Source organism: Bidens hawaiensis, unplaced genomic scaffold (genome assembly GCF_021521415.1).
Source record: "Bidens hawaiensis isolate Kalapana, Puna unplaced genomic scaffold, B.hawaiensis_p1.1 tig00025700_1, whole genome shotgun sequence".
NCBI classification, from domain to species: Eukaryota; Viridiplantae; Streptophyta; class Magnoliopsida; order Asterales; family Asteraceae; genus Bidens; species Bidens hawaiensis.
This window is the reverse complement of record NW_027494109.1, coordinates 250,092-315,770: the sequence shown is the minus strand read 5'-3', so window position 1 is coordinate 315,770 and position 65,679 is coordinate 250,092. Positions and strand designations below refer to the sequence as shown.

The window sequence follows — 65,679 nt, the reverse complement described above, 5'->3', positions numbered from 1 at the left end:
CAAATGCATCGTACTGCAAAAAAGATATAAAGAAACAAAAAGTTAGCACAGAATGACGCTCGTGAGGTGTACTTAAGTACTTTGTCTACTTAATTAAAGCTGCACACCTATAGCTTTTAATTTGAAGAAGTAAATCCAATTAAACAATATTTGAAGCATGAAAAGTAGCAAAATTCAGTCATCAATCATAGAGGGCCATTAAAAAATAACCCATGTAATGGCTTTGTAAAACGAATGACCAATATTTATAGATTCTAAACTTAATGCAAGTAATTAAGAAACTACATACTTGGCGGGCTTTGACACCGATTTTATTCAAGTAAGCTGCAAATATTCTAGTGGACATGCACTCCCCAAACGAGACTAGGTAATCTCTGGAACGTGGAGTCAACTCTTTTAGTGCATTAATCCCATTAAGCAGCCGCTCTAATTTTTCTAAGTGGTCTGCAAAACATCAACAATATATGAAACTAAAAACCACCTAGCCATATGAAGCAAAAAGAACCAACATCCGCCCAATTGAGCCAGCAATCATGCACATGGCTTAAATGTCGGAATCAAAACCATTAATGACCACATTTAACAATTAAGAAATCCGAGCAGAAAACACTTCAATTTAAATGACTGCAAAAACTAGAGGCCTACCTGTAATGATTGATCTGTCTAATCCAAGTTCATCTACCGTCCTGAGTATTTACACCAATGTTCAATCAGCATAGGGTGTCTGTAACTTAATAAAAAATCAAGATTTTTACCTGTTGTGTAGTTCTTTCACAAAAACTCAACTCATCGATTTCAGACGCATCAGAAACACAGCTTGCTGCCTTTTCTCCAGCCTAAACGATAGCATGATAAAACACTGATTTAACTCTAAACTTTTTTAAAGAAACAAATAATACATCAATTATAATAAAACAATGATTGGACAAACCAATATAAGCTTGTTGGTAGTTTTGCCCATAGCAGATAGAACAATCACAGGATTCTCTTCTGGAAAGCTGAGGATAAGTTCAGCTACTTCTTTCATTCTATCTGCCGAGGCTACTGATGATCCACCAAACTTCATCACGCATGATAGTTGGTTATTTGATCCTTCTAAACCTTTTAATTTGGATTCCGTCTGTACCAGAGCATCGTTCTTACTAGCATCACAAACAACCTTCGGGTCTCTTCCCCCTGCTTGGAGCTGAAACCCTAATGGCTCCACACAATTCAGTGGGTGAATCAAAACTAAGCCGTGCCTGTGAGCACAAAGATTGGGAGCGTCCATTGCTCTTTAAAAAACAATAAGGTGTTTTGATTCCACACAAGTGCGTTGCAGCTGCCATTGATACAGTTATTATTAATAGCTGAGAGAGCTAGCTAACTAACTGGCTTAGCTCGCCTTGCTATAAACTGAAATCTTCAAAATGTGATCCGATAACGAGCTTTGGTAATGAAATTAATGCAGAACCAATGAAGAACCTACAAGCACCAGCATACAGAGATTGAATTAGCAGCAATGGAAAACCGATATAACACCAAAATGAAGATTTTACCAATATGAACATTCGAAAAGAACGAAGCACGTAAAGCATGCACCTAACCAATTGGTGTCTAGCTGGGTTGGATAAGGCTTGGGCTTTCCTATGGGAGGTCTCAAGTTCGAACCCCCACTCCGGGCGGCCTTGAGGTACCCGTCACCAATGAAGTTCTACTAAGACAGGGAAGCCGTAGTGGCGCGGGTTCGATCCTGAGGGTCAGCCCAGATCTGTCGCGGACTGAATGGAGGTGTTTTACCGGCGTCATACCTCTTGCGGGGTGGGGTGATGGGTATCCAAAATGGGTACCGGGGTAAGGGTTCCCTCCTCCAACCCTTTTTTTAGATGTGCAAATAACAGTTAACCAGGTTTTGGAAAGTCGGCTACTGGACAAACGGTCAAAATTGGTTATTGGCAATACCGGTTACGGTTCCTAACTTGTTTGAGTGAAAAGCCCCTAACCTATGTATAGCTGGTTCATTTCAGCTATTAACGCTTAACGAAAAGAACGAAACACGTAAAACAATTTGAACGTAATTCCCTCTAGAGCACAAGACGGTGTCGGGTTGAGTCGAATGGGCCAGTTTTGAGTTTTATGAAATTGGGTTAACTGATTAATAATTAAATCGATAAAGAATAAATTAGTTGAGCTGAATATAACTTATAAAATACTAGATCGAGTCCATTTTAAATGTACCGAGTCATGGTGTATACAATATAACCTAATAATCAAATTTGGGCTTATTGTTTTGAGTTTGTAATCAGTTTTAGAGTTATATATTTTTCTGGTTAATAATAATAATAATAATAATAATAATAATAATAATAATATTTAGAGTTACTGAATCCAAATTCATCGTGACTATGGTGCATGAGAATCATAAAGCAAATGTGATATCGTATTCGCATCAGATCAGCTATCAATTATCCATCGGCTTATGGTTAAGATAAATGTAGAGGAAATCAACGCGAAAAATGAAATGAAATGAAATGAAATTGAACGGCATACCTGAATTAGAATTAGGTTAGGGTTTATTGAGCGTAGCTACGGCGACGGCGGCGGCGGCGGAGGTGTGGGTGGAATGGAGAATGGCGGGACCTCCAGAAGGACCGATTGTGACGTTTATAAATACAAATTATGACACGCCACTGCTGAAGCTTCCACTCGAGTCACATTAAAGGGGTAGTAGAGCCGAGCCGAGCCGAGCCGAGCCGAGCCGAGCCGAGCGAGCCGAGCCGAGCCGAGCCGAGTATGAATTTTAATTTTTTGAGCTCTATTTCTAAAACTTTAACTTTGGCTTATTAGCTTTTCAAGCAAAAGTTTGGCTCGGCTGCTCGGGTTTGCTTTGTTTATTATTTTATTTATTAATATTACAAATAACATTAATTATTAAATAAGTATATAACATTAACTTTTAATATATATATAGGCTCGTTTTGTTTAGGCGTGCAAGACGATTGGAGCTTGATAAGTGAAGTTCATGTATGGGCTCATTTACTAAGCAAGCTCGTTTAGGCTTAGTTTGATTCGAGTTTTTTGCGAGACGATAAATCATATATATTGATAATTTATAATTTGTTTGGTTTTACTCTCAGTTTTAGAATCTTTCTTATGTTCACTGTAGGAGTTTTCTAATCGTATCTAGTGGTTTGGTTTATGGCTTATGCTCAAAACTGGTTGAAAAACAAAACGGAACCGTAAAATTTTAGGCTATGTAACACTATACAAATAATTGGGCTCAACTTGACAAAAAATACATAGAGTCAGTCTTAAATATTTTAATGTTGGGACATTATGGCTTCTACAATTTGATCGTGCATTTTACATTTTATATCTTTTTTTTTGTTATTAGAATGGTTCGGTAAACCGCTAGTAACAATTTGGATTGGTTTAGTTCATTTAAATTCAAAGGTTTGGTTTTAATTTATAAAATTAAAAACCATTACTTACGGTAATGTTTGAAAATTTAATATTAAAGCGGAAGCATGATATACAACTTTACAAAGCATCTTATATCCCACATATGCTTAAATAATATTGAAAATTAAAACCAAACTGTATTAAGTTAAAAAGCTATAACCTTTTGATGGTAATGATAATCCTTTGATGAAGATGAATACTCCACTAATGTCAAGATCAAGATGAACTACAAGAACTAATTTTTATATATATAATATGATGTTTTTTAAACGACAAATATTACCTTTACCCCTTACTACTGAATTACTCAAAATTTACTCGTAGTATGATATTGAACCCAATACCTTTCCCCTAAGAGGCTTGCACCTCTATTATATAGACTAGTTCCATAATGACAATATGGCTTATTTGATGCAACGAAACGCAAATAAGATCAAACACAAACTTTTCTAAAGACTGTATAAGTTAAAATTTCACCAAAGAGGACAGCCTGTTTTGAACCAGATAAAACCCGATAAGCTGTCAAATTATAACCAAGAACCAGACCATAAATCTATGAAACCAACCGGAAAACACTCAACCCTATAGTGATCTTTCCATAGCTATAGTTATGCCCTCAATAAACCGAATACATATAATATGTAGAACAACTAAAGGATCTCCAAACGAGTAAACAATCAGGTATTACGCCCACGAAAATAGTCCATACAACTCAAAATAAATAAACAGAAGATCACAAATAACATATCTCAAGCCATGCGTATCTTCTTTGCTTTCTTTTCTTCAGAATGGCCCGAGCTATGACCTGAGTTCTGACTAGACTTGCTAGGCTTGGGCCGCGCCTTTTCTTCAGATGAAGAACTTTTGCGCCCGCTGCTATGGGTAGACATGTGTTTCTTCTTTGCTCTCTTTTCTTCAGAATGGCCCGAGCTGTGACCTGAGTTCGGGCTAGACCTGCTAGGCTCGGGCCGCACCTTTTCTTCAGATAAAGAACTTTTACGCCCACTGCTATGGGTAGAAGCCCGCCCACTTGAATGGCCGGGTCTTATACTCTTTGAAGGGGTTGCAAAGCTAGAATTAGTCAATGATGTTCCAGAAGACCTTTCATAGAGCTGTTTAAGCTTCTTGATGTCATCTTTTGGCACTTCACTAGGCTCCATATAATGAACAAAGGAAACTCGCCTTTCAATCTTACGACCTGTCAACATAATAACAAGTAAAGTTTGAGTATATTTTAACATAAATTCATAAACAATTATGAATTCCTAAACGTTCGTAGTTGCATGTGAAGGCAATATGAATGGATCAGAATTTAACACTCTTTATAAGATTACCTTCTAAAAACTTTAAAAAATGGAAGTTAATGGTAAACTAAATGACCATGTGATGGTCTTTTTAGTAAGCAACCATTTAAAGTTCCCAAATCACCATTCGAAATTAAAAAAATAGAAAAATAGATAATCAATCTTGAGTTTGATACTTGCAATTTTTAGGCTGATCTCTTAGTTGAAAATGATGAGAAAGAGAACATTGTAAATTAGATTTTTACCCTTGTAAAATGGTGAAGGAAGGTGATTATTAATTTATTATAACAATCTAAATCTGCATTTCATGCTAAATTAAAAGCAATGGTAAATTGGTAAATGGTAATACATCTAAATTTAACTAAATAGACGAAGCCATACGAATTTTTGAATGTCCTGAAGAATTTAGAATCACTCTGATTTTTGGTTCCTGTGCTGTAGAGCTAACAATGTCATAACGATTTTCCTGTCAAAATAAAAATATGGAAAATAAGAAACTCTGTTGACAATTATTGTTCAAATAGGCAAATAGCATTTAACTGTTGACATTTATCTATGCAGTCACCAAATCACAAAGTGTTAATTGTGCTCATTCAAGTTTCTTTCTCAAGTTACTTTGGTCACTTCAGGAGTATAGACCACAATCATATAAAAGAAAGAAAGGACTGCTAACAATGAGAATAGGCATGTAAATGAACTGAACGTTCATGAACTGTTCGTGAAAATGTTCAGAGAGAAGTTCATTATGTTCGTGTATTTAATAAATGAACGAAAATGAATATAATTTTTAATGAACAAACACGAACACATGTTTCGTTCATCCGTTTATTTCCATTTAAGTTCGTTTATTTGTGTTCGTTTAAACTTTAATAAATATATAAGTAGTAATATTTATATAGATATGAACATGAAAGTGGCTTGTTTAAATAAACTAGTGGCCTAAAATCCAAATCAAGATGGGTTTCAAGGTGATTAACCGTGAGTCCTGGGTCAGCCGTTTTTAGATGAATAGTGATATTAGACTTATTCATTAGGGTTCATCAATTCTAACTTATGTTCATTTATGTTTGGTCAATTATGTTCATTTGTCATTTGAGTTGGTTTTTGTGTTCGTTTATGTTCGTGAACTGTTCGCTTAAGTTTTAAACGAGACGAACATGAATGGACACGAACATGCCTATTTTCTTAATGAACAAACATGAGCGAACACGAACATGCCCGTTTTCTTAATGAACAAACATAAACGAACACGAGCATGCCTATTTTCGTAATCAACAAACACAAAATGCTTATTTTCGTAATCAACAAACATGAAAAAAAAGTTTCGCCCAGTTGTATGCTCGTGTTCGTCGATTTATTTACAAGCCTAAATGAACATGAAAATCCTATTGAAAACATGTTTACATTACAACTTATGTGTTTACAAGTTCACGATGATGCTGTATATAAAATACTACTAAAGAGTAAATAAAATCCAAGTGAGGTAAATGGGGGATCTCGCCTAGGAGTGCAAACAAGCCAAGCCACTAACAAGCTATTCGAGATCAGCTCGTAAAAAGGTTGATCGAACCAAACTTAAACAAGCCCGAGCCGGCTCGCAAGCCTAAACAAGCCTATCATTTATATATACACAAAAAGATATGAAAAGATAACTACTATGTTATATATAAATGTATAATTGAAAAAAGCATCCAAACAATTATAAATATATAAAATTTAATTAACAAACAGTAAACGAGCCGAACTCAAGCTTTAGAAATAGAAATCGAAACAGGCCGAGCTCAAGCTCTGTGTAAGTTAAACGATCCGAGCTCGAGCCTAGTCTTGATAAAATATTTTATAAATAGTAAAGTATATCAAGTGAGGTAATTTGATGATTTCGCACTCTTCTTAGTACTAAATAATAATATCAAGTAATTTGTTTTAAAACTCACCAGATGAATCGTTTACAGAGCACAAGTGCCCGTCAACATCTCGAGTATCCATAGTAAATTCTTGCCCATCAAGATCAGGAACCTGAGTCCGAATCAATAAAACAGGTTATTAAATAATAATAAATGTTTGAAGTGAATAATAATAATAATAAGGTGTTACATGTTTAGGCCAATGCACCATCCACATCTCCTCTTCGTCAGAATCTGAGTCTAGTTCAATTATAGGATCCATTAAATCCTCTTCAAGTTCCATTACAAATCTATCTGCTGCTTCTGAAAGCACAAAGCAAACAACAACCTCAGATGACGAACAAAAACCCTAGCTTGCTTGCTTGCTTGATTGATTGAGGGTTTAGTGAGGAGAAAGAGCCGAGGTTTATAATCAGTACGACTTCTTACAGACCTAATTTTCAAGCCCAAAGCCCTTGTTTGGGCCATTCATGAACCGGTTCAACAAAACGTCAAATTTAATTTAAGATATAATAATTTATAGGGTTGAGATACTTTACAATAATGTCTTAACGTACGATAGGTACGCGAGACGCTCAAAGACAAAAAAACAAGGTAAAAATACTAAAACGCTCAGCCGGAAACCTAAAACGCTCAGCCAAAACTAAAACGCTCAGAAACGGGTTTCGTGAAAAAAAAGTAAAAATTCGATCGATTAACGATCCAAATCTGTTTTTTCTTTTCTGTGAATCGATGATTAATTGGGTATGTATTGATGATTATGAGATATTTTGATGTGATTTCATGGATCGATTCGTGAAAAAAGGGACTCGCGTACCTATTGTACGTTAAGATATTATTGTATTGGATCTTTTGCCATAATTTATATATAGTGTAATTAAATTGAAGGTAGATAGAAAGATGAAAATGTAAAAGAATACAATACAAATATGTTAGTGACGCCCTACTTGCGGTGCGCGCATATAATTTATATACGTGTGGGTTCTCGGGTGGGCAAAACTGAAATTGCACTAATTTTGATGTTACTTTAATACTTTCGTGAAAATAACGTTAAAAGTGGCGGAATGTTAATCAGGCATCGTGTGGTGGCGTTGATGGATGAAAGACAAGGGTACATGCACCAATCAACTTGTGTCTCAATGGTTGAGTGTTATGTGTCTTATGTCCAAGGCTTGATGCAAAATTACTATCGAGCCAGGGGTCTCACCGAAAAGCAGCCTCTCTATTCCTACGGGGTAGATGTAAGGTTGTCTACATCCTACCCTCCTCAGACCCTACCATAGTTTTGCTATTGATGAGATTTACTGAGTACGATAATGATGATTATGATGAAAAATATGTCAGTGATCTTCGGTTCAGTGGTTGATGTGAAACATCTAAAAACTTCATTTTAAAATGGGGGAGGAGGTATTGGGCTCAAGCCCAACCCGTAACAAAAAATTAGGGGTTTCAAGTTGGGTCAGAATGTTTTCTCGTATGTGGATTTCCTCCTAAAAGTGGACTAAGGATGATATTGATCGTGATGGTCAGTGAACTGTTAATGATCCAAATGGTCGTTCATAACAAAAAAGACATAAGATTAATACAATGTATATTTTATTGCAATCACAAGACCTTGTTCGTGTTCGTTCGATTCGTTTACAGCCCTAGTCGAAACACACCCCAAGATTATGATTGTTATTTTGTATATATAAACGAGACAACATAAACTCATGAAATTTTGGCCCTTGTCTTGTTCGTGTTCGTTCGTTAAGAAAATAATGTGTTCACGAACGGTTCACGAACACTTACCGAACGAGATTTTATATTCGTGTTCGTTCATTAAGGAAATGAATGTGTTCACGAACGGTTCACGAACACAAGCGAACACAAATAAAATCAACAGAGCCTGGAGATTGAGACCGACGTATTCATCAATGAGAATAATGAAAGCCTGTAAACGAATCGAACAAACACAAACAAGGGCATGTTCTTGTTCGTTCATTTAACTTTAAACGAATACGGACACTTAATCGAACAAATATATATGTTCCTTTTCGTTAATTTAAAAAAAAGAACATTTGCGTTCGTTTATATTCATTTGTTTATAATCTAATATAAGGGAACATAACTGAACAAAGATAAACGAACATAAATGAATATAGATGAACAAATGTAAGTGAACACAACAAACATAAACGAACATAAATGACAACACTTCAATGAACACAAATAAAAAAATATAAAACCTTAAATTAGATGACTCATTCAGATAATAATTAATTATTTTATATTAATACATATACGGACATAAATAAACGAACATAAACGAACGTTCATGAACATAAATGAACGAACGGAACATGTGTTCATGTTCGTTCGTTTAATTAAATGAACACAAATTTTTTGTTCGTGTTCGTTCGTTTAATAAATAAACGAACATAAACGAACTTCCCGCCGAACGGTTCACGAACAGTTCACCGAACGTTTGGTTCGTTTACAGGCCTAGTTTCGACTTTCGACGACATTGGAAAATAAATTTCACTTTTCTAATATGCAGGTTGGCATAATGTGATAAGAGTAAAAATTTAAAATATATTCTTTGTGTGGTTCGTTAACAAATAATTGAAAGGTGGAATTAGTTCACTCAAATGTGTTGAAGGACGATCAATCAAATTATTTCACGTAACATATACATAATTCTTTACAAACTGTGAATGAATTCAACAAAAGGAACTTGGAATCTTCGACAACCCATCGTCATTGCATCTGATAACCCTATCATTGGACCCACCTTGTCGTCTTTATAGTCATCACCATTATGCATGCGAACATCCATACATCGACCACCATTCTTGCTTCTCCCACCCGCCCCCGCCCTCGCTATGTGGTTTTTAGATTCGTAGCACCATAGCCATCATTTGAATTGTTTATATTGTGGGACTTTGATTAAGAACAAGTGTGTTCTATATACATTGTTGTCACAAAATTGTTACGGACTGATGTTGAGCAACAAATGTGGGGTTTATAGAATTATAGTCCAAACAAATGTGGGGTTTATAGAATTATAGTCCGAATGAGCTTTCTCACTTACCTGGCTAGTCTTTTGGGATGAGTTCTCGTGTTTTGGCTATAACAATATTTTTTGAGATGGAACTATATTCAATGTAAAATGATGCATTTTAATGTTTTATATCATAGCATTGGTTTCCTTTCTCGCCAAATCTTTTGACAAAGGTTTGTGGTTAAATTCACCTAAAGTTTTCCGCCTTGGTTTCTTTGTTTTATGTAAAAAACATAGTAAAGTGATTTAGTAGGATTTATGCATTTGTGTATACTTTATTTGATTTCGAACATTTTTTTAGTCATTCGACATGTTTCATTTTTACTCGAGTCTTTTAGCTTAGTCTACTTGACCCGTTAGTCCTTTACAGATAAATGATAAAACCCGAATCAACACTAAATGGGTTATAATTGCCGTTTCTAGCTGGTCTCTTGAAAGTAGGCCAGCCAGTTTGTTTTATTATTAGTCATCTTCATCCCATGCTTAATTCTTCCTTTTCCTTATCTATACCCATATTATTTATTTATACATTTATTTATTTTTTATTTGCAGGAGATGTATTTCTACTGATACCATCATCAGATGCGTTACAAGAAATGAGTCATGGATATGGGAAGGCTGCTTGAGGTCCGATACAGTCCAACTTTTCACCAACAATCGGTCCACATCCATCATGGGACTTGCTACAAAAACCCAAACAAACATTCACAAGAAGAAAATCTGGCAAAAGCCGGTTACAAATGGTGAATACAACAACAAACCATGAAGCTGATGACAAGATGTCTCCGCGGGACTTGCCTAATCACATGATTAATGCCAGAATCAGCAACAGCCATTGTTCTGTGGCATCATCGTGTGTAGGTGTGTTTAGTCATCCGGTACCTATTGAGTGTCTGATGACAGGGATTCTTGGTTGTAGCCCGGTGATGGTGAACAAGATGTGCATAGAAGATTCTTCTGTGACAGTGCTCCAACATTCGTGGAAATCGGGCTGGCAGATTAAAAGATTAAACGATATTTCACACCTTAAGCTTCTATAGTAGAGGATTCTTTCAATTATGTAGCATCATGTGAAGTGTTATTTATAATGATAGTTGGTTTGCGTGTGTTGATTGTATACTTGGAACATTTTGATTCGGATAATACTATTTGTTAGAATTAATTTTTGTTGTATAAACTGTTTTTGTGCATCTATAAACCTCTATATTTTGACTCTGAGGATATCCATTTTCTTGTATACCCATTTTCATGTAACTTATGTGGTCTGTTGCCTTGGTGAATGGTCTTACGACTCATACACCAATATTGTCAATTTCGACGAGGAGCTTGCGACTGTTTCTTTTTGCTGGTTATTATGCAGTCGCGCTTAGCTATAAAATTTTATCTTATGTATACAGCCAACACTTCCAAACACATGTTAATATATATAACGCCAAACATTTTTTTTATCAACCGGTATCTCTCCTGTAGACAAGCGATATGGAATTATTATTACCTAAGTGGTCCATGACAAAACACATATTGAGGGGGTGTTTGGATGAGCTTCTAAAACCTGCTTATTTGCTATTTGTTTGTTGAAAAGTAAAAGATGTTTGGTAAAGCAACTCCAGAAGCTTCAAAATGGAGCTTTTCAAAAAGTAAATAAGCAAAATTATAAGCTCACCCAAACACCCCCTGAGATATGAAGTTTAGGCTTAGCTTCAAATACCCGTGTCTTTGCAAATGTAATGATGGTTTGACACAATTGTTAAATATAGATGAACTATGTGGGTGACGCTCACCTCATAGATTGTTTTGCTGCACTTGAATTATGGTAATTTGTTTTTGATGACACACGTAGAATATTTGTTGTAGAGTGCAGTTATTTACATGATGAGTTCATAACCATCCTCTTCTAATACTTTCTTTTTCAACTAAAAGATACACAATACTTTCTTCATTCTAGTAAAAATTTCTAGAGTTTTCAATCATGAATACGGTTCTGAAACCAACCTTCTAGGGATGTAAACGAGTAAACCTGTTTGTGAGCTATTTGCGATTGGATCACTAAAAGTTGTAAACTCGAGTCAAATTTCAAGTGGTGAGCACCCAATTCAGTAATTCCTTCTCCTAGAGAGATCTCATATTCGAATTTTGTTCCCTCTGGGTTTTTGTTATAAACCTTGAAGGTCGCTTGTTTAACATAAGCTGTGATTTATCTGATCTTGTTGGTTAGCAGAGTATTGATATGTTAGTGAGTTTTCCAATAGTTCCCATAGTTTAAAAAAGGGAAAATACCATAAAAAACCAACAAACTTTCTGCTTTTGCTCGTTAAAGTCCCTCAACAATTTTTTGCACGTTAAAGTCCCTCAACATGTTAAATTTGAACAACAATGTGATATGACTCATAAAAACAATATGAAACTTATTTTTTTTGCTTATGTGTTATTTTTTCTTATGTAATATATATGGGAAAGTGTATATGTGGCTTTTAAACATCTAACTCATATGCGGAACCCATCAAAGCCACGTTGTTTTGATTAAATATGACTAAAAGAGTTAAAATTATCAAATTCTTTTAGGGTTCCATTTAATACAATGTGAAAACCGGAATTGACAAGAACTCTGAACAATGACATCGAGCATAGCAATTGAGTTCAACATCCCACGCAAACTTCATAGCCCATATCCAAACCAATCCATCCCTAATTAATCAAAAAAATATTATACTGTTAACTCCATTATGTTTTCTTTCTATTTTTTATTTTACTTTTTTTACGAAACTTGAATTAAGATGATTGGTAAATCATTCTAAATTCCTAGTACTATAACCAATACTTTAACATGTTCTAGCTTGCAGAAACGCACCGTAAATAATTCAGATTCATAGTGCTCCATTTTGATACAATGATACTTGTTATGTAATTGTAATAATATATGCGATCCACCATCAAAAGAAAAAACTCACACCATGTGATCTTGAGTAAACAATTCCATTGCAAAATTGAGGATTCGTAATAGGTTCTTGAGATGTGTCAGAATTATCAACCAGGAAAAAGAATATTATTTATATACTCAAATGTTTTTATAAGTTATGTCACATTTTTGTTCAAATTTAACATGTTGAGATACTTTAACATGCAAAAAATTGTTAAGGGACTTTAGCGAACAACAACAGAAAGTATGTTGGTTTTTTATGGTATTTTCCCTTTAAAAAAAGAAAGGCTTAACAAGCATATTAAATACTTAAGTTTAAGACCATTGTTGTGGGGTGTGAAAGCCCACCGCCAAAGAGCCATGTCAGGTCTTTTAACGAATTAACGCCCAATATCGCAACACCCTTGGTGCGAAAGGCAGTATGACATGAGGGTTGCGGTGTATATGCTTGTTTGTTTGATTTTTTTTAACTATTAATTAATAATATGAGTTTATAACCAGTTATTTCACTCAATCTAATTTATTTTGCCATTTTTACTCAACCCGCTCATAAGGCCACCTGAGTGGGGCGATGAAAGAGGCTACAAAATTTTGGAACACCACCCCCAGGCGATAGGGGGGTTATTTGTCGCCTCTAATGTTGCTTTGGAAGTTATTATTATATTCAAATGTGTGATATATAAATATATATATATGTGGGAGAGTTATCCTAAAAACAAGTAGTTTCCTAGGATGACTAAGAATAAATCATAGTCATTGGATCATATCAATTAATGGTTGAGATTTAAAATTACCAAAAACCGTCATAGTTTCCTAGAATTACTTTTTCACCATTATAACCGACATAGTTTCCTAAAATTATTCTTTCACTATAGGTTTTAATGCCAAATGTCAAAATTCTATTGGTTCTTATCATTCCTAGGAAACTACTTCTTTTTATTTGAACCATTTTCTATATATATATATATATATAGGCTACAACACCACTACACCCTTAAAAACAAAAAAACACATTATTTCCTGACTGGGCGCCACATAACATAAAATGTCTCATTGTTATAACCGCTCCACTACACATAACCTCAATATAACACTCTTTGGTGAATGTGAAAGGTGCCATTATTTGACTATTTCTCTCTTTCACCTTGCCTCTTTGAAATTTCTTATTTTATCTTCGTATAACCTTTTTTAAAAATTTAATAAGTCATAACATTATTTACTAACTTATTATTTCACAACATAATTGCATAAGCAATCGAAACACGGCATGCATTCTCGGGTTTAAAATAAAAGAAAAAGAAATGATAAGATTGGATATGGGAAGAAACGAAAAGAAATTATATACTTAAAAGGAATTCTTGAGTTATAATAAAATAAAATAAAACAAAAGAAAAGAAAGTGTTAATTACATTATTGAGTTAGATAGGAAGGAAAAATATAGGAAAAAAATTGTAACTTTATAATTATGTTATCATAGCAACAAAGAAAATATAATTGAGATTGAGTAAATAAGTAATATTGTAATAAACTGTAAACTTTCTTTCACAATCATACCATATTTGACTTTTAATATAAAAAACTCAATACTTATATTTTCTTTTGTTGGTTTTCTTTTCATTCTCTTTCTTTTATTTTAATAAAAAAATTCAATACTTAGACTGGCCGCTATGGGGCTCCAACGGCTGAGCTGGCGGGCGCCGATGGGCGCGGAACACCGCCGTGGGGCGCGGTTGGGACATGGGCGCCATCAATCCGGTCTTTGCAACGGCCGGCGCGGATGAAGAAATTTGGCGGGCCCTCTCCCTTCAAATTAGGTGGAGTCCAACAAGATCTGGTCAACGTGGTATTGGGTGGCGGTGGTGTGACGGAATTCGACGCCGGAGTCGTTGCAAAGGATGTGGAGGTGGTCGTCGGATTCAGTCGTGAGGCGGCCGACGAGGGGCAGGAAGTGAGAGAGGGTTTTAGGGAGAGAAAGCTTCAAGAGAGGGTGTGAGTTTGCAAGGATGTGGAGGTGGCCGTCGGAATTTTGAGGTTGAGGTTGAGGTGAAGTGAAGGTTGAGGTTGAGGTGAGGTTGAGGCCGGCGATGATGATGGTGAACAGTGTGAGGTTGAGGTGAAGTGAAAGGTGGGAATTTGGAGTTATTTATTATATTTATATAAATTTATAAAAAAAACAAAAAAAATTAAGGGGCTTCGAAGCCCCCGCACCATAGAGGGGCATCTTTGGGATGGGGCTTTGAAGCCCCCTGTGTCCACGTGGCGCTGACGTGACACTGGGGTGTGGCTTCGAAGCCTCTAAGGCCGAGTGTAGTGGGCGAGGAAAGGGGCGATTTTATGGTGGAACACCGCCCCCTGGGTGAAATTTGGGCGAAATGGGGCGAGGGCAGGATTAGTTTATCGCCTGCGAAGATGGAGAAATAATAATATAATAATAATAATGTCGTTGGCTAACGACTATACATATAAAAAAAATTTAATTTAAAAACTTAATATATATATCAAACTTTATCTAACCATTTTCACCCTATCATACACAAACACAAACATAAAAATACCAATCATTTTTATTATTTTCATACTTCTTTAAACTCAATGAGTTCCCCGGATTCCACGAACTCTGCCGGGATTTTGGATCAATTAATAAACGAGAGTCGAAGAATTCATCAGATTCACCGACAAGTAGCGGAAGAGCATTTAGAGGTCACGAACGCGGTTCGGGCCGTAGCCAATAACATGGTGTCCGGCTCTGCTCCATCTACGGCACCACGTAGACGGTCATATATCCTTCGGGATCGTACGCAAGCGAACGCTCGTTTGATGAAGGACTACTTTGACGACACACCTACATTTAACGACACTATGTTTCGACGTCGTTTTCGGATGTCCAAGCGTTTATTTGTGCGCATCGTTGGAGATACGGAGCGGGAGTATGAGCATTTTCGACAGAAACCTGATGCAAGAGGATATTTAGGATTCTCCGCCATCTAAAAGTGTACTTCGGCTATACGCATCCTCGCATACGACAACACGACCGATATCAATGACGAGTATTTAAAGATGGTTGAGAAAACAACGAGAGATGCGTTGGAGAATTTTTGCATCGGTAATATTTAAATTGTTTGTATTAACTATTGTTTTTAATATAAATATTGTTTAATAATTTATTTGTATAGGGATAATACAATTATACTCTCGTCGTTATCTGAGGATTCCTACTTCAAACGACCTGACTCGCATATATGATGTACACGAAAGCAAACATTCTTTTCCAGGCATGATCGGGAGTATAAATTGCATGCATTGGGAATGGGCCAACTGTCCAACCGCATGGCGAGGTCAATACACTCGTGGTGACCATGGAGTCCCAACGGTTAGTCTTCAAGCCATTTGTTCACACGACCTCTGGATTTGGTCAGCCTACTTCGGCTCAGTCGGGTCCAACAACGACATAAACGTTCTCAACGCGTCACCCGTGTTAGAGTATTACATCAGCCGTAGCATACCGGTCTTACCGTTTTATGCCAACGATACCTTCTATCGTCACAGATACTATTTAAGAGATGGTATATATCCAGAGTACTCGATCATCGTCAAGACGTTTCAAGACCCTATCGAAGAAAAAAGAGATTATTTTAAGAAGAAGCAAGAGTCTGCGAGAAAGAATATCGAGAGGTGTTTCAGGGTTCTAAAAAAACGTTGGCATTATGTGAAAAACCCTTGTCGTGTATGGACGTTGGCAAAAATGAGCGATGCCATGTATACGTGTATCATATTGCATAATATGATTTTAGAAGACGAGGGAAAAGCAATATGTCAACACTATATACCAAGAAGCGTTCCAGAACAGTTCCCTGAACCAACCCAAGACCAACGAACGTATAACATTCACCAGCTCACATCAAGTGATATACATAACTAACTGAAAGCGGATTTGGTTCAACAAGTGTGGGATAATCGTCCCGTTGAGGAAGACGAAGACGAGTACGAGTACGAGGACGAAGACGAGGAGGACAATGACGACGATGGAGACGAAGACGAAGATGAAGACGAATAGATTAGTTTTTTTATGTATATTTTTATTTTGGTGTGTTTTTTTATTATAATTTATTTTTATTATTCGTGTATTTTTTTTAGTTTATGTATTTTTTTGTATTTATTTTTTAATTTTAATACATTTTTATTTAATTATTTAAATAAATTGGTTTTTGTTTAATTAGTTTAGTTATAAAAAGAAAATAATAAAAAAGACACTGTGGGCCCAACTTGTAGCCCCTACATCATTACACCCTAAAAACAAATTTCCACTCCATGCTGACTGGAATCTACGTGTCATAATTCGCCCCCAATTGTAGCCTCTCCATAGCCTAACCATAGCAAACATTCTTAGTATTTTCTTTTCCAAACCAATAAAAAAACTCAACGAGTTTTCCAAAATAATAAGTTACCAATCACCGACACACTCAGTCGCCCAGTCCCCGTTTGATGAGGAGACTGGTAACTCACACTTGACACCCTATATAAATAATGGTAAACCACTGTGTGTTTGAAAATAATTGAATTGTATGAGTGCAAGTATGCAACAGGTGTGTATATGTTATATGATATTTGTGTGTGAATATACGTGCTTATGTAAATGTTGATTGTTTTCTGTTTGCTGGGAACTAATCAAGGTGCCATTCATGATGTTGTTATCAATCCTTTTTGTCTGCAATAGATAATAATGACATGTGCTTGGGCGTTAATAAGTTTTTCCATTCATGCACGCCAACTGTTCGATGAAATGCTTTAATGGGAAAAGGAAATTTATCACTAGTATATGTTCTTCAATGGTTGCCTCACTACATATTATTTTTTTGGTTTTAATAGGTACCTTGCAGCTCTGTGTTGCAAGATATTAAAGCCAAAATTGATAATTATTATTATAACTATACGATAAACACGGCGTCGGTAGAACAAATGGGAAATGGATGAAGATCACCAAAGTAGCTTTGGTTGCTGCTGCTGATTCTTCTTTGCAGCTTGCCATCAATCACTTACCACACAATAACCCTAACCTCATTACTTTCTTCAACAAATATGTGGACACCACCAATGTCTGGTCATGGAATTCGGTCATCGCTGACCTGGCGCGTGCTGGGGATTACGTGGAATCCCTTCTTGCTTTCTCAGCCATGAGAAAGCTCTCTCTTACCCCAAACCGCTCCACTTTCCCTTGCGCCATCAAATCCTGTTCCGCGCTCTTTGATCTTTACGCGGGCAAGCAGACCCACTCACAAGCCGTTGTTTTCGGGTTTCACAATGATGTTTTTGTCTCGTCTGCTCTCATTAACATGTACTCCAAATGTGGTTACTTGGATGATGCACAGAGCTTGTTCGATGAAACGCCTGTTAGAAATATGGTTTCTTGGACTTCGATGATTACTGGTTATGTACAAAACGGGCGTCCGTATGATGCTTTATCACTTCTTAAAGACTTTCTGACTGAAGAGAGGTTAAGTGGTAGTAATGATAATAATGAGAACGAAGTGTGTATCGATTCGGTTGCTATGGTTTCAGTTCTTGCAGTCTGTTCCAGTATTTCAAACAAGAATGTCACAGAAGGGGTTCATGGGGTGGTTGTTAAAAAGGGGTTTGTGGAAAACACGAGAGTCGGGAATACTCTGGTGGATGCTTATGCCAAATGTGGTCAACTAGGTTTTTCTAGGAAGGTGTTTAATGAAATAATCAACAAAGATGTGACAACTTGGAATTCAATGATTGCAGTTTGTGCTCAACATGGGATGTCCACAGAAGCATTAGATCTGTTTTATGCCATGGTGTGAGATGCTGAGGTTAAGTACAATGCTGTCACGTTGTCTGCGGTTCTGCTTGCTTGTGCTCACTCGGGTGCTCTACAAAGTGGAAAATGTACACATGATCAGGTAATTTGAAATAAAATTGTTAACTTACAAAAGCTTGACTTTGTATTTGATAAAGTAGGGGCGTGCATTGGTTGGTTCTAAGTCAGACCAAGCCAGAAACCATGAGTTCTGTTTTAGGTTTATCGAAAACCGTCTGATTTTGTTTTTTTTGGTTTTCATAATGTTGGTTCGGTTATAGTTTCTTCAGTTTTTGCCATTTGGGTCTGAATTTTGGGGATAAAAAAAGTGGCCCAAAGTTATGAATTTGGGACTGAAACTTTGAACCTAAATTATTTTGTTAATTAATGATTATTACATATTAGGGCCTAAAATCTTTTGGGCGGCACAGTTTATTAATATATTATGAATTACTTAACATTCAAAAATAATAATTACAATCCATAATTTCAATAACGATAGTCAAAAGAATTTTTTTTTCTGTTTTTCTGTTGTTTTTACGGGTGCGGCTTGGTTATAAAGTCGGTTATGTTTTTCGTTGGTTTTCAGTACATGCAAAACCGAACTGGAAATTTAGTTTTTAATATAAAAATAACCAAACCATCGGTTTTGGTTTGGCTATTTCAGATCAGTTGTGTAGGTTATTTTGGTTACAGTTTGGTTGTTGCTGTTTTTTGCACACTCCTGTATAAAAGCACACAGAAGCTACATAATTTCATTGCTTTTTAATTGTATAGGTTATAAAGATGGGTCTAGAGGAGGATGTAGTTGTGGGTACATCGGTTGTAGACATGTACTGCAAATGTGGAAGAGTAGGGACCGCAAGAACCGTCTTTAACCGTATAAAAAACAAGAATGTGAGGTCATGGACCGCCATGGTTGCTGGTTATGGCATGCATGGTTATGCTCGAGAAGCTCTAGATGTCTTCTATGAGATGATTCGGGTTAACATGGTTCCAAATTACATAACATTTGTGTCAGTTTTATCAGCCTGTAGCCATGCTGGTCTAGTTGATGAAGGCTGGCACTGGTTCCAAACCATGACCCATAAATATAATATCGAGCCAGGGGTGGAACACTACAGCTGCATGGTTGACCTTTTCGGACGGGCCGGGTTCCTTAACCGGGCTTATGATTTGATCAAGAGAATGAAAGTGAGGCCCGATTTTGTAGTTTGGGGTTCTCTTCTTGCTGCTTGTAGAATGCACAAGAATGTGGATCTTGGAGAAATTGCTGCAAGAAAGTTTTTTGAATTAGACCCGCAGAATTGTGGATATTATGTTTTACTTTCAAATATTTATGCTGATGCTGGAAGGTGGGGAGATGTTGAAAAGATGAGAGTTTATATGAAAAGTCATGGATTAAGCAAAACACCCGGGTTTAGTTTGGTTGAGTTAAAAGGCCGGGTGCATGTATTTTTGGTTGGGGATAAAGAGCATCCGGATCATGAGAAGATATATTTATATCTGGAAGAATTATGTATGAAGGTGCAAGAAGCTGGATATGTGCCCAATATGACATCAGTATTGCATGATATTGATTGTGAAGAAAAGGAAATGACATTAAAGATTCGTAGTGAGAAGCTGGCGGTAGCGTATGCGATTATGAACTCGGTTCCTGGCTCAACTATTCAAGTGATCAAGAATCTGAGGATTTGTGGCGATTGTCATGAAACGATTAAGTTAATAGCCAAGATTGTGAACCGGGAAATTGTGGTTAGAGATTCAAAGAGGTTTCATCATTTTCGTGATGGGTTATGTTCTTGTGGAGATTATTGGTAAATGGCAAGTTTTCGTGTTCTTGTAGAGACATAAATATAGGTGTAAAACCAAACGGTTAGATTTATCATTTTTCGTATTCTAAAGTTTTAACATTAGCAGAAATATTATTAATTTCGCTATCTATACGGAAGTTTTAACGTTAAATATTATGTTCACGAACTATTTGAAGGTCATATACTAAACCTAATAAACGATCGGGTAAGGTAACGGCTTAAAAAGGTTTGGGGGTTTACTATTTGTTCTAACTTACTAAAGGTGTTGGTGCATATACCTACATGTATATAGATTTGATAGTGTAGGTTGTGGTGCATTTGATTTCACATGACATGGAAGAGTGGATTCATTAGACAAAATTTACTATACTTCTCTCTAATAATATGTTATGAGTTAGGACTTGGGAGTTTTTAGAGACAAAGTTATGAATTACTACCACTAAAAAGGTTTGGATGACCAGAGTTCCAAGGTGGAGTAATCCAAGTGAAGAGTTTCATCTAAGTTGCATCTCACTATTGTTTGATTGTTTTGATTTTTTTAAAAATGAAAGTAAATTAATTTAGAACTAAAGATAAACAAAAAGGAAAAATGACCAAATAGCCATTTTAACAGTGTTTTCCAAGAATAACCATAACTTCAACAAAATTTCCAAAATAGCCACCTAAATCGTCACCAACGATATTTCTTGAGACAGCCAGCGGCGGCTTTGCTCTGCCACCCGACAAAACTCATGGCCGCTGGAATCCGTCACTACAGTTGCCAGAAAAGCCAAACAGTGGTCGGAAAAGATGTCATCAAAACCCCAGCTGTGAGTGAACTCATCTCTACTTCCAGACAATAGGACTAAACCTAAAGTATACTCTCTTCTCCAGTTCTGGCTTATGTTTGAGTTTCCTCTTAATATAAGGTAATTTTTCAGCTGGAATAGAAGTAGAAGTGGACGGACAACACCTCCTTTCCTTTCCCAATTTTTATGCTCGCCGGAAAAATGGGTTTTGTGGGAACCCTTGAAATATCGTTGGAAACTCGCTAATGGGCTTATTGTCCCATTCCCGGTGAGAACCAGTGAACCACGACTTCATAAGGCACCCTCATATCGTCTCCACCTGATCACCGCTACATACCACCTGGTGTCACGATTATACCACCGAACACTTAATTTCAAAATAAATAAATAAAAGAACCATCGAGTTTCGTCAGATTGACAACGAGTTTTGTTGGAGGTCTGGATTTTCTGTCGCCCCGGATTTCAGCAACACATGGCGCGATATTACTCGCCCACGAGTTTCATTGGGTAGCAGAGCTAAACTGTCGTCAACTATCTTAAGAAACATCACCGACGACCATTTAGATGGCTATTTTGATGATTTTGTGAAAGTGATGACTATTTTTGAAAAACACTTATAATCTCTCTCCTCCCTAGTTACCCTACTCATATACCTCTCTCATCCAAAAGCACAAAAAATCTCTCTCCACTCTTCTCCTATCCCTTACCATTAAAATCAATGTGCTTTTAATTAAACATATATGTAACTTAGTTACTATTTAATAATTATATATTTATTATAAGTTTTGCCTGTAATATAAAGAAACTGTGGAAATAATAAAACCGATAATAATCAAGTTTTAGAGCATGTTTGAGATTAAGTTTGAAAAATGTTTATTGGCTTATTGGTGTTTTCAAAAAGACAAAAAGTTTAAATGTGTTTGACAATTACAAAAATTTTCTTGTTTTAGCTTTTTGAAAGGGTTAAAAAACATTTTTCCAAAAGCCCAAATCATGGCTTTTTGAAAAAACGCGTAAGCCAATAAGCATTTTTCAAACTCAATCCCAAACATGCCCAATTATTATATACAACTTATTCCGGTTAAAACAAATTTATTGAAAATTTTTAGAGACTTTTACATTCCACAAGTTATAAAAGGTTTTGAGTTTATTAGCTGTTTCACACTTCCACAAGTTTAGATGGTAATAGTAAAAAAAGGGAACCAAGGCAGCTTTTTGCCCATTTTCCTTTACGTGTTTGATGTAAAAACTATCTTTTTTATTTTTATTTTTGTAATTTTAATAAATAAATTGGTAAAAAAACCGTGTCTAAACTAAATGACAAAAAGTTTGAGGGCCAAATTGAATAAACACGATTTGCATTGAAATGCAACCCAGCATGCATAGCTAGCGAGCTGTGCCATATGCTGATTTCCTTTTGCTCTGATTGGAGTACACAAAAATCACGTAAATAATATGTACACTTTGTCGTGACTCTTATTCCTTAATCATTTCACACTCCAACCGTAAACCTCAGCTGGATTCTTCAATCTTCATCCCTTTAAACATCGATTACTGCTCAAATTAGGGTATTCTAATCTTCAGCTCTCGTGTTTGATTACGTTATTATGGTCTATGCCTCTATGTGTTTTCAAACCCTAATTGATATCTGTTTTCCTGGATTTATGGTTTACGAACTCTGTTTTATTCCATGTTATGATGTATAATGTTAGGTTAGAATCAATGTGTAGGTACTTACGTTAGAAAAACTCAAAGTTGCCTTGATCTATTCTACATTCATCATCTTACAATTTATGTTAGAAAACTTAGAATATAATAGCATCTATATTGCTATACCCGGTTTTAGAAGCTTAATTGCTTTAGTTTTTTATAAGGGACTTTTTGATTTGTATAATTTATGTTGATGGCCAGAGTTAAATCGTTAATGTAACAGGTTGATTAACAGATACCTTTACTTCCATGAAGGTGTCTGAACTTTGAAGTCGTTGTTGTAGATCTTTTGTTGCTGGTGTACCGGAACATATAAGGTTAGAAAATGCCCTTTTGTTGACTGTTATTGCCGACACACTTAGAGAACAAATATATTACAAATTTTGGCTCTTTATTTCACTCAATCTCTCGTTTATTTAGTTTGAATTACATGTACTTTAGCCATGGCCCATGAACATATGGTATACAAATAAAAATTCCTTCATAAAAGTAAAACAAGCTTCTTGAATGTGGTATAATCATATAGATACTATTATATTTTATGTTTTCTAACATAAATTGTAAGATGATGAATGTAGATTGGATCAAAGCAACTCTGAGTTTTTCTAGCATATACACCTACACACTGATTACACCCTAACTTTATGTATCATAATAACACGGAACAGATCAGAGTTAGAAACCAAAAACTCTAGAAAAATGGATATCAGTTAGTCAATTAAGGTTCGAAAACACGTAAAGGCATAGAATATCATAATGTAGTCATTGTTGTAGATCCCTTGTTGGTGCTGTAACGGAGCATATAAGGTTAGAAAATGCCCTTTTGTTAACTGATATTGCTGCCATACTTAGGCAGAAAAATATTACAAATTTTGGCTCTCTATTTAATCTCACTTGTTTTACTCTGTGTTTATCTGGACCTGGTTGCTCTGTTAGGATATAAGCTGAATGGTTGTTATGCTTTCGATAATGAAATTATTTGAAACTTGATGATTGTCCAGAAATAAATGATTTCTATAGTCTATCAGAGTCTTCCTTTTTGTTCATGCTACTCTGTTTCTGTCCATTTTCTTTTGTTTATTAATATCTCATTTGTTGTACTAATGAAGCCTAATATATTAGAACATGGATGCTAAGGTGTTTTCTAATTTTGAGGAAGTTGATTGAAGATTGACAACATGTTGAAAAATGTGGGTTCTTATGGATTTATTTTGTTAATAGATGATGATTATTTTGTGTTTCAGTAAACAAAATTTTGTTTTATAGGGTTTATGTTTCAAGCAGTTTGGTACTTCAGAATTTCTGAAAGTTTAAGCTTTGTGAGGCTAATCATTAGGTACTGCAAGTTGTACGAATTTTAGCCTTCAAGTTGCAAAATTAATGATTTTAATAGGCTACATTATATATAGTTGTACTGTAGAATCGTAGATGAAATTAACAAATGTCATGAACTCATTTATGTTTGTAACACTCAATTAACAGTAATGCATTTAGATGGATTTTTATGTATACATGATGCCATATATAATGTTTGATACTACGTCTAATGTCATGTACTTTTTAAGTTTTGTTGTTATGATCGAAAACTGTGAATGAGCTTGCAAACCCGATTAACGTAATGACCCGTTTCATCAGAAGCTGATGAGATGCTCTTACTTAGAAGTTTGTTCTGTTTTTCAATTTTGTAAAGTTGGCCAATTCCCAATTAGTGGAAAGTTTTCATGTTTCATGGTGGGTTGTTAACACGTGTATTAGCCTATATAGTATTGGTACCTAAACGTAATCAGTTTGTTTTGATCTTATCTACTCTACTATCGTATGAATTCATCACTCGATTTCCAATTTTTGTTAAGAGACAATAAGTACATCAAAACATAAACATGTAAGATACAGAGATAGGGAGGAGAATCGGAGATACAAACCTAATGTCGTGCCTCAATACGGTCAACACATTTTGGGTGCTTTGACCGTGAATGAGAGGAGAATTTCACATTCAATTCTTGAATGGGCGACTTTCTCGTGAGTTTCCACTCAGGCAAAGAAAACAAATCAGTGAGCTCCTGCCTTTGGTGAGCAAAACTGATAATATTAGGTGGTATGAGACTATGAGAGGCTGAATGTTACAATAACGATGCTGAGATACAAAGGAACAATGTAAAGATATATTCTTGTTACATGAAGACGTTGTTTTTTCGAACTGCTTTAGTTCTCTCAACAAAAAAAACTCATGTGATTGGTTATTCTCTCATCCTATTGTTTTACTATTTAAAATTATATATTTTGTGAGCATTTTCTCATTTGTTAGTCTGATATCTTCTGAAATACATGATCTCCACAGTTTGATAGTATTACTTGTAAACTCAATTTGGTAAATGGCAACTCATCAAAGAGATTCAGAAACATCAGATGAGAGATCTCCAAACTCAAATGAAGAAAAAGCAAGAAAAGCCATAAGTGCCATGAAGGGCTTATCGATTCCTCCCGAAGTTGTTAAATCCGTCCTTAAAAATCTTCTAAAATTATACGATTGGAACTGGGAACTAATTGAGGAAGATAACTACCGAACCCTTGCAGATGCTGTTTTTCAATCTCAAGATGACAAGGTATATCTTTCACTGAAGCTTCAAATTATTTTTGTTATTATTCATTCCTTAGTCCAATGCATTTTTGCTTTTGTTTTTCCCACTGTTAATGATGGATATCAATATTGCTTATCAGGTTTATTTGTATATATCCTAGGGGTGCGCATGAAACCAAAAGACCAATCTGAAACCGAACAAAACAAACCAAAACAAACACCGAGGTTTTGGTTTTAGCTTTCGTAAAAACAGAACTTTCGATTTGGTTTCGGTTATGCGTGTAAATTACACCGAACTTATAGATTTTCATTTTTTATTTTAAGTTCTAAGTAATTTATAATGATTAAATATACAGATTGACCCATGTATTTCGGTTTTTGGTTCGGTTTTATTAGCCCAAAACCGAGCCAAACCGACCCATGCACACCCTAGCCCATGGGCTACACATAGGCTTTTCTTGGGTTTGTTTCTTGTATATGTTGAGGATGTCTCTCCTTTGTTATTAACTCAGATATATCCCATCCTCCGTATGAACCAATATTTTGTAATGACCGAATTTGATAATTTGTAATAAGTGATCACCTGCCTTGTTTTAATGCAGAAAAGCATTGCAGAAAGCTCCACATCCTATACTACGCACCAAAAGAGGCGTAAATATATTCAGGAGGATGATGACATGGAGCCTATAGCCGAATCTACATGCCCAGGTGTACAGTCAGATCGTTCTAACTCGCTATCACAAAGGAACTCTAAAAACTCTCGCAACATTGATGACATAACCAGAGGCACAGAGAAAATTAAGATTTCACTAATAGACGAAGTTGGATTAGAACCACCTAAGTTTCTCTACATACCACAAAACATACCGTTTCAGTATGCATTTGTGCCTTTTCATTAGTCCGGATTTCTGATGGCGATTGCTGCTTAAAATGCAAGGGTGATTGTCTTTCTAGGCGGGTCCCATGTGTTTGCTCTCGTGAAACAGGTGGCGAGTTTGCCTACACACCACAAGGCCTGTTAAAGGATGACTTTTTAGAAGATTGTTTATCCATGAATAGGGAGCCACAAGACCACCATCTTTTTCGTTGCCAAGAATGCCCTTTGGAGAAGGCCAGGAACGAGCATGATCCTGAACCGTGCAAGGGTCACCTGTTGAGAAAGTTTATCAAAGAATGTTGGAGTAAATGCGGATGCTCAATGGATTGTGGGAACCGTGTGGTTCAAAGAGGTCCTACTTGCAAGTTGCAGGTAAGTTAGTTAGTAAGTTAAGTTTGACTTTTGATAAACACGTTACTTCAGTTAATACGTTATGACATCTACTTTGTTGAAAATAGACTTTGAACGACTCTGAACCCCTCTAATCCGCTTGACCCGTTTTTTTAGCTCATTGTTTTCATTCAAGCAAACTGAATCGTTTGAGATATAATACAACCAAAATCAGACCATGCATAAGTAAAATGATACGGAGAGGGGTGAGCATGAGTCGTTTTGGTTATGGGCTAAAATTGAACCTATAACCGCTATTTCAGTTTAAGATTTTCATAAGCAATTGTTTTCAGTTTTAAATGGTTTGATTAATTCAGTTAACCCTCAGCTTCAGATGCTGCTCGATATTTCGGTTACGATTTCAGTTACTTAGTTTTTCTGCTCACTTCTAAGTAAAAGGGTCGAAGGTGTCTCGGTGTCTCCCTATAAAAGATTGTTATCACATTCAGTAAAAGAGGATTTTCTGTTTATATTTTTATTGAGAGAACACACCATTCTTAATTGCTTATTATTTATGTTATGGTTTATCATTTTGAGCTTCTGTTGTGTGATAAACATAAATCATCTACTTTATCTATCGCAAGTTAATTATGCTTCAATCAAAATTGCAGGTGTTTTCTACAGAGGGTAAAGGTTGGGCTGTCAGGTCGGTTGAATATTTGCCAAAGGGTTCATTTATATGTGAATATGTTGGGGAAATATTAACGAATACAGAGTTATATGAAAGAAACAAGCAAAGAAGGAAAAACGAGAGGCATACATATCCGATATACCTAGATGCTGATTGGGGGTCTGAACAAGTACTAAAAGATGAAGAAGCTTTGTGTTTGGATGCAACTCATTTTGGAAATGTTGCAAGGTTTATAAATCACAGGTATTGTATACATGTACACGGCCCCAAACACGTGATTTGCACACGCACAAATAGGTGTGCAAATCACATATCTATTGTAATGGTTTATATTTCTCTGATTATGAAATGTGGGAGTTCGTTATGCAGTTTGAGACTATAACTTTTTTAATATATACTATCATTTTTCATGATGTAGATGCTATGATTCAAACTTGATCGAGATCCCTGTTGAAGTGGAAACGCCGGATCATCACTACTATCATGTATGTAGACTTTCTATATTTAGTGCATATAAATGTGATACAGAGTTGATTGAAGATGGGCTAGAAACGGGCCCATTATTGGTTTTTGTGTTTTGAAAACTGTTAGGTTTCGATTTTTTTGCCTTTTCTGTTTGAGCGAGAAATTTCTGGTTGAAAAAAGTTGGCCTAAAATAATAATAATGAATTTGGGAATGAAACTTTGGGCCTAATTTTGTATAAATAATGTTGATTATTACACATTCGGACCTAAAATTTTTGGGCTGCACCAGTTATTAAATTCTTATAAATTACTTACCATTCAAAAATAAAAATTGTAATACATAAATTTGATAACAAAATTCGGTTTGTACGGGTTCATTTTTAAAAAAACTTAAAACCAAGCTGTCGGCTATTTCGGTTTGGTTATGTTGGTTATTTCGGTTTCATGCACACCCCTAAGTTATGGGGCTCATAAGTAATTGACAGAAACGTCTCAAAAGAGCTGGCCGCTTGGATCAACTTTAAACCACTAACAAATGATTTTATTCAGATATTTTCATTGGTTTTTTATGCAGATTGCCTTTTTCACTAAAAGGGATATTGATCCATATGAAGAGCTAACATGGGTAACCGCAACTATCTTATTATTATAGTTTGATCCCCTGATTTGATTTTTCAACTGTTGATTTACTTAAGGGAAAGATTATACTCATTTTAGCAACTAATTTGATATAATGGCTAAACATTTTCAGGATTACGGGATCGACTTTCCGGACACTGACCATCCTATCAAAGCATTCGTATGTCAGTGTGCAAGTTTATACTGTCGAGATGTTCGAAGAAGAGGTTGGTAAAAGTAAAACATCCTACTTCAACTAATGCGAACCCTAATTATAAATGAAGCGTGTCAACTAATATTAAAGCATGATGAAATTTAGATGGATATATATGAAATGATTAGTAATATTACATGAAATTATGGACACACATGACACACTTTATAAATTTATTGTGAACCGCTGAACATGCATACACCATTCTTGTCACCAGACAATCTAAAATATATATTAAAAGAATTGAATCGTATGTGTACAACCAACATGCATATGTTTGCTGTTTGTGTGTTAATATATGTGTTTATCTTCCTTTTTTTAGTTTTTGTGAACTAATCGGTTGCTCATGAATATATCATCAACTCTTCATGTATGCAGCAGAGAATGATATGTGGCTGGACATTAATATTTTCTCCATTCATGCAAACCAAGTATTTGATGATGAAATGTTTTAGTGGGAATGAAGAAATCACTCTTTTAACAAATTGATTTTAACATATGTTCTTCACTGATTAGTCACCATTGAATCATTGATTAAATTTTAGTTTTGAGAGGATAAATCTAGGTAAATGAAAGCTTTATTTCATTATAAACGTAAAGATAGTTGGCCTGATTTGAGATGAGCTATTCTCCGGTTAGTCGATTCGATCAAGATGGCAATTCTCCAAATACAAGGTTAATAGAACTTAATAGTTTTAACATATAAACATCGATGATCCATTAACTAAACACAAACATATACATAAATAAACCTTATTGTATTAATAATGATGCGGTTACTTAGACTCTTTAGCATCCTCGCCCCTTTATCTACCCAAACTCATGAGACTTTTCAACACCCTTAGATCCAACCCTAAAACTCACCTATAGAGAAGTTGGGTTCGTATCAATACATCCTGCCCGGTCAAACGACTTGTCCTCATGTTGGAAATACGATATTTGATGTACCAAGTGATTAACCATTCAACTGTAGCTTGACCGGCATCTTGGACTTTGCAACAGTCTCGAACGGACTGAAGGACCCAACAATTGTCTTGGATGGAACATGGTTGCTGGTTGATATCCACACATTTAATAGTCGGAAGAGGCATAAAAGCGTTGTGATTACTAGCACAAAGAACCATTGCTTATGACTTAATTCCCCTCTTGGTTGATGCCATTAGGTTGCACAAAACACCTACCTTTTGGTTCTTCATCTCTTCAAGTCTAGGTTGTTGTTCACAAACATCAAACTTTTTAACATACCAAGAATCAACATCTAAGTGTTTATGAACTTCCTTCCCTGATGAATTCCCGCCACCACCAGAAAAGGGTGAGGTCTTGGAGTTCATTGGGAAGGAGTTGGGTGTCGGCGGCGATAGAGGGAGGATATGTGGGGTTGGTAGATTATGTGAAGATGAAGATGAAATAATGTTGTGAGTTTTATGTCAAAAGATGAAATTCACGTGAAATTCTTCTGGTCAGATAAATTTCAGAAAAAACATGATTTATGACATATTTAGAAAACTTACGGAGGACATGAAAACACGATCAAATCACGGGGGGGGGGTGACTTTCACGGAGACAGTTTTGCTACAAAAACTCACGGGACCGATGGATTTAGTTAGAAACTTCGCAGGTGGGGTTGGACTCTTTACTCGTGTCAGTTTATTAGTGGCTAACCAAAACTATCGGCGGAAAACCAAATTCATCAACGTCATGAGTTTTGCTTGGACTATTATGAGAATTTTCGAAAATTTGGATTAATTTGATAGTGTTTCTCCTACTTTGGCTTATTTTAAAAATTCTCTCTTTACAAAAAAAAATTGCTACTTTCATGTTTTTCTCATTTTTCTGTCTGTTTAAATACAACAATAATTAAAATAACAGTGGTATAATTGAAGTTAATCGGGTTCGGTATGATTAAGAGGATCCATTGGTTAATAAAAGAATGTGACTGCACCACTCACACTAACCGCCACTAGCTACTGCCATAGTACACCTCTACCTCTGTCACCAGCAATAATGGAATAAACGACAAAAAAGAAAACAGAAAGGAAAAGTGGAAGATTAAACATAAATTTAACTAAAAAATTTGTAGTTTTAATAAATTAAAATTATATAAGGTGAACAAAGAAACCTATAGTTAATATTTTTTTTTAAGTATACCGAGTATTAGTATCGTAACGAATAGAGTTATGTTTAAAGTAATGTTTTTTTGTGTCGTGAAGCATATCAATTGTCAGAACATACTGTCATGACACACTTATTTTTATCAAAGAATCGATTTCAATTTTAGTCAAAACCGAATCGTCGCAACGTGGATCAATGCCCATAAGTACCCACCTAACTAATCACCTTACTAGAAACATGAAATGAGCGAGTTATAACAAAAGTTCCGGCTAACGATACTATATACAAAAGGGGTCAACTCATATGAGCTACACCTCACTATATCTTTAAATGTTTTGAAAATTTTCAAAATCTGATTTATACAAACTCAGCAAAAATCTTAAAAAGAAGTCTTACATGGACCACCATCTCTCCGTCACCTCAATTTGTCCCACTTTATATACCCTCTCTCATCCAATAACACATACAAACAAACTTGGGCAAAGCAGGGGCTCAAATATCTATGTAAAATATTAGTTCAAAATTATTGGTGTAAAATAAAGGACGAGTAACACTTGTTAAAAAAAGGTGCAAACAAACTCTCTCCTCCTTCCTCTTTCACACTCAATGTCGTTAAAAATGACACCAAACGGTGCCGGTACCGAAATGTTCGGTTCGGTAACAGTACGGTCTAGAGCCATTTCTTGCAAAATTCGAGAAATACATGTACTCATACCGAACCGTACTGATACCGAAAATTTTCATTCCTACTAATTACGACAATTTTATTTTAACATATACGAAACTTGGGTGCTATTTAGCGATCATTTTTATTTCAAGCTTAACCTGATCAAGAATAAATAAAGTTTGTGAAGGGAAAAGAAAACTTAATATAAAGTTTGGGGGCCAAATTGAAGAGTTAAGTGCCACTTTAGTACATGTGGTTTGATCAACTACGCAACTTTAGTATCTAAACTTTATTTTATGCAACTAGCTACCCCAGCTTCAAAAAACTTGCCATTTTAGTACTTTTTGCTAACCCTGTTAATTTTTTCTCGTTAAGTCAGGGGTAAACTTGTAATTTCAATTATTTATCATAAACTCAAAAAGAGTTAAGTGCTACTTAAGTACATATGGTTTGGCCAACTACGCAACTTTTGTACCTAAACTTTTTTTTGTGCAGCTAGCTACCCCAGCTTCAAAAAAACTTGCCATTATAGTACTTTTTGTTAACCCCGTTAATTTTTTCTCATTAAGTCAGAGGTAAACTTGTAATTTCAATTATTTTATCATAAACTCAAAAAAATATGTGGTGACAGGGACTCGAACTCGCGCCTATGGTTTTTACAAAGTTTTAACGAGGGATGCAATAGCCAGTAGGACAAGTGACTGACTTATTCATAAGTTGGTTCTGAATACTTTTATAGTCAAGTTTGAAAGGCCCCCAAATCCTCATAAACCATAAAAATGTCAAAATTGGTCATAACGGATCATGCAACTAGTTACACCACCACAATTGGGCCCAATTCCGCCCTCCGATTTCGTCAATCAGAGCTGTTAATCCCCTGCTTAATCAGGTCAATGCACTGCACATATTGTATAGCAGATTTTTTGGGTTGGAATTCAAAATGAAAAGTAACCAGTTGGCTAGAGCTGAGATGACCGGAATCCCGCCGGTATTGAGATCGGGACAAAAGTCGGAAAACGAAAGAGAAAGGGGGTGGGGGCTGTTTAGTTTTAGATTTGACACCATCGGTCTCTAGGGTTTTCAAATGTTAAAAAACTAAACAAAACCTTTACAAAATGGGGAATTTGATTAAATGAAGAGTTAAGTGTCATTTTAGTACATGTGGTTTGGCCAACCACGCAACTTTAGTAAGGTACTAAAGTTGCGTAGTTGGCCAAACCACATGTACTAAAATGACACTTAACTCTTAAATGAATTAATAAAATAACTGAAATTACAAGTTTACCCTTGACTTAACGAGAAAAAATTAACGGGGTTAGCCAAAAATACTAAAATGACAAGTTTTTTGAAACTGAGGTAGCCAGTTGCACAAAATAAAGTTTAGGGACTAAGGTTACGTAGTTGGCTAAACTACATGCTTACCTCCCAAATTGAATAAATAGGGCTATGCGATTATATGACCCCTATTTGCATTGAACCGCAGTGCTTACTAGGCAGCCAGCATGCAGAGCTAGCCAGCCAGTAGTAACTTACTGCCGTGCGGCGTCACTCGTGATTGCCTGATACCCTGATCATTGGAGCAGCACAAAATAAATCAATTAAATAATAATAATAACAATATGATGCACATTAATCGTTCCATAAACCTTCCGTTTTGTTAGATCTCGTGGCTGGATTCTTCTTCTTCTTCTTCGTCACTACACGAGTTCCTGATCAACGATCAGTGGCTACTATTTCTGAAATTAGGTTATTTCTATCTCCATTTATATCTTATCTCTCGTATGTATTTGATTACATTATGACGTTCAATGCCTTTACGTTTTTTCAAACCCTAGAATCCATTTTTCAGATTTTGTTGTTTACGACTCTGATTTATTACATGTTATGGTACATAACATTAGTATTTATATTTTAGAAAAACTCTGAGTATTCTACATTCATCATCTTACCATTTATGTTTAAAAGAAATGAATATAATATTATCTATATGATTATACAAGGTTCTAGAAGCTTGCTTTAGCTTTTAACTTTTTATATAGTGTTCTTTGATTTGTATACTTTAATGTATTTTGATGGCTAGAGTTAATGTAACCGCGAGGTTGATCAACAAATACCTCCTCTACCATGACCGTGTCTGAATCAATGTTGTAAAAATCACGATTAGAGACCGTTGATTAATTGGAAATCAGAGGGCTACCGATTTGATTTCAACCAATTGGTGCTTAAAATTGGAACCAGTCAAAATTGGTGAATATCGGTTAAAATTTGGTCAAAGTCGGTTAAAATTTGTCGAAGTTTTTGAAGTATTTGAAAAGTTATATACATAATTTTGTATATATAATTTTGAAAAGCAACATATAATTGAAATCCAATTAAACCATGATTAATCGCTAGTCGGCTACTGACTAGCGCCTAACGAGTTCTACGACACTGGTATGAATTATGAAACCATTGTTGTAGATCTTTTGTTGCTGCTGTACCTGTACATAAAAGGCTAGAAAACGCCCTTTTATTGACTGTTGCTGCTGTTATATCACAAATTTTGGTTCTTTATTTCACTCAGTTTCATATGTTTTACTCTGTTTTTTTACTGGGCATGTTTACTCTCTTAGGAAGACTCAAATAGAAGGGTAATACATGTAGATACTGAATAGTTGTTACTGCTTTCATTCATCATGGGTGTGTTAATGGTATATAAGCTAGTTCATGTAGAAACTATCCACTAAAACATGAAAACTTCTCATGAATTGGAAACCGGAAATTAGAAAACCGAACAAACTTCTTAATAACTGTAACACCTTTAGGCAAATCCGATATCGGCTGGGGACATGAGAGATGCTGGGTTTATAAGTAATGTTGTGCCTTGAATACAATCAACGTGTCTTGGGTGCACTGTTTGTGAATGAGAGGAGAACTTCACAGTTAATGCTTGAATGGTGAGTGGTGACATCCTTTGAATTTCCACCCGGGCAATGAAAACAATTCAGTGAGCTCCTGGTGAAAGAAACTGATGGTATTAGCACTTATGAGGGGCTGAATGTTACAATAATGGTGCTGAAATGGTGAAATACAAAGCAACAATTCAAAGTTATATTCTGGTTACTGGAAGACATTATTTTTTTTGGCTGCTTTAGTTTTCAAAAAAAAAAAAAACCTCATGTGATGATTATTCTCTTATTCTATCTATTGTTTTACTATTTAGAGTGCGGATTTGTATATATTGAACAGTCTTCTCATTTGTTAGTGTGATGTATTCTGAAATACATGATGTTATTTCCCTTTTTACAGTTTGAAATAATATCACTTGTAAACTCAGTTTGGTAAATGGCAACTCATCAAAGGGATTCAGAAACATCAGATCAGAGAGATCCAAACTCAAATGAGGAAAAAGCAAGAAAAGCCATACGTGCCATGAAGGGCTTATCGATTCCTCCCGAAGTTGTTAAACCCGTCCTTAAAAATCTTCTAAAATTATACGATTGGAACTGGGAACTAATTGAGGAAGATAACTACCGAACACTTGCAGATGCTGTTTTTCAATCTCAAGATGACAAGGTATATCTTTCATTGAAGCTTTAAATTATTATTCATTACTTAATCCAATGTGCTTCTGCTTTTCTTTTTCTACTGTTAATTATATGTATTAATATTGCCTTATGGGCCCGAGATAGGTTTTTCTAGGGTCTGTTTCTTGTAACAGCTGCATTTGATTTTTTGTAGCAAGTGATTATGTGCCTTCTTTTAATGTAGAAACCCACTGTAGAAGGCTCCACATCCACTAACATGAACACCATAATGCAAAAAAAGAGGCGTAAATATATCCAGCCGGACGATGACATGGAGCCTAGAGCCGAACCGACACGCCCAGGTGTACAATCAGATCATTCTAGCTCGTTATCACAGAGGTACTCGAAAAATTCTCACAACATTGATGACATAACCAAAGGCATGGAGAAAATTAAGATTTCACTAATAGATGAAATTGGATTAGAACTACCAAAGTTTATCTACATACCACAAAACATAACTTTTCAGGATGCATTTGTACCTTTTTCATTAGCCCGGATTTCTGATGGCGATTGCTGTTTAAAATGTACGGGTAATTGTCTATCTAGACGGGTCCCATGTGCATGCTCTCGTGAAACGGGTGGCGAGTTTGCCTACACGCCACAAGGCCTGTTAAAAGATGCTTTTTTAGATGAGTGCATTTCCATAAATCGTGAACCGCAAGATCACCATCTTTTTCATTGCCAAGAATGTCCTTTGGAGAAGGCCAAGGATGAGCATAATCCTGAACCGTGCAAAGGTCATGTGTTGAGAAAGTTTATAAAGGAGTGTTGGAGAAAATGCGGATGCTCAATGGATTGTGGCAACCGTGTTGTACAAAGAGGTCCTACTTGCAAGCTGCAGGTAAGTTAGTTAGTATGTTAGTTTTTGACTTTTGATGGACAAAGGATCCAACATAATAGCAAAAGACAGGGTTAATTCTGTTGTGTGATAAACTTAAACATTTACTTTGCCAATTGCAAGTTAATTCTGCTTCAATCAAAATTGCAGGTGTTTTCTACAAAGGGTAAAGGTTGGGCTGTTAGGTCAGTTGAACATTTGCCAAAAGGCTCCTTTATATGTGAGTATGTTGGGGAAATATTAACAAATACCGAGTTATATGAAAGAAACAAGCAAAGTAAAAAAAATGAGAGGCATACATATCCGGTATACCTAGATGCTGATTGGGGGTCTGAACAAGTATTAAAGGATGAAGAAGCTTTGTGTTTGGATGCCACTCATTTTGGGAATGTTGCTAGGTTCATAAATCACAGGTATTGGTGTGCATGGGTTGGTTCGGTTAATGGCAATAACCGAAACCATAACAGAACCCTTCGGTTATCAAAAAACCATAACTGATCGGTTTTGGTTAGTTTGGTTTCAGTTATTAGCGGTTAATTCGGTTCAGTTATATTACTTCAACTGAACATTATAGGCTAAGTTTTATTGAACTTTCGTTAAGAAGTTTGCATATTTTCTAAAGCCATACAAAAATATGTGCGCAAATCACATATATGTTTTGGTATATTTATCCTGATTATGAATGTTGGAGTTCAATATGCAATTTGAGACTATAACTATTTATCACATTCTTTTTCTAAAAATTTAGATGCTTTGATTCAAACTTGATCGAGATCCCAGTTGAAGTGGAAACGCCAGACCATCACTACTATCATGTATGTATTCATGTCCTATTGTTAAGTATAAATATGATCTGAATCTGATTCAAGAGTTGGCTGACTCAGTTGGAACAACACCAAGTGAAACAAAACCGTTGGTTTTTGGGTTGGGTTTGATTATTTCGGTTTCATGCGCATGACACACCTCTGAGTTACATGGCTAATAGCCTCATAAGCAGTGTTGTAAAAATCGCTAGCCGGGCGGTGAGGTGGGGACTACTGATTAATCGGATCGTACTTTAATGTATAATTTTCAGTTTTATACATACACAAACACATTTTGGCCATAAATTGGCTAGAATCTTACCGGAAACTGCTGATTTTGGGCAGAATCTCATCAGAAGAAGCCGATTAAGTTTGATAAATTAAATTTTTGGTCGGATTTGACCATTGATCGATTAGCCCAAAATTAATCAGTGAAATGGGGACTAGCGATTAATCTGCGCCTAGTCGGGAAATTTGCAACACTGCCCAAAAGTAATGGACATAAATGTCTCAACGAGCCGAGCGCTTGAATTAACTTTCAAACACTCTATTATGCATAGAACAAATGGTTATATACGATTACTTTCGGATATTTTCATTGGTTTTTTATGCAGATTGCTTTTTTCACTAAAAGAGATGTTGATCCATATGAAGAACTAACATGGGTAACTGCAACTACCTTATTATTGTAGCTTGATCCTGTGATTTTGATTTTTCAAGTGTTGACTTACTTAAAGGAACGGTGTACTCATTTCAATAACTTATTTAAATGGCGTGTGAATAATTTCAGGACTATGGAATCGACTTTGAAGACGTTGACCACCCCATCAAAGCCTTTGAATGTCAGTGTTCAAGTTTATACTGTCGAGATGTGAGAAGAAAAGGTTGGTGGTAAATACACTAATTCCTTACGCTGTGTTCCGAGTTCATTTATTGATGGAAAATAAATGAAATGAAAGGAAAAAAATTGTTGTGTTCTAGTGGTTTTTTTTAAGAAAGGAAATTAGAGAAAATTCAAAATTGTATTTCTAAGTTTCACTAAACGAAAGAAAAGAAAACATATGAAAGGAAAATAAGGAGAAATAAAGAGTAAGAGGCTGTTTGGTAGCCTCTTAATGGTCATTAAGAGACTACCTCTTAATGGTTCATAACCTTTTAATGGTTAAGAGGTAGCCTTAAAAACGACTACCTGTTAATGGCTCTTACCCATTCAGACTACATTTTTATCATTAAGAGGTTATGAACCATTAAAAGGTAGTCTCTTAATAGAAATGTTTTCTTTCTAATTTGGAATTGGAAAGGAAAGGGGAAAGAAAATTTTTTTCTGTTTTTTTCTCTTATTAAATTGAACTCGACAACATAGCGTTTGAGCATTTTTAATGAATAGAATGGGACAAACAAATTGGAACTAGCAGCAGTTTATATCTATCATTACTAGTATTATTGTATGGATTTAATATAATTTTATTAGTCAAATTTTATATTAAATAGAGTACTAGAGTATTCATATTTCATCCATCATATTCTACACTATATTTTAAGTTTAAATTTTTTCTCTCATTTAAAAAAACACTCAACATCTCATAACGTTTATTTTATTATTTTTTTTGTTCTTATACAGAATAGTAGTTTTTCTTAAATGAGAAGTTAATAACATTTTTTTTATAATTTATGGTTAGAGAATTGAAATAGTGGAATGGATGGAGTGTGTTTTTGAAAGAATTTTTTATATTTTAAAGATGGGGGAATGTTTAATGGATGAGTTGTGAATGCTCAACATTCCAAATCTATATTTACATTAAAAATCATAACATTTTCTCTATTCTTTTCAAATAAATAATACTTTTCTATATATTTATCATTACCTTTGCTTTCTTTAACACTCACAACTACTTAAAAAAATATTAAAAAAGGTACATCAGAAAATTTTTCAATATACAGAAAAATCATTAAATTTATGCTCTTATTCACTCACAACACCCTAAACCACTACCTACATTATAAAAACACCACTCATAAAATATAATTGATAGCATATGAATGTGTATACTGTACATGTAAAAAAAAGGGGTTTTGGAGGTGGTATATTCCCTCATCCTATCTCCCCATTCTCTATCAATAACTATACTATAAGTGAGATTTTGTTTGTTTGTTTGTTTGTTTGAAACATCTAATGATAGAGGAAAGAATGTTTAAATGATTATAATGAAACACTTCAAAACTTAATTATTATTGTGTGAAGCTCTCATTTTTATAAGCATGATGACGTGACAATTGTCAATTTCTTTACTTCCTTTTTCACTTGAGAAAAAGTCAATAATATTATCTTATGCAACAGTAGCAGCAGAACCAAAATGTAAGGGGGTCAAGAAAACTGCATCAGGCTCTACCAACAGAGGACTAAACTATAAACAAGTTCATTAAATGTTTAGGGGTTCTGAATCTTGTTGCGACATTTTTAGTTGATTTTTGCCTACATTATGTAAGACTTTTATTTTCTATATTTTTGTGAAGGATGCCAGGATGTTTGTTTATATTTGGCATTGTTCTAGGTTTTTAAGGTTTTAGAACACATGATTAGGGCATGTGCTATTTTTAAATTGTGATTAAATGGGTTGAAATTATGGCAATATTATTCTCTCTTTTTTTTTTCTCACTTACAAATCAAACTGCTAAATTTTCATGTTTTGTCCATCACAAGACTTGATGAAAGAATGCGTAAATCAACCTCTTTGACTTACACCTTTAATCAATCTCTTGTGGGCATCTCTGTGCAACGGAAAAACCATAAAAAAAACTCAAGGACTCGTTGATCATCCGTGAGTTCTTGAAGGATGATGAAAGCCACATCCGTCAGTCGTTTAGCAAATTCTAAAAAGGGAAAATATAATTTACCAAATTGGGACAAATGATATGGGGATAGTTTCGGTCATAATCATTTTAATTTTAAAAAATACATATAAAATACAAAAGAGAAAAATATAACAAATTAGTAACTATAAAAACAAGCATGATTATCTGTATTATAGTATTAAAAAGGTGAAAACTATATATAATTCAGGAGGTGTTGGAATTCATTGCATGTTATCGGCTTGTAAGCAGTTTGGAACAATAAACTTCAAAGTCCAAATGAAAACCCTTTATACACATCCGAAACAAAACAACACGAAAAGCATTGTGTTTTGCTTAAACATGAGGGAAATCCTCGTCAGACCCATTATCAGAGGAACCACCCGGTGGAGTTGATGAGCTCCTCCCACGACATGAACGAGGAAATGTCATCCAAATTGTCATTGTTGTAGGAGTTGTGGCTGCAATCCATGCACTCGGTGGAGTTGGTGAGGAGGAAAGAATCAATGTGTTGATCCCACGAAATGAACAAGTTAAAAATGCCATTCTTGTTGCTCCAATCCGTGCGTGCCATGAACTCGATGGAGTTGGTGTGGGTAAAAGAATTTATGTGCCCATCCAACAACATGATCGAGTTCAAAATGACATCTAAATTGTCGTTCCTGCAATCAAGGTAGCATGCGTTGCAGTAGCAACACTATCATCTTCCGGATCCACAATATCCTTCTCAGCCCCTTCAACTTCCCTAGCTTTAACAGCCCGAATAAACTGTTCATGCAGCAAAACACATGATTTTTATTCATATAATTTAGAACAAAAAAGTGTATTATAATGTTTTTAATATTCAGCGTATATAACATGCTTACATATTCTGAATTCTCGACATCCTTGTACATTAGCACATAGTCGCCTGTTTGAAGTTTATACTTCTTGATAAACGCCACTGAAACAAGATTAATGATTTAGAAAACATAAACGTTTAGGGGGTGTTTGGTAGAGGGAATTGAGGGGTGAGAAATGGAATTGGAAAGAATTCTCTTGTTTGTTTATGAAAGAAAGAGGTGAGAAATGGAAATAAACCATTTCCATTTCTCTGATTTTGTTTCTCTAAAAAAAGCGGAGAATTGGATTTCTAGGGTTTCATTTCTCAGCCTCACTCTCTCACGCCTCTCCCTGCTGTTCGATCCACAGCAGCAAACTCACGCCTCTCCCTGCTGTTCGATCGACTTGCAGCCTCTAATCACCCACAAATCATCTCCAATCCAAGAACCGAGTTCGTATTCGCGATCCTTGCTTCGATTCCAACGATCCTAGGTATGAAACTTTCATTTTTTCGACTTTCTTATGCTCGACCAGACCTAAACCTCGATCCAAACTCAGCTGCTGATGTCGATTGTTATCGTGGGATGTTTGTATGTTGTTGGTAATCGATTTAGATATGTTAGATTTCAATGGTTTATGTTTAATTCGACTCTTGATGAAATCTTTGATGTCTAGGTTGGGAATTGAACATTATATGGTATGAAATTGATGAGTTTGAATCATAAATTTTATGTTAGAATGATATTTAGATGCTAGGTTGAATGTTGGAACCGATAAATTGAATGTTTACATGAGTTGCTTGAATGCTGTTGCTGATGAAATCTGTAATGCTGTTTTGTTCAAACAATATTTTGATTATAACAGATGCAAATTGATCGTTTCTTGAGTCTAACATTAAGTTCAAAGAGTCTAGTTTCAAACCCCACTGGTTTCGTAATTTTTAGAGAAGTTTTGATTACCCAAACGTGAAAAATAAAACCGAAGGTCAAATCTGTTTTTGACTGACAGATTTTAGGTCCACTTCTAAAGAGCATAACTCTCTTGTTTTTGAAGTTTTAGACTTCATTCCTCTTTCTAATGAATATTTTAAGTGTCTAGAATATTTCCCAATTGTCCTTGTATGCAAATCCTGAGTAGTCAATTTTTGAGAAATTTTGACATTTACAAACTCAGAACAGTAAGTTTTAGATATCTTTGATAATTAGCATTTTAGTTGAAAACCTTATGCATACTTTAAAAATTTGAGAAAAATATATAAACATCTAGAGATGTTGAAGTTTCTGTGAAAATATTTTCATAATTTATTTCAATTGTTTTGTTGATAAATAAATCTATATTTACAAACTCAAATCTGACCAAAAAACTCAGATTTCTACATATCAACAAATCATCACTTTTTACACCATTTTTATCTAGAAATTGACTTGTAACTCATATGGAAACCTTAGGGATCTTGTATAACATTGACTTGTAACTCACATGGAAACTTGGATGTTCAATTTCATCCAAAATAGCATATATATTGATGTAAACATTGGCAATTAAACAACATTCAGCAAGTCAGTGAATAAAGTAGCCTGTAATCATTTTTCTTGCTTTCATGATCACTTTGTTGCTAATATTTGGATTATATTTTGGAGTTATTTGCTTTTCTTGAATTTTCTTATATTTTTATGTGTAGATGGCAAGATCACCTTCCAGACAAAGAATAGTTGCCATAGGTGCATTTTATGTCATTTATGTTACGATTCGTTGGTGGATGTTGTGTACTTATCATTTGCGTCGGTCGATTGAGTCAATGACTTTACGTACAAAATATTTAATGAGTTACCATAATAGGCGTGAAAACATGGTGAGGATGGTTTATGAAAGTGATGTTACGAGTGTTGTTAACATAAGAATGAATATACATGCATTTACAACACTTTGTGATATGCTAGAAACTAGAGGGGGACTAAAGAATAGTAAAAACATGCTAGTCGATGAGCAAGTTGCTATGTTTTTACATACCCTTGCTCATAATGCAAAGAATATGATACTAGTCAACAGATTTCATCGGTCCGGGGAAACTGTAAGTCGGTATTTCAAGTTAGTCTTAAATGCTATATGTCGATTACACAAAGAACTCTACAAGTCACCCGTGCCAGTGCCAGATAATGAAACTGATGAAAGATGGAAATGGTTTAAGGTTAGTCAAACACATTTTTTATTAAAGATATTTTTTGCTAACATAAATTAGTAAGTAATGTTTTATTTTAACTCAGGGTTGCTTAGGAGCATTAGATGGAACATACATTAAAGTTAAAGTTCCTGCTATTGATAGAAAACCTTATAGGACAAGAAAATGGCAGATTTGTACTAACGTACTCGGAGTATGTACGAGAGACCTTTTATTTACGTATGTCTTAGCGGGATGGGAGGGTTCTGCAGCTGATAGTAGAGTTTTGCGTGATGCAATCAGTAGACCCAATGGTCTTAAAATAACTCCGGGTATGTGATAGACAATTTTCAAAGAATATACATAGATTTAAGTATGATAATTAACATAGAGTTTATGGTTAATTGTAGGAACATACTACCTTTGTGATGCCGGTTATACAAATGGCGAAGGATTTTTAACTCCATATCGAGGTCAACGTTATCATCTTAACGATTGGTCTCGTCCTCCTACGAATGCTAAGGAGTTCTTTAATATGAGACATTCATCGGCCAGGAATGTTATAGAAAGATGTTTCGGAATGATTAAAGATAGATGGGCTATTTTGGGTGATAACTCATATCATCCCATAGAGTCCATGCCACGTATCATCATTGCTTGTTGTTTATTACACAATTTCATACGAACAACAATGAGTGAAGACCCTCTTGATAACGAAATCCCAGTAAATCACACACAACCTGCAAATGACCATGACAATGTTATTTCTATGATCGAGCCCTCACAAGAATGGACCGATCGTAGAGACCTTCTTGCTAATGAAATGTTTAATAGTTGGACTGCGATGCGTGCGCAGCGTGCCAACAATGTTTCTTAATTATGTTTGACAATTATGTATTTTTTATTTGTAGAACCAAGGATGTTTCTTATTAATGTTTATTTATGCACTTTATTTGTTTCTTATTAATGTTTCTTGTTATATTTGTATTTGTAGTTACATGGATTATGATTTTTAATTGTATAATTATGCATTTGTACGTAGACATGGCAGATTCAAATATAGTGAGAGGAGTTACTCGGAGCAAGCATACCTGGACAAATGATGAAGATGCAAAGCTAATTGATGCATTAATGGAGATACATGCATCCGGAAAGTATGCTGGTGCTGACAATGGATTCAAACCAGGTTATTTAAATGGTTTTCAACAATTGCTAGATGTAAGTCTTCCTAACTCTGGCCTCAAAGCAGAACCACATATAAAGTCTATGATGAAGACATGGAAGACACACTTTAGCATTGTATATGATATGGTGCATACAAGTGGGTTTGGTTGGGATGAACAAAAATGTTGTATTATTGCCGATGATAGTGTTTGGAATGAATACGTGAAGGTATATTCTAAAAAATATATTTTTTAGATTTTAAAATTTTAGTCTAATTTATTTGTAATTCTCTTGTAGTCTCACAAATGTGCTGTGAATTTTCGTGACAAGTCATTTCCTTTCTATGACAAATTGTGTACCATATTCGGTAAGGATAGAGCTACTGGTAGTAAAGCAGTTGACCTTGGAGAAAAAGATGTTGTTCAAGAGACGCAAAAAAGCTCACCTGTTGATATTGAAGACTTTGATTTTGTTGATGAAGCCGTTCCAAATGTTGATAGATCTGAAGGACAAACAGGAAGTGTAACAAGCAAGCGCAAAAGAGGTAGAAGCACGGATGCAGATGAGATATATCGAGAGTCTTGCAAAGATATCAAGGAAGTTTTGCTTCGATTTGGGGAGATGGTGGGTGAACAACTTAGCAAAGAAGGTATGGAGGCTCGTGAAATCTATGAAAATGTTAGTGATGAGTTGAAAGCTTTACCAGGTATCACTACGAAAAAACGGTTCAAAACAGCTCATTTGATTGGTAAAGATGTGGATCTAGGACGTTCTTTTCTTGCGTTGACAATAGAAGAGAAAATTGAGATGGTCGAGTTGTATACCGATGGTTCAATGGGATAGTTGTGTATGGTTGAAGTATGTTTTGTATGTGAATTGGTTTTAACTATGGTTGATGTTTTTTGCTTAAAAACTATGTTTTGTATGTGAATTGGTTTGATCAATGCATATTTTGGTTGGAATTTATGCATCTTTTTATATGTTTTTTATTTTTTAATAAATATTTGTTATGAAAAAAATACTTGTGCTAATGATAAAGTTGATATAATTCTCTGTTTATTTCCTATGTACCAAACAAGAGAAATGATTCTCAGCTATATTTCTCTACTGAAATCTCTGTACTACCAAACAGAACAGTCAATTCTCATTCTCCAGACCAATTCCCTTTCTCTGCAATTCCATTTCTCTATTCCATTTCTCTACAATTCCATTCTCTGTACCAAACACCCCCTTAGTGATCAGAGAGAACTAAAAGGGTGTATGAATGGCACACCTGGGTCCTCAAACACGTACATCCGGCTCGTGTTGTTTGGCCAGTACCTGTTGAAAGAACACACAAAAAAAAGATGAAAAGATAAAACACCAATAACTTTCTATAAAGTGAAGCAAATACAATAAATTCGAGCTTAAACTATAACTGTGCTTCATAACAACATACCATTTATATAGAGTTGTAGATTTCAACCTGTTTATATTGAAAATGGGTTGACTTGGTTGTGTTTTATTACAAACGGGTCAAACGAGATGTAAATTGCCCATATTGATGATGAACACAATAATTGTTTATAAGAAGTTTTTAAAAATATACAATAAGCTTTTACAGTTCAACCCAAATGACCCATTACACAACTGCTGGTAAGCTAGACCAACCTGAACTTGAATACCCTGTTGTCCCCACCATCCAAGTCAATCACAGGTAGAGAGAGACATTGATGTTCAGCAAGCTCAGGCAGATGATCCTCTACCGGGCGCTAAAATGAATATGAACAGTTAAAAATCAATAAATTTGTATATTAATTATTAAACCAACCAGATAACATTATCGGCCTCTTAAACTCACTAACTACCATACAGGCATATTTTTAACGGTAAAAAAAATATAATAAGATCAACCTTTGGCAATACGATTCTGCGGTCAATGTCATTGTTCCTCAACTTCTTGCAGAATATGTACTGCAACCTATCAGAATTAAGGACCTGATATTGAGAGAAAGAAAATATGTATTTAGGGAAATTAAGATCATGATGAGGCCGGGTAGAAAGTTTTTTACAAAAATAAATATGCATTTGCATACATTTTCTCAACACGGTGTAAGAAGACGTTTAATTTTGAAGATGTATAAAGGCATTAGAATGATAAATAACAAACTAACAGACATACCAAGTATAATCTCACTCATAAAAGAGCTACTGATAGGGTATGAGGAGGGTATGATGGGGTCAAACAATACCTCTATCCAATGGATAGAGAAGCCGCTCCCGTTGGAAGCCTGGAACCCCGGTTCCAAAACCGCTTTCTTTTTTTCAAAGTTTATGGTATAGTCAACCATAAGTTGTTAGATAAAAATTTATTTAAAAAAAATACTAACCATAAACGAGTGACGACATGCGACTAAACATTAAAGAAACTAAACGAGTGACGGCATGCGAGTATGCAACGAAACATGAGCTGAAATAGACGAGTGACGGCATGCGAATGCGTCAAAACATTACTTAAATCAAACGAGTGACGACATGCGAATATATGACAAAAACAAAACCGAAACGAGCCCTACTTGCAGATGATTGGATAGAAATATGAAAAAAGGTCACAAATGGAAGGCGTATCGCCTTTCTTTCCTTGTAAAAGGTATGCAGATGGTTAACAGTAACTGCCAATTCTTTTATAAAAATAAGCATAGATCATAGCAATCGAACGCAAAACCATGAACGCGTATACATATACAAAGCTATGCTAGTAATGTCAAGAAGATTAATTATCAATGTCAAAATCTATTTAAATGATATGCAAATTGTTCAACAATGAGTGTTGATTCAAAATTCATTTAAGTTCACTATTTTTGCAGATTTACTTCTCATTTTTGGGAAAATATGAATAAAAATATCTTGAACTAGAATATTTGCATAAACATAATATTTATCAGAAAAACAAAACCAATAAGATACTTCTGAATGAAAGGATCACTAAATGTTTTATTGATTTAAAACTAGTGACCTTATATTATTTTTTCCCATATATTGATATCTAACTTTTTTTTAACACTAATTTTCATTTTTCATCATTTTTCCTCTTGTGAGGCTTCAAAATTCATTTAGTTAGTTTTTTTTAACTGCTAATATCTTTTTTTTTTACTTCATGTCTCTAGCGAGACTATAACCCACAATCATTTGTTTGTAAAAGTCATATACCTTTACCACTATACCAAGTTAGTGGTTATTCATTTTATTAATTCTCTATTTTTGTAGATTTACTTCTCATTTTTGGAAAAATATGAATAAAAATATTTAGTACTCGAAAGATTTGCATAAACATAATATTTATTATAAAAAAATAAAAAAAAATTAACAAGATCCTTCTTAATGAAAGGACCATTAAATGATTTATTGATTCTAAACTAATGACTTCTTTTTCTTCTTCCAAATATTGATATCTAACTCCAAAATTCATTTAATACAAACATTTGCATATTTACTTTTCATATTTTGGAAAATATGAACAAAAAAATATAGGACTCAAATGATTTGCATAAACATAATATTTATCATAAAAACAAAACCAACAAAACCAACAAGATCCTTATGAATTTCTGATCTAGATGGCCTTTTGGTTTAGAAATAAAAAAATTATAAATTAAAAAAGAATCAATTACTAATTCTTTCTAAAAGATTTGCATAAGCATAATATTTATCATAAAAACAAAACCAACAAGATCCTTATCAATTTCTGATCTAGACGGCCTTTTGGTAAAACATAATTCTTTTGAAATAAAAAAATTTATAAATTAAAAAAATAATCAATTACTTCTTTCTAAAAGATTTGCATAAGCATAATATTTATCATAAAAACAAAGCCAACAAGATCCTTATCAATTTCTGATCTGGATGGTCTTTTGGTAAAACATAATTCTTTTGAAATAAAAAAAATTATAAATTAAAAAAATAATCCATTTTTCTTTCTAAAAGATTTGCATAAGCATAATATTTATCATAAGAACAAGACCAACAAGATCCTTCTGAATTTCTTATAATCTTGATGACCTGGCTTTTGGGAAAAAAAATTCTTTGAAAACTATTTAAAAAAAAACATTTTCTTTATAAATTAAAGAGTATTGCATCTTTCTAAAATTGTTGAAAAACATGTTGAAATAAAATCTTCTTTCATCTGAATCTTGACACAAACAAAACCAAAACATTCCACCACCTTTTTCATGATTAATTATATAGATTAAAATAATAAAATTTTTAACTACATGAAAACCTGCACTTCAACATGAAAAAAAAATAAATAATCAGATCCAACAAAATAAATCTAAAAAAAAAGAGAAAATCAAATGAAAAAAAATAATAATAAAATATCAAAATATGCTTCAAAAGTGATCGATAGAAGGGATCAGAATCATACATAAGGAGGCGGAACGAATCCAGAATTACGAACATAAGGAGTTCTCCTCTTTATTCTCTCTGCATTCCTCCGACGCCTCGCCTCGGTAATTTTCCTCACTATTGGAATCCTCCGACGCCTCGCCTCGGCAGCAAGCGCCTTCTTCATCTCCGGAACTCCATACATGTACACCGGATATGCCATTTTGGAAATGGAAGCTAAACTGAACACGCCTTTGCTTTGCTAGGCTTCGTGTATATATAATGATGATGATATACATGAGTTTGTTAAATGCAAAGGAAGTGTACTGTGAGTAAGCAAGCGGTGCGAGTTGGTTGTGGAGATAATTAAAGTGATCTCTATATTTAGAAACGATGAGGATGGTACGTGGTGCATGCATTATGATTATGAGTTTGCTAATGAACCTGATTAAGTTAAAGATAGGAGTGTAATGACAATGCTGACGGAAGATGTATTGAGAAGAGGTGGTTGGGAGTTTGAATGTTGACGTAATTAAATTAAATTGGTTTGTTATTATTTATTCATTGGTGGCTGGAGAGTGGTATACTACGGCGGAGGATGGAGGAGGTTGGTGGTGGAGTGTGGTTTTTAGTCACGTTTTGGATGCTGTATATTCCACGTAAGGATTTTGGAGGTGGGTGATGATGTAAGATGGGACCCACCACCTATACCCAGCTGCTGCCACGTTATCCTCTTTCTGTTACATGACTTGGCACCATCTGATTTCTTTTTTCCTTTTTTTTTAATCTATGTCAATGTCAAATACTATTTTATTTGTTTGTTTAGAGCGTTAGCACTAGGTGGTGGGGTGGAAAATAACAATCAGTGTGTCTAGTTTGGATTACTACAACACTAGGTTATTGTTTCGTGGGCGTCACGAGTGGAAATATAGAAATCGTCTAACAAACACATATAATATCAAACGACAATATTTCCCGTCCTCGAAAGTAAGTTAATAGAACTTGTCTAAATTCGAAGGATAAACAAAGTCTGTTAAATCAGATATTGGATATAATGAATTGTTAATTAGAAGATCATCGGAATTTGTACATTCATCTGTCGTCATTTAAACCCCCCCCCCCCCCCCAACATTTCCTTCACATATATCCAATAGTCAATTCGCAAATTATTTTATCTGTTCAACATGTAAGGATTGACATCTAGCTGTGAGCCTTGTGTTTTTTTTTTGATATTTTAAGTTGGGGTGTGCGTGATGTGGTTTTTGACTAAAACCGAACCAAAAACCAAACTTTCGGTTTTATGATTTTTTAAAACCATTCGGTTTCGGTTTTTTCGGTTTTTGGATTCGGTTCGGTTTTGAAGGCGGTTTTTTCGGTTTTGCTAGTCGAGCCAAAACTTTCTGGGCAAAAAACACTTGACCCAAGATATTGAAATCGAGCATGCCATTTTTTTCTTTAGATTTATGATTAACAGAAAATTGAATATTTGGACCTAAAATATTAAAATGTTAAAAGATAATAAAAGACATATTTGAAATTAAAATTCAAAATCAAAACCGAAAGTACCTATTATTGGTTTTTAATCATACTTGCAAACCAAATATATTTGTATTAACAATATGTTAAAATTAAACTAATATTCATCGGTAGATTTTGTTTTAATGATTATGGTTAAGATGTTATGGTTATTTTGGTTCGGTTCGGTTTTTTCGGTTCTTAACAAAATACAAAACCGAACCAAAACCAATATTTCGGTTTTTGCTAAAGTTCAAAACCGAACCACCGGTTTCTATTTCGGTTCGGTTTTTTTGTTTTTATTGGTTTCGGTTCGGTTTTTTCGGTTTTGTGCACACCCCTAATTTTAAGTACCTTGTGCTTTTACAAGGTGTAGGAAGAACAACTTGAAGTGTAATTTAAAATAAACATGAAGAAAATTCTATACAATTTAACTATTTATTTAACAAAGTATCATAAATTTAGTATCTACAACTCTCTAAATACTTCCTTGTATATAAGGTTTATACTTTAATTTGTAGCATTTCGCTGTTGATAAATATAAAAAGGAACAAACTGGTTTTTTTAATAGCTAATAACTAAACAGTTATAAATATCAATTGGCTTATATAACTTGTTTAGCGATTCATATAGCCATAAATTGTATACACTCTAAATATTGACTTGAACTTGTTGTGACTTAAAGTCAATGTGTTAATAACCCATATTAGCTCAAACATGTTCTAAATCATGACACGAACCTACACAATTTGACATGCCTAACTACATATCCATATGGCTGCTAATAACAGTCCGGATGTGGCAACAATTCGATATAATGACGTATTTTATTTTCCATTAGTAAGATACTAATAATGTATTCATTTTTTAATACATATAAAAGATGAATAAAATAGTTTTTAGTGGTTCTTAAATATTTAGTAGTTCTCTTTAAGCCCAACAGTATGTATAAATCTTAAAATATTGGTTTTATATATTAATCGGTATTAATAATCTTTATATCCATGAAGATAAGTATCTACAACATATGATATATTGATAATAAAAAATCAAATTGCATAATAATCTTGGCTGGAAAGTAGTTTAATATATTAGAGAAACAAAACTTTCTCTTTTTATAGTACTCTTTAGAAACGAGTTTAATAGACTTTACCTAAATCTTGTTCATATGCAGCCAATCTATTTATTTTCCTCCCGAAAAGTCATGCACTTGGCCATTAACATCTTCTCCATCTTATTTTTGCGAAATGGAATCAACCACAACAGTATTATCTTACGAGGACTTACTAATTATTATAATGTAAAAAAGGGTTCAAATTTAATAATGAAAATATTGTATAGTAATGATAAGGTAAATAAGATATTTGGCCCTCAGTATAAATATATATGCAATTTGTAAGCACCTTAATGTTGTTTTGGAATTCCAAAAAATCGGCAGTGTTGTATCTAAACCATCATGAAAGAAATATTAAATAACTAATTAGTAATTAATCAATTTAAAGGTCAAAATTAAATTAACTACACAATTGATGAATAGTAAGAAATTACCTTGTATTCAAATTCCACTATCAAGCTCCTGATATGTAATTATAATAAAAAAATAGTTTATAAAGCTTTCGATAAATAAAGTAAAAAACCTTATACAACAAACACAAAATAAATTGAGGTATTTACCTAACACCCGATTAGAGATTGAGCATGAGATGATAATTTATATAGCCTTTTGATATCTTATTTTCCATTACTAAGATACTAATAATGTATTCATTTTTTAATACATACAAAAGGTGAATAAAATAATTTTCAGTTGTTCTTAAATATTTAGTAGTAATTGTCACACCCCAACCTACGGCGGAAACGACGGGGCGCGAACTGATTGTCACAGCTCTCAAGGTTACTATCATGCACAATATAAGTTTCAATATCTATTTAATAATTTCAAATATTCATGTACATCAAATTTATAAATCAACAATTACACTAAACATCCAAAATTAAGTTCTTGTATCTTTTCTCTAACATGCATCTTAAGTTGCTTCAAACAATCTTGATAATCACGTCACACGATAACCTGCATATGCGTTGAAAATAATATAGTTTGTCAACACAAGGTTGAGTGAGCAACACACCAGTTTAAATGTACATATAGTATATAACAAAAATATGTAGTTGCAACAAGTCATATGAGAATAACAAATTAACCAAATGAGCAAGTATAATTGAGATGTCGAGAAGCACAAAGGCTAACGACTGGTGTATGATCATACTAGACTGAGATAATGTTGGACCTCTCCGAATGCGGAAGCATACAAAGCAAATAAGCACATAAACAAGTAAGGTACAAGTTGTTAACACATAAGACAAAGTTGCAGTTTTGTGTATAAGTATATATGAGAAAGTATATTTACGCATATGTCCCCAAAACATTGAAAGCGGTAAAATAGAGGAATATGGTACTCACCTGGTCGAGGAAGCAAACGAGATAAACAAGATACGAAACGTCACTTCTTTCGAGATTGTACAACGGAAAATCCTAAGTATGAGTTACGATGATAAGTAACTATGAACTTAAAATACGAATGCTAATCAAAGACGTTCGAGATTCGATAAGGTTCGAGAGTTAATGATCAAATGGGTCATCGCGAAAGTTTACTTATTTCTTTATTATTAATTTTATTAACAAAGCTTTATTTATCAAGGGTTTATATAAAAAACATATTTTAGTTATATAAAATCAAATTATAAGAAGAATTCTTGAATAAATAATATTTATAATATTAGATCAATTGTATAAAGAGATTTGTATTAAAATATTTAATTTAACCTAAAATACCTTTAATGTATTTATTTATATTTTCGTTATTTGTAAGGATATCTTTAGAACTAATTATCGTAAATAATAAGGGATAAATAACAATATTTATATAAAATATGATCTTTTTTTATAAAATTCTTAAACTAGTTTTAAATACATTAATTAACAAGATTAAAATCAATTTTATACATGATACATATTCATACATATATTCATATATATATACAGATACATTCATATATATGGTTTTTAACGAGGATTCGAAAAAGATGATTGATTAATGTATCGGTTAAATAAAATAGTATGGTTTCTTATTTGTTTAACCCTTTAAAACAATAATAATAATAATAATAATAATAATAATAAAGAAAGAAGCAAAACTGTTTTTATAAATATAAAAGGCCCTGGCAGGGACTCGAACCCGCGCCAGTGGCTGGTTCACCGGATAATGCGCACAAACAAATAAGCAACTGGACTAACCAGTTAGTTGTTTATAAACAGATTTAAGAGTTTATATTCGCATCCCAGAAACCCAAAATCGCTATAAGAACCCGAGATCTGTAATCCGTTTATCTGGTAAGTATTAATCAAATTAATGTTAGGGTTATGAAAGAATGAAGAACGGCGAACACAGTGATGTAATTAATTACCTCAAAACACGATTGATGATAGGGCAACGAAGCTCGACAGGGGACGGCTGAAGATGATGATGAACAAGTAATCACAGAGTATTATGATCGAATTAAGTATAGGGTTAAGGTTCTCTAGGGTTAGGATATTGTATCCTAGCATTTAATTGAATTAATACAAACGATTTTGTGTATAATAAGTATTTAATAGTGTCGGCTCGTTAATAAGGAGGAACGGGTCATGATTGATTGTATTAGCATAATTAGATCGTGATTTAGGCCAAAAATAGTGTAAACAAGATATATACTAGATCAATCATCACTAATAACACGAACATTACGGTCCAAGTCAAGTGATTAAGCTATCGGGTGCAAGAAATGAATATGGGTTCGGGTTTGGATGATGGATATCCAGTTTGATAAAATGGATTATAACAAAATTTCCTTTTTAGTCCTTGATGTTTGAGGATGGCAACAATAAGGGATAAGAGTTTAAGTGTGGGTTATTTTTTGCCAAATCATGAAAGTTATAATTATATGTTATATAAGTAATTAAATAATAATATAATAATATTAAAATTTTCTCAATAAAGGCGATAAAATTCCCGAACATCGAAATGGGTCGGGTTTAAAAAAAATATAAAAATAAATATATATATATGCATATATAGGTTTTGAAATGTCCGAGTTGTTACAGTAATTGAAGCTTACTATTGTATAATAGTATTATTCGTCCTATTCATTATACCTCCACATGGGGCGTCATCAGTCATCACCATAAAACTGTCTCAAAAAAGCTTTTAATAATTCCTACAAAAGTCAATGATATAAATTTAAGTAAACATAATAAATAAATTAAATATGAAAATATGTTATTAAGCTTGGTATCAAATGTTGTGAAACTGAATCTCTTAGTTTCTTAAAGATTAAAAAAGTCAACACATTTTCCCATTTATATAGAGAATAATTAAAGATTTTAATTACAATTAATTCATAAACTGATGATTTTGCATAATTATGGTAAACTGAATGATATGTGGTTTTGGTAATTAAATGTGATTTTAATCCGGTTATTCAAACGATTTTGAATTTTGAGATATTTAATGATATTAGAAAAGTTAGTCTCACCATTTTTATTATAGAAAGTAATTAATTTTAATAAATGACTATCATAAAGTAAATTAAGAAAACTATTAAATGATTTATCATAGAGTAAATTATCCATTCCTTAGTAAACATCATTTTAATAAAGAAATATAGTATATACATAGGCTTAGTTAATTGTGACATATCCCGTATAATAAACATCCTTTGAAGTTAATTTATACATTTATTTTTAATTAGTTGACTCGATTAAAATTTTCAATTTCATATCCCATCTCTAGTAAAAATTATTTTAATATATAGGCTTAATTAGTATACATTACTTTTTAAAAAGCTAAACAAAGTTATATTCTAGGCTTAATTATTTATGTTATTGTTAACTGGGTCTAATTTAGATATATGGGAATTGACAATTCATACCAGTTATCAAAATTCGTTTAATTGATATGATTAATTATATTAATGGTAATAAATATAAATTACTAACTTATTCTTGTACATTACTAATTTTATGCTCTAGCTTGAAATATGGTGTAGATTTAAACATATCAATTTTAATTATATTGTAATTAATCGTGTTTAAAACATTATATCACCTAACCTAACTATAACATGTATTATAAGAATCTTTATAAAAACGTAAATACATTAATTAATTAACAATAATAATTTATTGGTTACCTTAATTAAAACACGATAATTAAAAAATTATAATAAAGACATATTAAATTGGTCAAATGTATTAAAGATTCTATAATGTACGTGAGCACCGGATTATTAACTATATAACCTATTTTTGTAAGTGATGTAGAATTCGAATTTCAAAATAGTTCAAATAAATAATTTTTATTATTCACTTAAGGAATTTAGTTGAAATTGACATTAAATTCACAATAACTTGAAATATTTAGAAGATACTAATATTTATTTTATTTAATGTATGAGTATTGAATAATTATAAAATGAGTTTATATTTATGGATGATATTCAAAAAAATAAAAAGAGTTGAAAAAATTTAGTCAAATTATGAATGAGAATTATGTTTAAATAAGTAAATTTTATTTAAACCTATTCAATATAAATGGTCAAATTGAGTCAAATCGTTAATTTATTCAAATTGTTGTTATTTAAACATATTCAATATAATCAAATATGTAAATGTTATTTAAACCAATTCAATATAATTGGATTTTGACCAACAACAATATAAGATTGATTATCTTATTATAGATAATTTAATGTATTATAGAATAATCAACTAAATTTCATTTCGGGATTATATAATAATCAATTAAATTACATAAATTATGAAAAATAAATAAATACATTAATACTAACATAAATATAAATCAATATTAAACAAAAATAAAAGATATCTTATCAAACAATTCTCAATCCATGAAATTAGCTGTACCAAGTTAGGGACAATAACCTGAAATGATAAAATTAAATATTAATATTAATATCACATAATAAATATATTACAAATTATGGAAGATTTGAATCATGTGAAAAAATCTAAAATTGATGTTATATTTGTCACACCCTCAAAATCCACTAACGGAGTTTTACCGTCAGAGGGTGTGAACTAACAGGATCGGGATCATTAGTTATAATCAAACACCATGTTTAAAGTTTTCAAACCAACAAGACATCAAGTCTTAAATAAAATGCGGAAGCGTAAATTTGTAAACCAAAAAGTTTGCGCCACACAGGACGACTTAAAAACCCAAGTTATTAAGATAAAATTAAAAGAAGTTTTCAAGTGAATGTGTTAGCGAATGCATGTTCCTATACCGCGCGTCCGTCTCGGCTACCTGAGAATAACATACTAAAAGTGTCAACACAGGGTTGGTGAGTTCACAAGTTTATATAAATAAAGCGTTTGCGTTTACGTTTTGCGTTACCAGATAATGTTAAGTCAATTATATATCAATAGGTAGCTAACCTATCAAGCATGTATTACTAAGTGTTCGACACCGAAGCTGACTGTTTATCAATTGTCTTGCCACCATGTCAACCACGATCATGGAAATGTGTTAGCCAAGATTACACCCACTCTACCTACAGTCGAGTTTAGAGTTGGGTGGGGTTTGTCAAACCCAGTAGTACTACTCAACAATGACTCGCTATTATCCAAATATTAACCGGTTCGATGTTATGAAGGATTTTAGCTGGTTTGTTTGCCACTTAGCCTTACAAGTGATATATAAAAAGTAAACAAAATCTACAGCGTTGGAGTATGTTATCTCCCTCAAATAAAAGCGTTTAAAAAGAGTATAAAGGGGACGTGAAACTCACTGTTTGCGAAGAAAAATCAAAAAGAATCCGAGAGAGGTGTGCGTCACAGAAAATCCTCACTAGTGCTCTAACAAAAATGAGATTTTCTAAGTATTTAAACTACAAGTGAGTCCCTAGACTCGACACATACAACTTATGCATGAGATGCGTTTCGTGTTCCATTTGTGAAATAAGTGCGACTCGACAAACACGTTGGTGATTACATGTGTGAACAACTAATTAAGTGTCAAGTATTAAAATTATACATTACTAGCACTTATCCACCACAAGGGCAATTTGGTCAAAACATAGCAAACATCGATCAATTATGCACTTTTCATGACAATTCAAGTAATACAGCAGCTAAATTGTCCAGACAGATTTTCACTCGACAAGATTAATCTATTTAACATATCCTAACATGTCCAATAAATCACCAAAAATCATCACAGAAACATACTTGAGTTAGGTCTCTAAAAATATTTTTATTATATTATTATGATCTTCGGTTTTATCACAATGATTAAAACATCACAGAAAGCACACAACAATCATTATCATGCGCAACAGAATGTTATTTGTTATTCCCGTTAAATGACAAATCCAATTAATGCAAGACCAATTGGGTTAGATTCATAACTCAAAATATTAACTTCCAGAAGTGGAACCAACTCATTTGGTCTTGTCGTTTATGAGATATCTTAGTCGCAAAACAGCCTAATAGCAGGTCTCCCGAATCAGCCTTACACAACAGTTTTGTAAAATAATAAAAACAAACTTTTACACGTACAAAATTTACAAACTCGGACTTTTCAGAAACTAGACTCGACCTAGTATATTATAGAATCAACAATCACATCAAAACATGTAATTAAAATCGAGTTACAGTCATCCAAACACGAATTCAACAATCTGTCCAGCATTAGTTTTCATCAAAACTCAACAAACTATCATCCTATGAACAATTAACCATGCAAGCAACCCTCTAGACTCATAATCTATCAAAAATCAATAGTTTTAACATCTAGGGTTTATGTTTATTATTCTTAATCATGCAATTAACTCAATGAAATAAACTAGAGAGGATGTAATTTACCTGGCTAGCACTTTAATTCTTCAAACAAGCTTGCAAGGAGATTGTATGTGTGTGTGTGGGTGTTCACGGCTGCCAAGAGGAGGGAGGGGGAAAGAGACGATCGTATATGGGAGGGAGGAGGATAAGGGTTATGTAATAATCTGATTAATATCAATTATATTACACTTAGCCCATCTAATCTTCTAATTAACCAATTTCTGGCACACATTTGTCTATATAATTTATAGTAAACTTTATACACATAATTACCAAGTAACACATAAGCTTAACACCTTAATTATCAAATACTTGTTCATGATATTTATTGTTTGTTCACCAACGGTTTGAGTCGACTCGTGTGTGTTTCGGTGAAATTCCGAAAGACTACTTGTGTAGTGATTGTCACGCGTCATCTAAACCCTAGTTTAAATGTAATGAGATATGCGTTATGGTTCGTGTGATCTTAAATTTATATTAACGGAGTTCGGATTAACGGAGTTAACCTGAAATTGACGAGTCACGATATTACAACTGGAAAATTTGAATCGCGTTACCGAAAAAATGAAATAGTGAAGATCTCCATTGAATCTTCGATTTTGATATATAACCTTAAATTATTATAAGAAAAAATCATATAAATATTAATATAAATACAAACAAAAACGGAAAATTATCAGTTTAATATTGGACTTTGATATAGAATCTAAAGATATTATAACAAAGTAATATAAAACCTTACCGGAAAACGTTACCGGAAAACCGTAATAACTTCAACATATTAATTCAATCTTGGATTTTGATTTACAACCTAAAGAGATTATAAAAAAATTATATAGCAATTAAAATATGGGATTTGAATTGTCCTTCAGCCGCCAAAGTTTCAAAATACGCACCTTTAGGATTAACTCACTGTTAAGAACGTCCAATTGGTTCAACATGGTGATATTTGTTGGCTCCATCTTGCTAGTGGTGAAAAATTTTAAAAAACAAAAATATCATTTAGAAAAATAACACTTTTAAGCCAAAATATGAATACAAAAATGGACGATATAATAAAAACAACCCAAAATAAAAACCTTTGGCACAAGGCTAATCGGTTTTGCTAAAAAGGGTTTGATTGTGTAAGAATTACCCTATCAAAGTTACGTATTTATACAAAATGAATTATGGAAGACTCATTTATAGAAGGAATGTATATAGCTAATTGATTATAAACAAAAATTTAGTAAATTTAAAAATATTTCAAAAAACTTTTAGTAAGAACGAATAAAAGGGAAATTGTAATTAACGGAATTTTCAAATTTTGAATTTAAATCCGTAATATAAATCTAAATGTTGACTATATTTAAACATTTAAACATCAATTATAACACCATATATTATGAAATGTAATTTAAATCAGTCAATAGGTCAACATTTGTATTTATAGTAAATCTTAAGGATGGTTAGTAAAATATTTAATTAATTGAGACGAATTATGGGAGACCTTTTAATTTAGGAAGGTTACCTGATTAGAAACAAAAATGTAAGAAATTTCAAAAAATTTCTAAAAACTTAGTAAGAACGAATAGAATGGAAATCATAATTAATGGATTTTCAAATTTTGAATTTACTAAAATGCAATGTTACAAAATTAGATTAGAATAAATGTAATATTATTTAATCTAAAAGTTGACTATATTTAAACATTTAAACATCAATTGTAATGTAATTCATATAAGGTGTGAAAATAAAATTTACTAATTTTGTATTTATTTATTAACATGCTCCGGATACTATGATGTCTAGTGTTTTAATTTATCCAATATAATCTATTTTCTTATTTTAAATCACCAATTATTTAAATCAGTCAATAGGTAAAATCACCAATCTGTATATTATTTGATTTGATTATTTATTACGTATATTTGTTATGATTAACCATCATTAAGTTTTACTATATTCGCTAAAATCAATTATTGTATATTATTTGATTTAAATCCAATATAATCAATTAGAATATTTAAAATCACCAATCTCTATATTAAATCCGTTATCTCTTCTGTTGATGAAATATCAAGTAATTATCTAAATTATATATTATATATTAAATCCGTAATCTCTTATATATTAAATCCATATATTATATGTTATCTATATATATTATTTAAAAAAATTAATCCTGATGTGAAGAAAAAAAGGTTGTGAATGAAATAAACCAAAAATAATAAAATGAAATTAGTTATAAAACATAACTATAGTTAGAATTATTAAGTTCAAACATAATTATAAAATATTTAAAATTCAAAATTAAACATTAAATGAAAGATGAAAGAAAATACTTTAATAGTATTGATAAATCTTATTTAAATATATGTTTGATTTATTTTATTAAGATGAAAAATAGAGAAGCCATTGATATACATGGTAAGTATAGTCACCAACCAATAGGAATGGGAGATTTTGACATAAAGCCTATTGCTTTAATAGTATAGTTAGATAAGTTTAAATTTGTAAAATGTTTATATATTTAAAACTCATGAAAATATAATATTTAATAAATAATTGATATATATTGTCAATAAATCCATCAAACATTGTTTACACACAATCATTATACAACGGGTTTTTACAACAATTTTAAAATAAATAATACAGATTTATTTTCTAATGAGTTTTTAGTTTTAACACAAAGTAAATGAATCAAAAAGCAATAAAACACCAATAATAAATAATTATACATTACAATTATTTTAAAAATATAAAGTAACTATTAAATTAACAAAACATAAAATTTTAAGAATGGTAAACATTGTTTTATTATAAACTTATTAAAAAGTTTGAGGTTTAATATGAAAGTGATAAGTCACAAAACTTTTTTTTATTACAAAGTTTAGATATAAATATAGATTATAGTATTTTTTTTCGTTTGAAAAATACATGAAAACAAAATAACAAAAACATTTTTCAAACGTTAAGTTATCTTTTTAATGTAAGAGTATACTTAGTTAAGCTAGCATTGTAATGTAAAAAGCAATGTTGCAAAAGTCGGTAGACGGATCCTAGGTGGCTGACTGGGAAGTTCGGTGTACCCGGACATGGTAAATATAAAGAAAATTAATTTTTGGATATTATATATATGTCAAATATAAAAAATTTACTAATATTTTTAACAAAATAGGTAAAGATCAATATAAATAAGATAAATGCATTTTTAAATAATCAATTATTCTCTAAATTGCCGGTGTTTAAGTAAAAAATGATGGTTATTCTTTAATATTAAAGAAATACGAGTTATGTTTTATTTTCTTAAGCCAAAATCGGCCTAAGTTCACCGACTAGTTACAATTCTGACTGAGGGTGACCACCTTTAATCAATTCCTAGTAACTATGACGAATTAAAGAAACTCGTCTCGACGATATACTTTATAGCGAGTACTCGATGAGTACTTGGCCTTAGAAACCCACTTTTACAACATTGGTAAAAAGCATATACTACTTTAGATATCTACAAATAGAAATCATATGAACATAAATTAAAGAGACTTTGGTTTATTATTAAAGTGTGTGACTCGGTCAAGGGTTCAAGTGTAAATAAAATATTTGGCTATTAAGAAAAAGTATTACTCTTTTTATCCCATTTTAAATGTCATGTGACCCAAAACACATAGATTAAAAAATGTTTGATCATTTTATTTTATGAGCTATAAAATGACGATAATGTCCTTTAAGTTATTATGACTAAAAGACATTTTTCTTTCTTGGCTAAAAAATCCATTATATGTAATAGTAAGGGCACAATTGAAAATTGAATGTATATGTATAGCAATGACATTTAAATTGGGACAACCAAAAATGAAAAAATGGACATTCTGTGTTCCCGAGTTCATTTATCAAAAGAATTGAAATGAAATGAAAGGAAAGGAAAGTTTTTCCTTTCCATTCTACTCTTTCCCTTTCACTTTCCTTCCAATTTGGAAAGAAACATTTTCCTTCCATTTTACTCCTTCTTTCCTTTCCTTTCTTTCCTTTAATGAATCTCCAAACACCATTTTTGTTATTTCCTTCCAACAAAAAAAGCTCAGAAACACACTTTTTTTTTTCTTTTCATCTATTTCTTTTCCTTTCTTTATGTCATACTCAGACTCAGACGGAGGGAGTAATACTAAAAAAGAATGAAAAATGAAAAATTACTTGGGCTGGCCTAGACCCAATAATTAGTGGATCGGCCCATCAAACGCTTAAAACCCGTACCCAAACAACAAAGAGTGTACGAATCACTGGTAATAATAATAAAATCCCTAAATAGACAACAACGGGTTTTGAACCAGAACCTTGAAGGAAGCCATGGCAGAGCTCAATAATAACAGTGAAGAACCAAATGTACTTCCCCCCAAGCGAAAGCAACCGTCGGAAACCCTAGCTGACGACGACTCCACCAAGAAACTCCGGCCAGACAACGCCGCCGTCGAAGAAGAAGACAAATCCATCACCAAAAACGACGAAATTCAAGACGAAGAAGAAGACTTCGAAGTCAATTACGACGATGAAGATGATTCTGATGATGATGAAGATGAGCATTCAAACGGTGAAGGTGAAATTGATCGAAAGGGTAAGGGGATACTGAAGGATGATAAAGGTAAAGGAAAGATGATTGAAGATTCTGAAGATGATGAATCTGATTCTGATGAATCTGATGGTGGTGGTGGTAGTGGTGAATCGGACGGTGATGATGATTTGTCTGATGATCCGTTGGCGGAGGTGGATTTGGATGACATTCTTCCGTCCAGGACGCGGCGTGGTACAGCGCCTTCCGGAGTGCGGATTGAAAAGGATAATGATGCTTGATTGATTTAAAGGAGGTTAGGTTAAGTTAATTGCTGCTGCTGCTTTGGGAATTAAGGAATTTAGGTTTTGATTGTTATTATTATTTTATTAGTTGTGTGCCAACATTAGGGTTTAAAGAACAATGCTGCTAGTGTTGGTGAAGGGAAGATGTTTTCTTATTGTCTATGCGGTTGAATATGATATTATATGATATGATATTTTTAATGATTTTAGCTTTAGAAAATAGATTATAAAGTATGCTGTATGCTGTTACCAGTAGATGGCTATTTGTGTTTGATTATTAGTGGTGTTTAGAGTGATTATCATGGTTTGACTGGTTTGGGATCCAGTTTTGCTAGTCTAATGGTTCGGTGTGGTTTGGAACTTGAAATGGCCATGTGTTGTTTAACATTCATTATTTATTTATTTACGTTCATTTTCATTTTTGTAAGTGTTGATACAAGCCAAATGATTTTGAAGTGTAAAAGAAAGATGGTTAAAATCGCCTAAATGAACTGTTGAAACGTCAAACCAGCCGGTCGTGGTGACTTACTCAACCGACTGATTTTGTCGGTCTTCCTTTAAAATCATAGTTAGCAGGTTGCTCTACGGTTCAAGTCCACCATCATGATCTTTAATCTCCCTTACTAATGCCCTAAGAATCGAAATATCTATGGTGAAGCTAATGTTGGGTGAACCGTATTTTATCTTTGTTACCAATCATCATTAGCACATAGTCAGTCAAAAGCCAATATTGTCTGAAAACACATATTCAATTCGAATTGAGTTGATTTCTAATTTGAATTTAAATATTTAAAATAGGTTTCAGTAATTCATGTTATATGAAATTATGAATTGATCTTTCAAATTTGAATAAACGGAAAACCGATCCAATAAACAAACATATTGTGATGTGGGCTTTTCTTGGGCTTGGATGTTACTCTTCAATTCTTCAATACAAGTCTAATTATTCATTTATTTGATAAAAACCATTTACTCTTTACTCTCTAAAATCGGCCAATCCAATGCTGTAAACAAAGCCCCGGATCTAAAAGAGTTTGAGCTCAATTCTTTTTAAGTTAAAAAGAACTAAGCATGATGTGTTTCGAGCTCTATGTCTAAAACTCAAATCCAAGTTCGTGAGTAATATTATGAACTCGGACTCAACTTGTATATTATTTGAGTAATTATATAATTACTTTTACGTATATTTAGAACTTTAATAATAATATATGTTGTATATTTATTTATCATATAACATACCATACCATATGAACAAATATTGTATGCAAATTGTATTGTATAAACAACATACCATACCATGATGGCACAAACATGAGAGTACCAAATGCTTTTAATATTACAAGCATCATACCTCTAAACAAAAAACAAATGTAAATCATATACTTATAGGCCTTCATATTTATTTTCAAATTTCCACAATTGCATTTGGTTGCTTCCTCACAAACCAACCCCAACATAAGAAACCAAAACTGATGGAACTCCTTGTTCTTTAAAAACATATGTTCTTTAACCTCAGATAGATACATGTCAGAAGTCGATATTAAAGTACTTTGGATCTTCAGGGAAATGATATTCAGCATGTAACTGTTACCCGCCGCCATTAAATCCATGTCAGTAATTAATAACGGACACAACATAGTATAGGTTCAATACATAATCAGTTTTAAGTAGATATATACACCACATAATATGAGCATACCTTCCCCTCATCTGCATCCGAGTGGCGTTGAGGGAACACCACCTTCAAATCACTACACAGAAAAAACTTTCTTTCCTCATTATTATTTAAATTGTTTTTTTCAGATTGAGAAAATGAATCAGATTCAAACTTTTGAACCAATCTTGAGCATTTTCTATGAGGACAGAGAAAACGAAGGTGAAGAGCATAGCGTAGAGCACCATTTTTATATTTACTGGAGGTATCCCGCCAGCTGGAAGCCAGATCACCATCCACCTGGCAGGTAAAACCGTTGCACCTAGCAGGTTCATTTCTTGTGATGGTTTGACCAGAGCAAGCATTTTCTGAACTCAAAGTCACCTTATGCCGTAGAAAAGTCTACATCACAGTTGATCAGCGAAAGTAAAGTAATTGAAGAAAACAATGATGTTTATACATAATGTCAAATAAAAAAATAAAAAAAAAATATTTCAGTTTGTGCATCACTCGTACGAAGCTTAAATATTAAAGTTACCTTTGTGCCAGCTGGCATATCACTCAAATCATAATTACAGAAAAAAGTATGAAGAGGTGTCTTCTCTGGATTACTTAAAACCTGTGGGAGAATCAAATAAGATCGTCAAGGATCAAACTTAAACTACATGATAACTTTTATGACAGTAACATGACAATATGATATGATCATTAAACCACTAATACCAACATTATGCTCGGTTAGAGATAAACTCATCAAGTAAAATTGCAAAAATGTTAGTTTTCTTGAAACTTAAAATGAATAAGTATCTCATTTACCAGTTGTATCCGCCCTTTCATAGGAATTCGCAAACGACTCTTGCTACTTTGATAATCATCATTTTTAATGCAATTTTCCCTATTTTGGCTTCTTGAATTGCTTGATGAGGAATTGCCAGCAAGATCTATCGAAGCATGGTACAATAAGTAATTATCTCCATCAACACTGGTAACTGCAAAAGGAAGTTTCCGGGCTTTTGGCGAGAAGCTTCCACCACTTACACTTAGTACAGCCAGAAACCCGTCAATTTTCTGCACACAAATGTGCAGAGTATATTAGAGATAACGCCGACTTTTATGCAACACACCATCCTAGAAAACCTTGTGCTAACCTTGCTAATGTCACCTGATGAAAGCCGACCAGATAACAATGATTCTTCAAAAGAACCGACCAACGACCTCATTACAGGCAGACCCCGTTTTCTGCCCCTTAGTTTCTGAATATTATTGCTAGTTTCCAAATCTTTGTGAAAAGGCCAACTCTTTCCAGTGTAACTTTTAGGAGAACATGATCCGATTTCATCAAATAAACAACCAACTTCTTCAAATGACTTGCTTGACATCCTATAGTCCACATTACTTAATCTTGGATCTAGCGGGGATGAAGAACGGGTCATGGTCACTTTGTCTGTTGGTACTGGTATCAGGCTGGTCTGCAATCTTGACTTACTTGAATTTTCAAAATCCGTGAACCCTGGTGGAAAGAATGAAGATAACACTTCATTTTCCTCAAGAACGGTTCCATCTGTTGAAAAACTAGCAGGTATATCGATTCCTATATTTGCTTTCTTGTAATTTTTCACCTTTTGATCGTCCGTATTAGCATGCACACAACCAGTATCTATACAATCACCATCAAATGGTTGGGAAGAAAACATAGTTTTTAATGGTGACAACATTCTCTTCCTCGCCATTGACACGCTCGTTTTCTTTTCACTCATGTTGATGTTAGCAGTAGATGCATCCAAGGATGCATCCGTTTTGTCAGATTCAAATCCCACGATTCTTTTTATAAATGAAGCATTATTTTTTGAACCAGTTTTTAACCCCTGATGGTGAGCATCCACCACATCAGTGGACTCTCTCATAACAGAATCTGCATAT

The 65,679-nt window shown here is 33.6% G+C and overlaps 3 protein-coding genes and 2 pseudogenes across 6 annotated transcripts in view; 3 read left to right on the top strand and 2 right to left on the bottom strand.

The window, feature by feature from the left end:
- Positions 1–223: 223 nt before the first annotated feature.
- On the bottom strand, positions 224–2,559 carry LOC143572032 (aspartokinase 2, chloroplastic-like). 2 transcript variants are annotated; one of them, XM_077057301.1, is made up of 5 exons: positions 2,530–2,559; positions 932–1,464; positions 756–836; positions 646–686; positions 224–444 (listed from the first exon to the last, which is right to left on the bottom strand). In XM_077057301.1, the coding sequence occupies exons 2-4, from the start codon at positions 1,268–1,270 to the stop codon at positions 675–677; spliced, it is 432 nt and encodes a 143-aa protein (XP_076913416.1). In that variant the 5' UTR covers positions 1,271–1,464; positions 2,530–2,559; the 3' UTR covers positions 224–444; positions 646–674. The 2 variants fall into 2 exon arrangements, with proteins under 2 accessions (XP_076913416.1, XP_076913417.1); XM_077057302.1 differs by lacking the exon at positions 2,530–2,559 and having other exon boundaries at positions 932–1,566.
- Positions 2,560–17,576: 15,017 nt separating this feature from the next.
- LOC143572031 (pentatricopeptide repeat-containing protein At3g26782, mitochondrial-like) lies at positions 17,577–20,490 on the top strand (annotated as a pseudogene). The gene is made up of 2 exons (XR_013142199.1): positions 17,577–18,530; positions 19,205–20,490. The product of XR_013142199.1 is annotated as a pentatricopeptide repeat-containing protein At3g26782, mitochondrial-like (transcript).
- Positions 20,491–25,111: 4,621 nt separating this feature from the next.
- On the top strand, positions 25,112–28,533 carry LOC143572043 (histone-lysine N-methyltransferase SUVR4-like; annotated as a pseudogene).
- Positions 28,534–33,001: 4,468 nt separating this feature from the next.
- Positions 33,002–38,952, top strand: LOC143572030 (histone-lysine N-methyltransferase SUVR4-like). 2 transcript variants are annotated; one of them, XM_077057300.1, is made up of 8 exons: positions 33,002–33,037; positions 34,580–34,846; positions 35,042–35,701; positions 35,849–36,111; positions 36,447–36,513; positions 37,116–37,166; positions 37,292–37,385; positions 38,843–38,952. In XM_077057300.1, the coding sequence occupies exons 2-8, from the start codon at positions 34,616–34,618 to the stop codon at positions 38,923–38,925; spliced, it is 1,449 nt and encodes a 482-aa protein (XP_076913415.1). In that variant the 5' UTR covers positions 33,002–33,037; positions 34,580–34,615; the 3' UTR covers positions 38,926–38,952. The 2 variants fall into 2 exon arrangements, with proteins under 2 accessions (XP_076913415.1, XP_076913414.1); XM_077057299.1 differs by having other exon boundaries at positions 38,840–38,952.
- A 24,455-nt stretch (positions 38,953–63,407) lies between these two features.
- LOC143572041 (uncharacterized) overlaps positions 63,408–65,679 on the bottom strand; it is a 2,448-nt gene continuing 176 nt past the window's right edge. Inside the window, exons 1-5 of the mRNA XM_077057309.1 lie at positions 64,908–65,679; positions 64,576–64,827; positions 64,298–64,378; positions 63,805–64,161; positions 63,408–63,689 (exon numbers count right to left, since the gene is read on the bottom strand). The exon at positions 64,908–65,679 is cut by the window's right edge and continues 176 nt beyond it. Coding sequence (XP_076913424.1) covers positions 63,633–63,689; positions 63,805–64,161; positions 64,298–64,378; positions 64,576–64,827; positions 64,908–65,679 — 1,519 coding nt within the window. The 3' untranslated portion in view covers positions 63,408–63,632. The remainder of the gene's footprint in view (positions 63,690–63,804; positions 64,162–64,297; positions 64,379–64,575; positions 64,828–64,907) is intronic.

Excerpts from the sequence above, each read along its gene's own strand:
- LOC143572030 (XM_077057299.1), top strand. The coding sequence starts at position 34,616 with ATGGCAACTCATCAAAGGGATTCAGAAACATCAGATCAGAGAGATCCA. Across the intron at positions 36,112-36,446 it reads GCTAGGTTCATAAATCACAG|ATGCTTTGATTCAAACTTGA; the intron begins GTATTGGTGTGC and ends CTAAAAATTTAG. Across the intron at positions 36,514-37,115 it reads CAGACCATCACTACTATCAT|ATTGCTTTTTTCACTAAAAG; the intron begins GTATGTATTCAT and ends TTTTTTATGCAG.
- LOC143572032 (XM_077057301.1), bottom strand. The coding sequence starts at position 1,270 with ATGGACGCTCCCAATCTTTGTGCTCACAGGCACGGCTTAGTTTTGATT. Across the intron at positions 837-931 it reads CTACCAACAAGCTTATATTG|GCTGGAGAAAAGGCAGCAAG; the intron begins GTTTGTCCAATC and ends GCTATCGTTTAG.